The sequence below is a fragment of the Pseudoliparis swirei genome, chromosome 12 (assembly GCF_029220125.1).
Source record: "Pseudoliparis swirei isolate HS2019 ecotype Mariana Trench chromosome 12, NWPU_hadal_v1, whole genome shotgun sequence".
Classification (NCBI taxonomy): domain Eukaryota; kingdom Metazoa; phylum Chordata; class Actinopteri; order Perciformes; family Liparidae; genus Pseudoliparis; species Pseudoliparis swirei.
This window is the reverse complement of record NC_079399.1, coordinates 8,208,096-8,269,043: the sequence shown is the minus strand read 5'-3', so window position 1 is coordinate 8,269,043 and position 60,948 is coordinate 8,208,096. Positions and strand designations below refer to the sequence as shown.

Here is a 60,948-nt window from a genome sequence, read left to right as displayed (position 1 = left end):
TTTATCAATGTCAAAATCTAAAATTGCATATACTATATATTTCTCTCTCTCAGTGTCGCAATCCGAGAGCAAAAGATGGTGATGTGTTTCAGTCTGAGTCAATAAGCGTTGAGTGGACGAAGACGCCTCCATGTGTCTTAACATTAGCACAATCGATTTAACAAATGCTAGGAAACGGAACGGGGAAGTTTTTTTTTTAATCCTCTTTCCAACATCCTTCACGCCAGCCTTTATCTGCATTAAGAGACACGCTTTCAGAGTTTAAATCCAGAAATATCAAGCAACCAAAGGAACGACAACAAACAAGCAAAAGCCCTTGGTAAGAAAGCAGCTGGTGACCTCACTGCAGTAGCTTCTTCCAAGCAGAGCTCTGCCATATGCATACAAGGGCCCTTATTCAAACAGCCACCTCTGCATGTGGGTGGGCAGGCTTTCAGGAGTTTCCCCAGTGAGCCTGAGGTCACACCCTGCTCGTCCTCGTCCTTCTGTGACCTTCCTGTCTACAGTTCATATATTCCACATTAATAAAGTTCATTAAAAAAAAGAAACTCTGCAGTGAGGCATACTGTATAAATAGTGTTGACACAACAAACTAAATAAACTAATAATAATAAACTCAAAGGGGACTGATGTCAGTGGTGTGTATCCTCGATACAACCAAACAGAAAATCTCCTCTTTGCACTTTTCCTCATCCTAATTCTCTCCAGAACTAAAGTGTGAGAATAACAATAGTAGCATCTGAGTCGTGGCGTATGACTGGCAGCTGTTGTAAAACTCATTTGTGAGAATGAAGCAAGTTAAATAAGAGTGCAGAGAATGGTACTTTTTTAAGCCATCCGAGCAGCTGGATTTTGCAGTAATGATTGATCTACATGCAAATTACCTGTCGTATATGACAAGTCATGACAGAAAAGACCAAGTTATGCCAAGAATCATTCATTAGCTAACTAGAGAACAATGAGATCATGAGATAATCAGTCAAATGGGAGTACTGGCCTCGAGTCAGGATGATCTCATAACAAAGCTGCTCAGAGGCAACTTTATCTCTATTTATGCCAATGAGAAGTTTAATGTAGTCATTTATTAAAACCAGGACTTTGCTGTGTTCACTTTCAAAGATGATTAAATAGCAATAGAACACATCATAATATGGCACTGAGGACACACACTATTTCCATAACAGACTGGTGATTGTTTTCTCTCTCTCTCTCTCTATCTATCTCTCTCTCTCTCTCTCTCTCTCGCGCTCTCTCTTACTCACGCTACTCACCTGGAGCCTGTATTGCTTTATTGTCCCTGAGAGGAGGTTGTAAGTAGCAATGCTCCCACCATGTGGCCAAGAGAGATACCTACCTACAATTCAGTATTTATTTGATTATTACTGAAACAATTAGTAGGCTAATAAGTTAGAATCCTATGCATTCTCGCTTATGGTTGGTACATAGACCCTTAAATTGAATCAGAATAAAAAAGGAATAAAGCACAACTGTATAGCAACAAAGGAGTAATCCCTCTTCCAGGATGAACAGAAATGCAGAAATGGCTGTACACTGTACATCAGTGGTGGAAGAATTATTCAGATCCTTTATTCAAATAAAAGTACCAATATGTTCATGTAAAAATACTCTATGAAGAGTAAAAGTCCTGCATTCAAAAGCAATATACGTTTGCAGCCAACGTTTCAACTACTTCATCAGGAGGGGTCAGCTATAAAGAAAGGAACAGCAGACAGACACATTACCAATGCAGACAACAGAGACATGTATGAACAGTAAAGCTCCATGGCACTGCAGCCGCAAACACACATTTGAAAAAAGAAACGAGAGCTGTCACTAATTATTCACACGTAGTGTTATTGTAGGCTGATGGCCAGCACCATGAAAGTCCTCATCAATCTGCTCAAGGCTCAACTTCTCTGCTCATTTATTCTTAAAGCATAATATGAGCAGTCAGTCTCTCTGTTCCGTATAACCAGTCCACTCAGATATATACTTCATTCATCCCCAGGCGGAAACTTGTTAACATGCATACAATATATAATAAAACCAGTCCATTTGGCCTCTTTGTCCCACTATGCTCCGAAAAGTTTTCCAAAAAAATCAATGAAACTGCATTCAAATAACAACAAAAAGTCCTCACACACGCGCACGCACACACACACACACACACAACCACAACAACACTCTCACACGCACACACACACACACACACACGCACACGCTGCATTACTATTACGTGTACTGTAATCTAACCGAGAATTTTTTTTAAACAATATTTTATCAAGAGTATCCTCAAAGGGGAGACTTTTAAATCCGTGCAGTAGAAGATAATCCACTTTGTTAATTTAACGTTAAAATTACTTGACTTGCCGAACAGCCAATCAGAAGTTGTCCCATCCGATTTGGGTTTGAGCATGCGCAGTATGTGATCCCCCCCCCCCCCCCCCCACACACACACACACACACACATTCGTGGTAGCCTACTGCACATGGGCGTGGAGCTGCACAGCAACCTCTCGAGCCAAACTCCATTTACAGACGACAAACTGTATAATAATGATAAATTACAGCAGCAACAAGATTGTTATGTCATGCATTCATTTTAATTGTAAGTTTAAATAATTCATTAAAAACCCACATCACTAATCAATTACTCCAATTTATTATCATCTTTCTGATTTGTTTCTACAGAGCCAACATTAACATGTTACAGGTGTGTTGAGTTGTGGCGCACTGTTGCAGCAGCTACCGTTGCATTCGGAGGAAAGAATAAATGATGGATTTATCTTTAGCCGTTGTCGGCGTATTTATTTAGCAAGCTTCAGACACATCAGTCTCACGGTCAGAGCTACTTCAACTGAACCAAGTATCATATGGCACATTAGCCTTTATAGCCTGCGCCCTAGCGCCACCCTGTGGTGTAACCATATATACATACCACAGTACAGCATCACATTACATATACATCTGAGTACATATCTCAACACCCCCACTTGAACTCAGGTTGCTATACTTCAAGCAAAAGAAACACACCAAAAAAAACAGAATGAATGTGAACCTCTGTCATACACATATCACTCTCCAAAAAGAGCACTTGCAAACCTCTTCAGTTTCAACTTACTTACAGGTTTGGTCATCACATCAGCAATCATGTTATCGGTAGAACAATACATCAAAATCACCCTTCCCTCGATCACAGTTGACCTGATAAAGTGGTACTTTATGTCAAAGTGTTTACACCTCTGTCTGTTTACAGGGTTTTTGGCAAGAGCTATTGTCCCCTGATTGTCCTCATGTACAATAGTTTGTGTGTACTTGTAGTTATCTATACCCCCTAATAATTGCTCCAGGTATAGACATTCCTGTATGGTTGAAGCCAGTGCTATGTATTCTGCCTCGCAGGTGGACAGCGCAACTGTGGGTTGTTTTCTAGTCTTCCACGAGACTAGAGAGCTGTTCTGACTAAGACTGACACAGTATCCTGTGGTACTGCGTCTGTCACTGGTATCAGCCGCCCAGTCAGCATCACTGTAGGCTAGTATTCCTAGCTCCTCACTGTCATTTCTCCTAAAGTTTAACCCTTTCTCTGCAGTGCCTTTGAGATACCTTAGTACGTGCTTCACAGTGACCCACTGCTCCTCTGTAGGCTCTGCAAAGTACTGTGATAATCTGCTCACTACAAAACTCAAATCTGGTCTGGTACAAGTAGTGAGGTATATAAGACTACCCACAGCCTCCCTGTACATCCTGACATCTTCCATCTTTACTGCATCATCAGTATACTCTAGCTTCTGCTCACAGGGTGTTTCTCTGGTCCTACAATCTTGCATATTAAAACGCTGTAGTATCTTGTTAGTGTACCTTTCCTGTGACATGTTTACACATCCATCTGATTGACTGAAATCAATACCCAGAAATGTTTTGAGTTTGCCTAAATCTTTCATTTTAAACTTTTCTGCGAGCATTTCTTTCACCTCTTTCAGTCTCTCTTCATTGCTTGCTGCAATGATCAAGTCATCGACCCATATGATTATGATCACCTTTCCTTCTTTTGACTCTTTGGCATAAACACAGTGGTCGGCTGGGTTTTGTGTGAATCCATCCTCAGTAAGGCAATTGTGCAAAACCCTATTCCAATTTCGGCCGGACTGTTTAAGACCGTAAAGGATTTCTCTAGCTTATAAACTATACCCTCTTTTTCTTCATAACCCTCTGGTGGATTGATGTAGATCTCATAATCTATGGGAGCGTGCAAGTACGCAGTTTTCACGTCCATTTGGTGTAGGAGTAAATTCTCCTGTGCAGCTTTTGTAGCACCACCTTACACTCGTCATGTCTGCCGTGGGTGAAAACGTCTCCCCATAGTCTATTCCTTTCTCTGTCTGTAACCCTTGGCCACAAACCTTGCTTTGTATTTGTCTCTCCCATCTGCATCAGTCTTGATGGCGTAAACCCATCTACCCCCCACTGTCTCCTTGCCTATTGGCAGTGATGTCGGCGTAAAGGTCTTGTTTTCGTTTAAGGACTGGATTTCCTCATCCATGGCTTTTGTCCATTGTTTTGAGTTAGCTGACCCCATTGCCTCCCAAATGTCTGTGGAATGCCACACACCGCTCTACAGCAGTAGTCTACTGTGATATGAAGCGCATCACTGACACCGTTTTCAGTTATGAACTCATCTAAATGACTCGGCTTCCTTCTTTCTCTAGATGGATACCTTTTACTCTCTGGTTCGCCACTTGTCACACTCTGTTGCGTTTGATTATGGTCACTAGACCTCGTTTCTGTACCTGGACTATCACTATTTTCGGTTTTCCTACTCACCCCCTGCGTGGTTTCAGTAGTCCTGGGTCTCACAGTGTCATCATAGCTATCGCTTGGATCTGGCTCACCTGTCTGTGTTTGTTTTTCCACAGTTGACTGCCTCACAAACTTTACTAGTCTGTGTTTTTGTACTTTGTTTGTATCTGGATGATACACCAAATACGCTGGGCTGTTCTTGTCGTGACCTACAAAATGCCCCTTCTCACATCTGGAATCAAGCTTCCCTTTGCTCTGTTTGTATGTGTAACATACAGACCCAAATTTTTGCATTTTGGATACATTGGGCTTTTTGTCGGTTAGCAGCTCATAAGGAGTCTGCCCTGTACGTTTGTTAAAACATCTGTTCCGTACCATTGCTGCTGTTTGTACAGCGTAGGGCCATAGCTGCTTGTTTAATGCACTTTCAGCTATCATGCACCTACCCATCTCAAAAAGAGTACGCCAACCCCTCTCTGCTGTTCCGTTCTGGTGTGGGGAATAAGGAGCTGACGTTTCATGTCTGATATTATTTTTCCTCAACACTGTTTGGAAATCACTGCATGTAAACTCTGTTCCGTTGTCGGATCTGATGCACCTCACCTTCCCATAAGGGGATACATCTGCTAGGAACTTTTCCGTAGCCTGTGTTGTGTCACTTTTCTTCTTTAGAAAATAAACAAACACTGCGCTTGAGTAATCATCAGTAAATGATTGCACATATTTGTAACCTTCTCTCGACTCAGTGGATACAGGACCTGCAAGGTCTGTGTGTACCATCTGTAAGGGAGCCTTTGCTCTGGTATCAGGGTCCCTATTTCTGGTTTGGGCAAACTTTCCCTGAATACACACCTCACACTCTTGTTCGGGCCTACCCGTTTTACCTTTGATCTGCATACCTACAACAACATTTTGCAACTTCGCAACATCGTCATAGTTACAATGGCCTAATATTTCATGCCATGTCTGTATGTCGTGACAGGCATTACACTTATCATTAGATTCACATTCAGTATGCAAATAATACAGCTTTCCATACACATGAATGTTAAACCTGGTACCGCCTCTGGTTATCAGGACATCTTTATCTTCTTTGAAGACAACCGTAGCTCCACTCGTGGTAGCTGCCTTCACCGAGAAGATGCTCTGGGGATATGACGGTACAAACAAAGCATCTCTCAGCGTCGCTCGTCGCTGTCCGTTGCTGTCGATGAGGGAAACCTCAGCATACCCCCTCCGCTGGGCTATTCCGCTGCATCGGGTGCCGCCTGTCAGCTCGACAATGTGCGTTTCTTGCTTGAACGCGCTGTCGAAACTTTTGAAACAGGTTATGTCAGTGATGACATGAGAGGTAGCTCCTGTGTCCACCATCAGACCCTTCTCCTGGATACTGCACGCTGGCTGCCACTGGGTTCTGGTTCCTCCGTCTCTCACCGTGAGCGCGTGGTCCTCGTCGGCATCTTCTGAGACTTTACTCACACCATCTTGTTTGTCCTTACGCCTACACGTGGCATCTTTGTGTGTGTCGCTTTTGCAAAAACTACACCATGTCTTCTGTCGACACGCTCTCGCTCTGTGGCCTTTGATGCCACACTTGAAACATGACATTTCTGTGTCTTCTTTGTTCCAGTCACGGGCGACCGTTTTGGCGGGACGCCTTCCACTCTTCCCTTGAGTCTTCATCACACTGTCGCTCGACTCAGCTACGTTGAACTTCTCCGTTTCTTCAAAACTTCGTAGTTTAGTCTTGAATTCTGCAAACGTGATGTTATCGTCCGTATGCGCCACATGTATTGCAAATGGCTTAAAACTCTCAGGCAGTCCTTTTAAAACCATAGCCACTAGCAATCCGTCTCCTAACGTTTCACCTGCGTTCCTCAGCGCTGTGATGGCGGTTTCTGCTCTGATGATATAGTCCATTATACTCTCATGGCTTGCCTTCTGAAGCGATGTCAACGTGGTGTACAAGTTGATTATACGGGGCTTTCCCTTCCCTGCATAATACTCTCTCAATATTTTCAGAGCTTTTCTTCCATCATCGGGCGCATCCCTCATTACTAACGAGAGGCTTTGTCGTCCAACAGTAAAATTAGCTCTGCGTGTCGTCAGCATTTTTACCTGCATCTGCTGCTCGCTCTTGTTCTGACGTCGGTTCTCTCAGAATAGTGTCCTTTAGTCCATTCAAATGGAGATATCCCAGCGTTTTGGTTTCCCAAATCTCATACTTGGTTTCGTCTCCGTCGAATGTCGGTCGAGGCAACCTGCTCCTCCCTCGTTGTTCCATCATGCGAGCTTGCTCTTCTTCTTAGCTAGCTGCCCGTTAGCACGCGGTTCGTTGCGACTTTCTAACTGTTAAACTTTTCTTCCGAACGACTCCTGGGCCCATAACCTGTTTAGTTGTGGAGCACTGTTGCAGCAGCTACCGTTGCATTCGGAGGAAAGAATAAATGATGGATTTATCTTTAGCCGTTGTCGGCGTATTTATTTAGCAAGCTTCAGACACATCAGTCTCACGGTCAGAGCTACTTCAACTGAACCAAGTATCATATGGCACATTAGCCTTTATAGCCTGCGCCCTAGCGCCACCCTGTGGTGTAACCATATATACATACCACAGTACAGCATCACATTACATATACATCTGAGTACATATCTCAACAAGGTGGGACAGTTATTTCCAACATGGTCCGCTGTGTTATGTATAACCAAGAGAAACCGTGTTTTAAAGAGCTTCTCCTTTAGCCTCCGTGATCTCTTGTGCAACTTGATTTACATGTCGCTGATGGCCACGTGACCAACAAACGGGTGACCTTCCGTTTGTATGTAAAATGGATGCAACTGCAGCATCCCGGCTCAAAGGCTGCAACTTAAATGAGAGACCATACAAGTGTCAAGTAGGAAACACATTTATTTAATAAAGAATCCAAATAAATAAACTGAAAAGTAGCTGGAAAAAGCCTATCAACACTCAAATATTAAATCATGTTAAACATGTACGCGGTTCTAAAGGATACACTCTATGTATGCGACCCCCGTTGGCCACTAGATGTCCTCATTGGTATGAATTTGGTAAACCTTCTTGTCCTTGATGTGTCAAGTAATACCATTTATTCAAAGGCGATAAGGCAGGTTGGTCCTAAACTGCATTTTTGGCCTGAATCTTAATATTTAAACATCAACTTCCAGAAATAAGATGGTGCTTCCGATATCGTCTGTATATTTGCTACATTGTGATGATGTTGTTTCAGATATTCACAGATTATCCAGGCTGTTTGATAGTATTTTGACGTCCATATTTCCTGAATATGATTTTCTGAACAATATCGAAATTGGTCTATAGCGACCACAGTACCAAATGCAGTCAATAGTCTGGGGCCCAGGTATATCATATAGACATCATTTATAATTTTTTATAAAAATCCCAATGGGTAGCCATTGTCTCAGGGGCCCTTTTGGACCTCCCTCTTGGACCTTTCCTTGTCCAGTAAGTAATGAAAGAGGAAATACAGAGCATCTCTAGAGTCACGAGGAATTATATATTTAGTCTGCTCCTTTATTTCTTAATTTGGGTTTGAAACCAGTTGAACTTAAATATTCAACTTAGTGAGAAGGAGAAGTAAACAGGGACCAGAGGTCTCAATGTTATCAATGTTGAAAAATCAATCACTCACATCACACGTCTCAACTATCTTGTCTTGGTCAGCATTTAATCATTTATCTATAACATACATTTGACCTGTAGGACAGCATGGTCACATCAGACATAAACACGTCTTTAAAACTCTCTCTCTCTAAAACGCTCGAATAATTGTCTAAAACTCTCTCTATAACTCTCTAAAAATCTCAAATAAGTCTCTAAAATTCTCTCTAAATCTAACTCTAAGTCTCTAAAACTCTCTCTCTCTCTAACTCTAAGTCTCTCGAACTGTCTCTCAAACTCACTATCTTACTCTCCAAGTCTCCAAAACACTCGGTCTATAACTCCAAATCCATAAAACGCTCTCTCAAATTCTATTTCTCTAACTCTAAGTCTTTAAAACTCTCTAACTCATTCCTGCCGACGGCTATGAGGCTCGACAACAGATCACCTCTTGCCAGATCATAGTGCAATAACTGCAATAATAACTTCATATCCACACTATGTTGATCTGCACTTCACACATTTCATTTACTTACACTACACACATACACACACACTTCATTTTCATTTACACTACACACATACACACACTTTGCATTTTGCACACTGTCTATATTGAATATTTTTATATTTAATTTAATTTGTCATTAGTAGTGTATTGTGTATTGTCTATGCATATATGTTGTATAGATACATATATATTTTATTTTATATTTTACTTTGTATACTTCTTGTATACATCTTTATCTTTCATCCCTGTTTTTTATATTTTATTTTGTATTCTTGTGTGTTTTGTTTATTGGTGCTGCTACTGTTACGACAAATTTCCCCTTGGGGATTAATAAAGTACATATCTATCTATCTAACTCTCCAAACCTCTCTAAAGCTCTCTCTCTCTCTGCAACTCTATCTTTAAAACTCTTTTGAATGTTCACATTACTAATAAAAAGTGACAGTCTTGTAGTGTGTATGTAAACAAATACATTTCTTCACTTATGTAATGCATTTAAAGCGACGTATTCTCATCGGGGCCTTTCAACAGGGTTGATCTAAAGGCCTCTCCACCCGGTGGGCAACCATTGGCTTCAGGCTTTATTACTGCGGAAGGTCTTAACAGAGTCTTTGTGCCCTCGGAGGCTTTGGGGCCCCAGCTACCCAGTTTGTAATCCAGCCTTGAATAGTGAATTTCATTCTTTACAAACGAGGAGATTAACTTGTTTTAATGGTTTTATTGTACTGGCTACACTCAAAAAAGTGGGACTGAGCTCAATTAATATTTACTCAATAAATACTAGTAACCTTTACATAAAAAATATGTGTGTGTGGAGTTTGGCATATTATTATGTTGATTTAATACAATTTGAATTATTTATCAATTGCATTTTACTCATTTTTGTTTGAATAATATCAGCTCAAAATCATTGAGTAGAATTTAATCATATTTTATGAGTAAAGTCAACAATGTCGAAAAATTAATAGATTCTACTCAATGGAAACTCTTCAGTTTTAAACGCCGTACACTTCCGCCCAAGGAATTTGCGCCACACCTTACTTTCCGGTACATAAAGCTGGATTTATTCTTAGCAAACTAGGTTACGGTAACTTACTCTGAACGGCAAACCTGCTCCGGTTCAGGGTAGCTTTCAGGATTGATTAAATAAAATTATATTCAAAACTCGGTGAAATTACAGACATTATCTGTAAATTAACAACCCAACTGTTAATTTAAGTATTATGCTAAAAATAAAAATAAAAATGTTGCCTATTTTGTAAAGAAAATGACTATTATTAATAGTCATTTTTACAGTATTCTTAAATGACATACAAATTCACTTTTTTCATTACAATAAACATATTGCAGTTTTTTTAAGAGTACAAAGTAGAAGAAATAATGATAAGTTTTGATACTTGTTCTTTAGAGGAGCATTATAGGGCGACCGTGAGTATTTGCTGTTGTGTCCAGTGTCCAATATTTGTAATCAGAACTGATAATGAATGAATTAAAATAAATTCTGAAACACTAACATCTTTTTAAACACACACATGCATACACACATACACACACACAAACACACTACTCTGCCAACTGACCCTTAACCTCCTATTTGTCTTACATATTATATTTACCTAAATATAATACATTGAGGTCATGGGGTGAAATCGCCTCCAAAATCTTGACGAGGAAAATCCTTAAAACCAGTCTTTTAGTTAATTTTTCCACCAACTCAGATATGTGGATCATCTTCAGATTTAAAGAGGGACATCTGAATATGAATACCCTAAAGTTTGGGACTGATAGCTGCAAATTAAGGGCCGCCAAAAAGGTCCAAAGGGTCAAATTGGGCCTTATTTTCTTATAATCGCATATTTTTTGACAAGTGCAAAAATTGTCATAATCTCCTTAATATTAGTCCTGGATATCCAAGATTGAACACAAACACTCAAGACAGGGCCTACAATGAGGTGATGGGGTGAAATTTCCCCCAAAACACCCACAATAGTTAATTGGCTGTCTGAAATCCAGGACTTGAAGAGGATGTGTGGCTTTGTAAATCTGAGACCCTGTTAAGAGTTTGGGCTGATTTTAGCTTCTTTTTTTCTCAACATGTCAGAGCTTACCTTTCTTTTCCAGGTTGTAACTACTCCCAAATGGGGCCCAACCGGCTGGCAATATATAGCACTTAGTATCCCTGCTTGGTAGTGGTTTAAAAACCGAGAAGACAAAAAATGCACTCCTTTGAAGGTTCACAAGTCCTCAAATGTTTGTAATATATGACAAATCTCAGTTATGATGTTCTACCAGTCTGTTGGACCAGTGCTCTGGACTTCTCCGTACTCTGCTGGGGGAGCAGCATTGTAACTGGAGAAAACCAACCGACTCACTAAACTGGTGTGGAAGGCCGGCTCCATCATTGGCAAAGAGGACTATCCGGAACAGGTGCAGAGGAGGACATGAAGAAATGTTTGTCCATATTGGAGAACCGGACCACCCTCTCCACCACCTACTGCAGGGACAGCGGAGCACGTTCTCCAACAGACTGCTTTAGCTCTGCTTGACAAGGACAAACAGGAGAACATTCCTGATACAGGAGAACATTCTTGATCGAGGAGAAACTTCCAGATACAGGAGAACCTTCCTGGCAACTATTAGACTTTACAATAAATCACCTCTGGCCAGATCCTCCTCAAATTGAACAACATCAATGAACATTGCACCACTTTCACTTTATATACACTTAGATACAGTGTATTTACTTTCATTTTTTTATTATTTTTTATTTCCTTTATTATTTAACTTCTTAAATGTAATATATCCTGTCCTACTATTTTATTGTATTATTCTAAGAATCTAGTTACTAGAGAAGAAAACAGCACAGACAGAGACAGACAGCCCGTCAGAGAGAGAGAGAGAGAGAGAGAGAGAGAGAGAGAGAGAGAGAGAGAGAGAGAGAGAGAGAGAGAGAGAGAGAGAGAGAGAGAGAGAGAGAGAGAGAGAGAGAGAGAGAGAGAGAGAGAGAGAGAGAGAGAGAGAGAGAGAGAGAGAGAGAGAGGGGCCAGGTGTCAGTGATCAGTCTGATCACAGCAATCAACACAAAAAAGCAGATTGAACTGTTGAACCCGGTTTCGCGCCTCTTCTCCGCAGTTTGAGCGGCGCGCTGCTCTCCTGCTTCAGTGACTCAGGAAACACCACAGAGGGAACGACAGCCTCCTGACATGACTGCTCTTCTTGAGGTAAGAATGCCAACTTAATTTAATTTCAGAGAGTAACGTTGTATTGAACGGGCAACGTTAGTGACACTTTGAGGTTTCTACTCGGCTCTCTGGTGAGGAGTTGAGCTAGCCTCGTGTGAGCTAGCGGGTAGCTACTTTTGTATTCGAGGCATGGTGTTCTGCATTTCTGTGTCGCCTTGGGCGTCAAGAGTAAGTTAACTTAGCTATCTGATGGTTAAGTGTTTTCACGTTTCTTTAACATCGTCGATGTAACGTAGGTTGTCGGTTTCTGTGTTGAACGAGCTAACATTAGCTTACTTTACATATGTTAGCTGAGGTAATGTTTAGCTAACGCTCGTGTTATAGGTTCATTACTGTGGCAGGTGGGTTAAGACACCTGAGGGGTCACGTGCTACACACTTCATCTAATAACCACGATTTTATTGAAGTGCTTTGAAACTGGTTCCACGCAGACATGTATAGACAAGCTCACATATACCGGAGCGGTCAGTCCGGATAGTCACGTGACCAGACACGTTATTGTACAGGTCTGGTCACGTGACGTCGGGACTCTGTTAACGTGACGCTCTTAACGTGATGCTGTTGACGTGGTCGGGACTCTGTTCACGTGACTGTTGTTAACATGACGCTTATAACTGCGCTGTGGCGGACATGACAGCTCACAGCTCCTCAGAAGCTCCGTGAGCTGTCCAGTGAGGGGATGGTTTCATGATCAAATCTTCATTTACTGTCCACATTATCAGATGAGGACGTCACCAGAGAGTGTCCTTTGAGTCAATGTTTACATTTATGTACAGATAATTAAGAACAATTAGTTAATTGTAAAATGCTAATTATTTTTCTCCTGCCACCTTTCAGACATAATCCAACTTGGATGGAAAAACTTCGTGACCTTAATGACACCCAGCAACACGGTGAGATTATAATCCATTTAAATGCCAGAAGCAAGCAATTATTTGTTTTTAAGATGTTTTTTTCTTTATTTGTGTTAGAGCTAGAGAGACACACAAGCACCACAGGGGAGGATCTGCAGCAAAGGGACCACCGGAAATCAAACCTTGGCCGCCATGATGACGACATGTGGCACTTGAGTGTGAATCTAGCCTTTTCATTTTTATTTACAACATTAGCATTGAAAAGAGCAAAAGTTGATGCTTGAGATGATTTTGTTTTTACTGAAGAGGATGTATGTCCTCCCTTTGTCCTTTATCCCCTTACTCTTTCTTTTTAGGTGTGATTACGACTACCAGCATGAACCTCAACACCTTCTTTGCTGTTCCACTAGTGTGACCCATGATCGGATACAAGTTGTCAAGGATAAACGGGAGTAAGTTGTTTTAAGTTCAGTGTCTTAATTTAACAACAGAATAAATTTTTATTGTTCGAACCACCGTGTCATGTTGTAAATGCTATTTAAAGTTATATTATTGTTAATCTTTTCTGTTTTGTCTTTTTTCTGGCTGTAGAGAGAATCATGTCAGCCCACAGACAACCGGTTGACCTGTGAGTCTTCAAGCAGTAATGATGACTACTCCTGCCTTAAGTTCCAGTTTCCTGAACATCATGTCGGCATGAGATTCTGTCCCCACCTGTCTTCAGTCTGGACCCATGAGTTTTTTTTTTTTACAGTGCGTTTACAGTCACATGGTTTTTTTCGAGGCTTTGTCTGAGTTTCAGTGCTGCAGTTATTTACCATTCAGGGTTGTTCAGAAACATCCAATTTGTCATTCTCATTTGAAGGGCTTGCTGCTGTGATTCTTTTGTGTACACCAGGATTTCTTTGTATTTTGGCATTTTACACAAATGTTTTTGAAAGATGGTCAACAAAGTTGCACAAATAAATGTTTAACTGCTGTTGTCCTAAATGTGGTAATTTGTTAACTGTTCCTCAATACATTCTTGCAAAAAGAAGGCATGATATTAAGTAGATTCTACATTTAAAAAAAATATGAACAAAGTGACAATCAATAACATTACATAGATTTTAAGTCATGTGGTACCAATTATAAGTTGATTTGCAAAATGTATTTATGTAAAGATAAATAACAATTTCAGTTTAAATGTGTTGAATTAAGTAACATTCTTCCAAGTTGAGTTGTAACTGATTTTATTTATTGAATCCAAATCAGTATTATCCAGATATTTAGTAAATGGAAATCAATTTCATCCACATAATTAGTAAATCTAAATTACTTTTTCACAGCTATTTGGTATATCTAAATTACTTTTTTTTGAAAACCTAGTAAATATTAATCATTTTCACCAATAAAATTAGTAAATATAAATTGGTATTATCCGGATATTTAGTAAATGGAAATCAATTTCATCCACATAATTAGTAAATCTAAATTACTTTTTCACAGCTATTTGGTATATCTAAATTACTTTCTTTTGAATACCTAGTAAATATTAATCATTTCCCCTGTATAATTGATTTGGATTTACTCAACATTTGCCATATTAGTAAATCCAACATATTTGTAATTAATATTTTGTTAAAATTTGCTTAATTAAATCAATAGATTTTAATCAAAGATGAAGTATTAAATTCTATTCAATTATATTAATTGTCACTTTGTTGCCTTAATTTTATTGAGTAGACAATGGTCAAACTTTTCTGAGTGTAATAGGCCATAAATGTTGTGATAACCCCTTTGCTTCATCAAGTGGTTCTTCTTTGTCTTGACAACACGTCATGCTGTGATTACAGAGAGAAAAAGAGCGAGATTTCACAATGACCTACGGCTTTCAGTCAGGTAGTTTATAATAATATTCAATTTTATATAGCGCTTCTCTAAATACCCAAAGTCGCTTTACAGAGTGCAGAGTCCAGTAGTCATACACAGTCATCCCGGTGGTGGTAAGCTACATCAGTAGCCACAGCTGCCCTGGGGCAGACTGACGGAAGCGTGGCTGCCATTCAGCGCCTACGGCCCCTCCGACCACCACCAACATTCACATCCATCCCTTCTTGCTGTGAGGCGACAGTGCTAGCCACTGAGCCACCGTGCCCAGTTTAATCATAAGATATAAATTGTGATGTAAAACATGTGAAATAAAAAAAAAGACACTTTATAAAACTAGTTTTATTTCATGTTCAACACGTAAGCATGAATACAGATATTACACAACTATAATAGTAATCTCGTCCCTCACTGTGGACTGCCATGGATTAAACTCGTTAATATGCTGCAGTATAAAGTATTTTAAAGCAAAGATCTTCTTCCAAAATCCCCACAAAGAAATGTGGATACTGTGTGAATACAATATATTATATAAATATAAAGAAGACAATCAACTGTAAAGTTAAAATACTGACTGGTTGTTTTTTTATTCATACAATTTATAAAATGCCATACATGTTTCAGATATAGTAGGAGCATTCAATGTACACATATTCAAATATATATTTATGAACAGTGAATTTGCAGTCAGATTAAATTTGTATTTATAAATAGAAAACACAACATTGTAAATTGAACTCTTCTCAGAAGGGAGACTTCCTGATTGCGTCACTGCAACAGGATGGGAGAGCATGGCCCTTGTCAAGGCTTCGTTCGAGAGTGTGTGTGCGCGCACGCTTCCGCGTGTGTTTTTAAAACTTTGCTTCTTTGATGATGGATGCTGCAGCCGGGCTCTCATTGTGGCAGTCGGAAGTTCCCTACCAATCAAAACAGTCGGACACTTCTTCAAAAACAGTAACACCCACTCCTTCCCCTTCCATTGTGCTCAATCTTATAGCTTCATACACATCGCTACACTCATTCTGTACACGAAAAAAAATTACATATTTTTCACATTTCTACAACTGTTGCAAGGTGCAGACATTGTATTAGTCATCACAAAGAAATTATAGGACCAAAATGATCAATTCTTATTGCTGAAGCTGCTTCTGTAAGGCCGGCTGAGGCTCACAGCTGGTCCTGCACTTCTTAAGCGGGTTTCCTTTTCATAAGCTTTCAAATCCTTAAGGTTTGTTCTCTACCCGGCATCTCGCTCAGGAACACGTCGACACCAGGATCCTAAAACTGAGGCCTGACATTCATTTAAACCTGTGCTTCGTCAAAACATCTCCTCGCATTACAAAACCGCACATGAAAGAATAAGACAGTTTCATACATAAATATGTAGTTTTAAATCCAAGTCTCCGTGTACCGACATGCAAGTTTATTCAGGCCTATATATTTACCAAAAAAACATAATAAAAAAATCTGAAATCCCAAACTGAAACAGGTGAAGTGACATTTTTCTCTTCATATTTACATTAGTGTGAATTAATTTCAGCATGCTCGTGAGAAACAGCGTGAGAGACAGCAAAGGCAGGTTCAACAGGTGGAAGGCTGTGCAGTGAGTTATGGCGATTACCGACAGTGAGCTGATGATTTACCTTTGTGCATTTGCGTGTCGAGCTAAGATTTGATTTTTTTTTTTTTTGTGGAATCAGAAAAGTTTATCGATTAGGCTTTGGAGGAAGAGTGTCCGGTTGGGAGATTAGCGCCGTGGCTCCGTAGTCTTGTCCCGGCGTCTGCCCCGCCGCCTAAAACAACAGCTGCCCATCACTTCTCATGCAGTGCTTACAGAGGCGAGAGTCTCCGGTCCAGGATGAAGCTGCTGCGACACAATCCGATCTACCGGGCGGCTATTATAAATCCCTTACATTTGTATTTTATAACTAAGATTCTTGAAGTTAAAGTAAAAGACAGCTTTGATGCATTTCTTAAATGGAAAATTCATACCACGAAGGGTTGAGTTTCCTCGATCTGCACCTCTACACGCATTCAATTGGGAATTAGTGTTTTTTATACCTCGGTATTTGTACAGTTTAACCACAGGATATAATATAATTACTGAGCTTTTGGAACATTAGGGGGATTTGGTTCCATTCAAAGGAGGAAGCCAACCGTTTCCCCATCTAATATTTAAGCTAATCGTCTCCTGGCTCTGCAGCAGCTTAGATTTACCAGACAGATACGAGTGGCATCAATAATCTCATCTAACTTCTTTCTGAATATACCGTCTCTGTGCATTAGATGGGAGTGCCGGTCCCCTCATGAGCAACTTCATCACAGACCTTGGAGACTCACACGAGCATAAATAATGACAATTTTGTCCATGACTCTGTCGCCTCCCGAGGGCAGCATTGCAGGATCTTATTCCAACAATCTGCCACCAAAGGCTGTGCAGTTATTCAGTGGTGGTGAGAAAGAAAAGGCATGCATGGGTTAGGGACTAAGCCAGCGTGGGTTTAGAACAGTGGGTAAAGCATTACTTGTTGGTACTATCCAGCCAAATTCAATCATTTTCAAATTGTTAGTCAACACATGAAAGCAGATGCATGCTCCGTTTTATAAAGAGCCCACAACTGAGAAAGATGAAAACAGCCCATCGTGCGGCAGAGGTAGTGCAACATTATCGGGTCATAGTCCCCCATATTTTTATGTTAAATTGGGGTTGGCATGCTGGCCGACTCAAAACAACAGAAATAGACACAATTGGGAGCAGAGGTAGTTATTTCTGGAGTATAAGGCACACTTTGACTGCACGTAAACGGATGGCATGCAAACTCATAACACATGGGCCTTTCCCCCCCTCGGAGGGATTTGTACTCGTCCCAGTAGGAAAAGCACGGGTTGTAGCAATAGCATTAACAATGGCTCTGTCCATTCAAATGTCGGGTCCACTCTGGGAGAACCAGACAACCAAACTGAAGCGGCTAAATGGAATCCAGCCATCATCAATTATATTATCGACACCTGTGCTTTTCCCGCCTCGAGCGGTCAAAAAGGTCGACGTCGTGAAGTGATACCACCACCCTTTGTTCCACAAACAACAACGGCCCGCGTGTCGCTTTCACACTTACGGCTGCTTTGGCCATCCGGTTTGCTTTTTGCCTCCGCAGGTCAGACTTAATAAAGCCTGCAGAGAAAAGAAGAAATATAACGGGTGAAAAAAAAGTGTTGAAAAATGATCAATAAAAATGGATTTAATAAAAAGGTGACCGTCTCGTAAGTGGCTCTTGTGCACAGACACGTTGCACACAGCAGTGCACCTCGTCGAGAGGACTGTGGCACGGCCAACACAACACGTGCATCCTAACTCACTCTTTGCAAAATTATGAAAACGGCTTCATTGCAACTTAATCATTCACCTTAATTTCCACTAAAGGAGAATGAGCAAACTTTCGTGACCTTTCGTCGTTGAATATATTACAGACAGCCGCTTACTGTGCATGGGCCTCTGCGGTATTTCAATAAATCATAGAGGTGAGAGTTCAGGTCTGCTCATATCTAAATGCCGAGTAAGTCTGCTGACCTTCGTCAGCAGAAGGCAGAAAAACTCACTCAAATGTCTTGCAGTGTTTTTCTAGTGTGCATAATGCGTCACGCTTCAGTGGCTTCTGAACTTTGGTAAAAGTTCTACATTGCTCAAACAGCTGAAGGGGCCGGGCCATTCAAAAAGATCCTCGTGGCTTAATATTTACTGAGGTGGCCCCTGAGGCCTGAAGACATCTCATTCAAGTCTGCCGACTGTATGCCAATTCATTTTTTGAGTGATTCAAACGTTTATCAATACTCTGTCAATGGACAACACATTGATTACGCTTTCACCTCCGGACTCGGTCACCTTGAGTGAGGGGGACAGAGGGAACTACTGAATGCCCGTGGCAACACTCTTTGCCCAATCGTTATTTTGTTTAGGTGGGGGAGGAAATGTCAACGTTAAACTCACCTTCTGGTGAATAGATGACATACTGTGTAGGTCTTTAAGTTTTAAATCTGCATCAGAGCATTCAACCTTGAACATTTTTCGAAAAGTGATAGTCTTCTGCCGTCTTGGAATTAAACACGTTTTACCCCCACACAGGACTGCAGTGAACTCGTTCCAGAAACGCTGAGGAACAAAGAACCCGTCGGGTTTTTTAATTTCCCCCTTTAAAAAAAAAATTTTAAAAAAATTTTTTGGGTTTTTTTTTCCCGCCCCTTTTTTTGGGTTTTTTTTTTGGGGGGGAAAAAAAACCAAAAACCGAAAAGGGTTTTTTTTTTTTTTTTAAACCTTTTTTCCCGGGGGCCCCCCCCCCCTTTTGGGCCCCCGGGGGGGCCCCCCCCCCCTTTTTCCCGGGGGGGTTTTTTAATTTTTGAAGGGGGTTTTTTTTTTTTCCCCCCCCTTTTTAAAAAACTTTTTTGGGCCCCCCCCCCAAAAAAAAAAAAAACCCGGGGCCCGGGGGTTAAAAAGGGGGGCGGGGGGAAAAAAAATTTTCCCCTTTTTAAAAAAAAATTTTTTTTTTTTGGGGGGGGGGGAGGGGGGGGGGGGGGGGAAAAAAAAAATTTTTAAAAAAAAAAATTTTTGGAAAAAAGGGGGGAAAAAATTTTTAAAAAAAAAAAAAAAAAATTTTTAAATAAAAGGTTAAACAAAAAAAAAAATTTTTTTAAAACCCTTTTTTTAACCCCGGCCCTTTTTTTTTTTCCCAAAAAATTTTTTAAAAAACCCAAAAACCCGGGGAAAATTTTTTTTTAAAAACCAAAAAAAAAAGGGAAAAAAAAAAATTTTTTTTAAATTTTGGGGGCCCCCCAAACCTTTTTCCCAAAAAAAAGGAAAACCTTTTTTTAAAAAAAAAAAAATTAAAAAAAAGGCCCTTTTTTTTTTTTTAAAAAAAAAACCCCCAAAACCCCCTTTTTAAAAAATTTTTTTCCCCCCCAAAAAAAAAAATTTTTTAAAACCCCTTTTCCCGGGGTTTGGGGGGGGGGGGGGCCTTGTGGGGGGGGGAAAAAACCCCCGGGGGGGGGGGGGGGGCCCCCCCCCCCGGGGGGTTTTTAAATTTTCCCCCCCCTTTCCCCAAAAAAAAATTTTTTGGGGGGTTTTTTTCCCAAAACCCCCCCCTTTTTAATTTTAACCCTTTTTTTTTCCCCCCCCCTTTTTAAAAAAAAAATTTTTTTCCCCCTTTTGGGTTTTTACAAAAAAAAAAAAAAAAAGGGGTTTCCCCCCCCCAAATTTTAAAGGGGGTTTTTTTTTTTTTTGGGGGCCCCCAAAAAAATTTTTTTTTTTTTTTTGGGGGCCCATTCCAAAAAAGGGGGTTTTTTTTTAAAAAAATTTTTTTTAAAAAATTTTTTTCCCCCCCTTTTTTAAAAATTTTTTTTTTTTAAAAAAAAAAATTTTTTTTTTAAAAAAGGGGGGAAAAAAAAAAAAAAAAAAAGGGGGGGGCCCCCAAAAAGGGTAAAAAATTTGGTTTTTTTTTTAAAAAAAATTTTTTAAAAAACCCCTTTTTGGGGCCCCGGCCCCAAAAACCCCCCGGGTTTTTTTTTCCCTTCCAAAAACCCCCAAAACCCCCTTTTTTTTTTTTTAAAAAAAAAAAAATTTTTCCCCAAAAAAAAAAAAAAAATTTTTTTTAAAAAAAGGGGAAAAAAAATTTTTTGGGGCAAAAAAAAAGGGGGGGAAATTTTTTTTTTTTTTCCCCCCCCCGGGGGCCCGGGGGGAAAAAACCCAAAAAAAAAAAAAAAGGGGAAAAAAAAAAAAAAAAAAAACCCCCCGGGAAAAAAAGGGGGGCCCCCCTTGGGGGGGTTTTTAAAAAAAAATTTTTTTCCCAAAAAAATTCCCCTTTTTTAAAAAATTTTTTGGGAAAAAACCCCCCCAAAAAACCTTTTTAAAAAAAAAATTTTCCAAAAAAAAAGGGGGGAAAAAAAAATTTTTTTTCCCGGGGGAAAAAAAAAGGGGGGGGGGGGGGGGGGGCTTTTTTTTTTTTAAAATTTTTTTTTTTTTTTGGGGGGTTTTTTTTTTTTTTTTTTTTTGGGGGGGGAAAAAAAAAAAAAAGGGGGGGGGGGGGGGAAAAAAAAAAATTTGAAAAAATTTTCCCCCCGGGGAAAACCCCGGGGGGGGGGGCCCCCTGGGGGGGGGGGGGGTTTTAAAGGGGTTGGGAAAAATTTTTGGGGGTTTTAAAAAGGGGGGGGGGTTTTTTGGGGTTTTTTTTTTTAAAAAAATTTTTTTAAAAAAAAAAAAAAAAATAAAAAAAAGGGGGGGTTTTTTTCCCTTTGGGGTTTTTCCCTTTTTCCCCCCTTTTTTTTTAAACCCCCAAAAAAACCCCAAAAACCCCCCAAGGGGGGCCCCCCCAAAAAAAAGGGGAAAAATTTTTTTAAAAAAAAGGGGAAAAGGGGGGGGAAAAAAAACCCCCCCCCCCAAAAAAAAAAAAAAATTTTTTTTGGGGGGGGGGCCCCCCCCCCCCTTTTTTTTTTTCCCCCGGGGGAAATTGGGCAAAAAAAGGGGGCCCCCCAAAAACCCCCGGCCGGGTTTTTTTTCCCTTGGGGGGCCCCCCCCCCCCCCCCCGGGGGGTTAAAAAAAAAATTTTGGGGGGGTTTTTTGGGGGCCCCCCCAAAAAAAACTAAAAACCCCCCCCCCCCGGGGGGGGGGGTTTTTTTTTTTAAAAAATTTTTTTAAAAAGGGGGGGGGGGAAAAAAAGGGGGGGAAAAGGGGGAAAAGGGGGGGCCCCCGGTTTTTTAAAAGGGGCTTTTTTTTTTTTTTTCCCCCCTTGAACCAAAGAAAACCCCAAAACCCCCCCCCCCCCGGGGGGGGGGTTTTTTTAAAAAAAGGGGGGGGGTTTTTTTAAAAACCCATTTAAAAAAAAAAATTTTTTCCCCCCCTTTTTTTTCCCCCCCCCCCCTTTTTTTCCCTCCCCCCCCCCTTTTTTTTTCCGGGCCCCCCCCGGTTTTTTTTCCCCCCCCCCCCCCCAAAACCCCCAAATTTAAAAAAAGGGGGTGGGGGGGGGGGGGAAAAAAAAAAAAAGGGGGGGGTTTTTTAAAAATTTTTTTTTTTGGGGGAAAATTTTTTTTTTTCCCCAAGGGGGGGGGGAAAAAAAAATTTTTTCCCTTTTTTGTAAAAAAAAACTTGGGGCCCAAAAATTTTTAAAAAATTTTTTCCCGGCTTTTTTTTGGTTTTTTGTGGGGGGGGAAAAAAAAATTTTCCTTTTTTTTTTTTTTTTTTTTCCCCCAAAAAAAACCCCTTTTTTTTCCCCCCCCCCCCCCCGGGGGCCCTTTTTTTAAAAACCCCCCCTTAATTTTAAAAAATTTTTTTTTTTTCCCCCAAAAAACCCCCCCCCCAAAAAAAAAATTTTTTTCCCCCCCAAAAAATTTTTTTTTGGGGAAAAAAAAAAAGGGGGGGCCCCAAAAAAATTTTTTTCCTTCCTTTTTTTCCCCTTTTTTAAAAAAAAGGTTTTTTTTTTTTTTTTTTTTTCCCCCCCCCTTTTTTTTTTTCCCCAAAAATTTTTTGGGGAAAAAAAATAAAAAAAAAAGGAAAAATTTTTTTTAAAAAAAAAAAATTTTTTTTAAAAAAAAGGGGAAAAAATTTTTTTTTCCCCCCCCAAAAATTTTTTTCCAAAAAAAAAGGGGGGAAAAAAAAAAAGGGGGGGGAAAATTTTTTTTTTTTAAAATTTTTTTAAAAAAAAAAGGGAAAAAAAAATTTTTTTTTTTTTGGGGGGGGTTTTTGGGCCCCCCCCCCCCTTTTTAAAAAATTTTAAAGGGGGGGGGCCCCTTTTTAAAAAAAAAAAAAAAATTTTTGGGTTTAAAAAGGGGAAAAAAAAAAAATTTTTTTTTTTTTCCCCCTTTTTAAAAAAAAAAAGGGAAAAAAAAAAGGATTTTTTCCCCCCTTTAAAAAAAAGGGGGAAAAAAAAATTTAAAATTTTTTAAAAAAGGAAAAAAAATTTTATTTTTTTGGGGGGTTTTTTCCGGCCCCTTTTTTTTAAAAACCCAAAAAGGGGTTTTTTTTAAAAAAAAACCCAAAACCCCCTTTTGGGGGGAAAAGAAAAAAAAAAAAAATTTTTTTTTCCCCCGGGGGGGCCCCCCCCCTTTTTCCCCCTTTTTTTTTCCCCCCCCCTTTTTAAAAAAAAAAAAATTTTTTAAAAAAATAATTTTTAAGAAAGGGCCCTTTTTTTTTTTTTTAAAAAAAAAAGGGGGCCCCCTTTTTTTTAAAAATTGAAAATTTTTAAAAAAATTTTTTTTTTTTTTTGGGGAAAAAAAAAAATTTTTTTTTTTTTTTTTTGGGGTTTTAAAAAAAGGGTTTTTTTAAAAAACCCAAAACCGGTTTTTTTTTTTGGGTTTTTTTTTTTTAAAGGGGGTTTTTTTTTCCCCAAATTTTTTTTTAAAAAAAAAATTTTTTTTTTTTCCCCCCCTTTTTTAAAAAACCCAAAATTTTTTTTTTTTTAAAAAAAAAAATTTTTTTTTAAAAAAATTTTTTTTAAAAAAAAATTTTTTAAAAAAAAAAAAAAAATTTGAAAAAAAAAAAGGTTTAAAATTTTTTTTTAAAAAATTTTTAAAAAAAAAATTTTTTTTTTTTTCCCCCTTTAAAAAAAAGTTTTTTTTTTTTTAAAACCAAAAAAATTTTTTTAAAAAACCCCTTAACCAATAAATCCTGAAATAAATATATCATGGGCATAGAATTATATAAATTAGTCAATATAGTGCAATGTCTTTGCTTTAAAAAAAGAGCCTTTTCAAAAGGACTACATTTATTTCAGGAGACTTTTATCGTCTTATGCCACATTTATTTCACAGCTCATTTGTTTGACAACAAAAATGAAGAAATTAAGCTTTAAATGGCAAGATAAAAAAATAATGCTGAACAATTTTAAAACGGGATATTTTCCCCATATCTTCGAAAAATTCAACCCACAACACAAACAAATGACTCAGCCATGACGGTGGAAAAGGGTGAGGACTGACCATAAGTGATGATGAGGAGGATGAAGGGCTTGTTTCGGAGCAGCCTCAGAATGGAGGAGACGTAGGAGTATTGCTCTGGTGGGATGCTGCGCGCTGTGGCCTGGGCCTGAGTCGGAGGGATTTTAGGACGCTCCTGGAAGACTGACATGCGGAGGACAAATCAATGTTTAATGCAGAGAACTCACAGGACAGCAGCTGCAAACTCACACGTGCAAAATAAGAAAAAGGCAGGTTACAGGTAGACGGGGAGATTAGACATAAACAAACTGATGGTCAGAATAATATGTAATGTATACATGTGTATAAGTTAGAACTAAAAGCAGCTATTCTGTACATGTCCTGGTATATTATTGGCTAAAATGCTGCATATTTAAAATGTTGCCAGCATTTTGACATTTGGTTTAAACAAATATGCAAATAAAGTCTTACTGTCTTAAAAGAATAATTTGCATAAACAGCTATACAAATATTTCACCAGTTTTCTTTTTTACTTTGAAGCCACTAAAGGGTCCACTCTACAGGTAATGTTGGGTGCATTCCGGTTACTTTTGGACATTCTGTTTTTCCACTTGACATTAGGAATCAAGGCACACTGCATAAAGGTGAGGGACAAGGAGTCCAGGTGAGCCTTACAACATGTCACATTCAGACACATACACACACTATTGTTTCATGCGTGCCAATTTGTCATGACCAGCCACCAGGGATTCCCCTTATTCAGTCGACCAGATCCACTCATATGGTCTCTAAATGCAGACTCTGTGGTGAACTTTGGCTCACAATTTGTTGAGGGGAAGCTCCCTCTCTCCCCCTCTCCGCACAAACTTTATGCAAATCTCTGAATCTTGGGACTGTGTCTGCCCTGCTGACTCAGGCTTTCTGCGGGGCTACAGATGGCCCTGCCAGCAGGACAACCCTCACACATGGCATCTTGCATGAATGCACGAGAGGGTGTGCGAGTATATATGCGTCATATCATTAAACCACTGTGGCCGGGCTGGTGAGTATTCTCTCGCTGGAGTAACTCAAGAGAACCAGAAGTCACATGCATTGCCCAATGGAATCCCATCACGCGAACCCAACGTGGGGGATTTTAAAAGATCCATCCTTCTTCCTCCTGAAAACAAACACTGACAGTTTGTCTGCTGTACATGGTGCCATTATGGAATGCCTTCACAAGCATGCTTTTGTGTTTATGAATGCCCCCCCTGACCCCACACACCCATCCTGACAGGACAACAGCTTTTTCATGAAACCAGTTGCAGTAGTAAGACTAGCCAGCCGACTGTTCTCTATGTACAGCCTGCCTTGTAACTTCATTCTGCAGAGACATGTCATTATGTTACATGCATGCCAGATTGTAAATACAGGATAGTTGTTCTGACATTAAATAAAAAAATATTTGATGGAATTTGTCTGTTTTTAGTGTTGTTTAATTTTTGGGAGTTTTTTTTATTTTATGTGGTGAAACTTGTACGTTTCTATCTTGCCCGTTGATTACAAATCTCATGATAATCCTGGTTAAATAATGGTTGTATCAAAATAAATAAGTCTGACTAAGCACTTCTGTTATTAATCTCCCTCCTTGTGATTCTAGTTTTCACCTCAATAACACATACAAAAAGTGTGATTTTATACATATGAGGTGCTATATGCTCAGTTAAAAAATTTTTAGCTGAGGGAATCATTGGGAAAAAGACAAACGGGGTCAAAATTCATGAGCAACAGATATAAAGACAAGAACTCAGCATTTTTTTTCTCGCAACTCACTTCCTGTTAGTCACTTCTGTAAAGTCTAGCCAGTTCCTTCGACAACAAAAAACAAAAACTCCTTTTGTGATCAGAGATTCTCCACTTCTAATATATCGAGAACAAACATGTCCTTGACAAAATAATACTCTTGTACTTCTGGTCCCGTTTCCGAGACATTTCTCCAGACCTTACTGGTACCACAATAGCATCTTTTTGGGAAAGTGCCCTTAAGGGAGGCTTTAGTTGTGGCGGCCATGCCAGTCAACACTGTTCGGCTTCTTGTCAGAGTGGAAGTCTTCCGTAAATTGAAACCATGAGGACAATCCACTGAATAAGAAAATCCCCGTGGACCGAGCGAAAAAGGCCCAGACAATGGACAAGAAGAAGTCAGAGTACGTTTCTGAGGGACACGATAAAATGAGGGGAAGAGGACTGAGGTGATGTCATCTCGCCTCTCTAGCCAGTCACAAAAACAAATATTTTGTGACACGGTCCAGTAAAATCTGTCTCGAAACAGCATTTAAATCCAGTTCATCTAGATTGGATGTGAATTTTAAAAACTGAAATTATTCTGTATGCATGGCTAGAGAACAATAGAAGTCAGCTCGTGAAAGTATGAAAACACTAGTTTTGTAATGTGGACCCAACCTGTATGCGGCACATCTTACCACAGACAACAAGGAGGAAGAGCAAGGTGGCCGCTCCTGCTGTGATGTAGAACATGAGGCGGATGTGCTGAGCCAGCTCGTCCATGTCTTCCACGTTAGGCACCAGGATGGGAGGCACAAGGAACCCGATGGCCATACCCAGCTGGAATACATATTACAGGAATTAAAGACATACAGGATTGTTCAATAATAAATAAAGGCTGCTTTAATGTCTCATGTTTTCTTTAAATTCTATATATACTGACTGAGTGGTACCACAAAAAGCATTATGGGACAATTGTTGCTTGTTTTGATGACACTTAAAGTATATATTTTTGTAATTAAAAATAATTGATTGGTTTAAATATACATTTAATAACTGACCCAATTAGTCTTTTTTTTTTAAAAGTAGGTTTGAGTAGTATCATCTTCAGTATCTACTTTATTTTTAAAATAAATAAATGTAAACAATCGACCGATTTTTTTATTTTGAAATCCTCAGTCCTCTCCAGAAAGCTTCGCGCCAATGTCTCGCGTCTGAAACGTTCTTGTCCAGGTCAATGAAACTTTTTGCCAAAAAACAAACAATTTAGAATATGTGTTTTCTTATAACTACCAAATCTGTTTTTTAACAGCATGCGTGTCATCTGTATAGCCCAATGCAGAACTTCACAACGGGGAAAGTGTTTTTACAAACGGCTAAACAGACAAAGTACAACGAGGAGGTTTCAGCAAACAGTTGACACAATCTTCTAAACACTCGCACCAAGACACGAGGCGGCCTATGTGACTCTGGCATCTAGCAGAGTTGCATAATCTACACAGCTGCGTCAGTGTGGACCCGGCCTTTAGAGACATTCAGACAAACCTGGTTTCCCATAACTCCGATGGAACAAGCCGTGGACACCTCCGTCTCTCCGAACCACACAGAGGCAAGATAAGAAGGTAGACCGATGAAAAACACCGCCGCTACCGAGCACACACACTGGCCCAAAACGGTGAGTGGGAACATATTTGGACTGGCACTACCAATTTTAATCCATGTACCAATGCAGTTCAAGGCAGACCCAACAAGGACAACCTCCCGGAGTCCCCTGATCTCCAGCAGCCACAGGACGGGCACAATGAATACAAGGTAAGCGAGCAGATACGTCATGCCCAGCCAGTCGATGGCCCGCGAGTCAATGTCGTAGAAGCGCATGAATATGTTGCCAATGATGCCGTACTGAAGCCAGATGAAGGCATTGCAGGCCGAGACGGCGCTGAAGACCAACAGCATGATCCAGCGACGTTGGTAAAGTTTGGTCTCGGCCTTGGGGAGCAGCTCTGGCCGCTGCGTCTTTAAAGTATCGACGTCTAACTGTGGGCCAATGCAGACGGCTGTGCCCAAAGGTCCTGGAGTCGGCTGCGTCGACTCAAGGCCCGGAGCGGGATTCTTTGTAGCGTTGTACCACGGCCATTCTTTGACGCAAAGCCGAGCATTTTCACGGTTGTCCTTCAAAGTATTGTCTTGCTGCATTGTAAAGGTCCGGAAGTGTGGCCCCTGGAGCGTAAGAGGTGGAGTCCTAACAGCGTGCCTCCATACCAGCAAACTGGTTACATGCTGTGTGCTCGAAGCACATCAGGTCATGTGTATTTGTGTAATGAGGGAGGGCGTGGCCTAAGGGGATCAACACCCTATGTCAAGTTGTGCATAATTGATTGGAAGGTTCTTTTCCTCAGGCACCGATAAATGTTGTGTTGTAATCGTCAAGAAAAGACGGATCAAGTGCCAACGAATTGAGAAGAATCAACCGTGAAGCTACCAGGAACCCGTTATCCTCCAGTGGCGTCATATTCCACAACCTCAGCCTACCGGGAGCACCCAGCAGTCCGAGGTGTTCAGTGTTCAGAGACATGGACACGGTAAGGAAGGCTGAACCCAGACCACAAGATGCACATTTTAAAACGTCAAGAATGGGCCAAGAAAATATGTGAAGGCAGATTTATCTCTGGTCTTCTGGACTGAGATGAGAGCGACTCTTGGCGGCCAAGATGTATCAGGAACGGTCAGAGAGCTTGTGGGCGCTTCTTTAACGGGAGTTTTAAGGTGAAGGAAAACAATCCACTCATCTGAACACAGTCTGCGACGAGGCGTTCGCTGCTGCACAAAAAGTTGACTGTGAATCCGGTTTTGAAATGACCTCGATCACTGTCGTAGTTTCATAATTAAGTGAATCCTCAAAATTACAACTTGCCTAATAATTGTACATGCAGTGTAGTAGAACGATTGTTTACTCAGGAGCCAGACAGCGATCACAGCTGGCGTTGCTTTTGTCCTGGTCAATAACGTCATTGAGCCGCTGTACATCCTGTCCAGCTTCAGTCCAGTCATGTGATGTTGACTTAGCAAATATTCAAGTTCCACTCAGACTTTACATTACCTCTGATTACTGTCCAGATACAAGTGACTTCAGAAAACCAAAACACATTTAACTTGAAAGAAGTCTCTTATGAAGATCTCACAACAGGTTTAAGTTTCCAAGTCTTTGATCTCTCTACTTGAGGATAATACCTAGAGTATTCCTTCCCTCCATCATGTTGTACACATGTCATTGTAAAATGTAGTATAACAGTTTTACATTATTTATCATTACTTTTTAGTGTTATGTCTTAGAGTTATGGATTACTTTATTGTTTTATAAAGACAATCTGAGAGACTAATTTGATGAAATGTGAAGTTTGGATGCAATAAAATCAACCAAAATGAGGGCTTGTTGATCGGATCCATGATATCGAGTCCTTGTCATTTATTTCCAAGTCTTTGAGAATTGTTTGTCACGCACAAATGACAGGAGACGAGTTGGATCAATTATATTTATAAAAGTGCCAAATCAACACACGTTATCTCACAACACTTCATGGAAAGCAGGTCCAAAGTGTATTATTTAAAATGCTTCTGATAAGAAAATAAGCTCTGATATCTTCAAGTATTATGGCTGTCATGAAGTGTCCGCAGGAGGAAGACGGTTTTATCAAGGAACTTTTGAATGTGGTGTTAAACTTGCCTGAAGGCCAAAGTGTTGAAGAAACAAAGCTCATGAGTAGAACTCCAGTGTGTGTTCTCTGTGTTGCACTGAGTGAATTATCCAGCACCACGCCGTGACTTCAGTGACATTTTACTTGGAATTGACAAACTGTGAGTTGTGTAAGTGTCGTTTGTTTGGTGTTGCATTGGATGATTGTGAGCTTAGATAAACAGCGGCACGATGCTGCTCTGCACCAAAAAAAATGCAAAGAAAGGTTATTTAACAATATGTTCGGGAGTAGTTTATACAGAGCTTCAGTTACAACCGGCCTGAAGAGGCAGCCATGATACCCATGTGGCCCACGGTGAAAATGAGTTTGACACCCCTGGTCTACGGGAACTGGTCTCTTTAGGTGTTCTTAAAAATAGATTGAAAGAATTTAAGGTAGGCTCATCTGGTTGTAGATGTTTTCTTTGACTGAGGTATGTGCACCTGTGTGAACTGGGTTATGATGACTTGTCTTAGTTTCTGGTTATATTTATGCTGTGATATAAAAAAGTATATATTTTTAAATATTGTCTTTCACTGTTTTATGTTGCATCATCTGAAACTGTGTGTAATGTGCTACTGCTGCCGTCTTGGCCAGGACACTCTTGAAACTTAGTTTTTTTTTTTATCTCAATGGAGGCAAGGTTAAATTAAAAAAAATTTAAATTAAATCTTGTTTACAGCTACGTTTTCTTTGTTATTACCCCTTTCTTTCCTATATGGCTGAGGGTAAGTAGACAGTGGTTTGACCACCTGAAGATACGCTTAAAAGAGCGTGTGGTCATTGCTGGTAAATGATAAGTGGCTGTGAATTGTTTTATGTGTGTATAACATGAGCGAGACGGTTTTGTCTTCGTTTTTCACTCTTACAAAATCTTTATGAAAAGTTAACTGCAAATAGGTACACTCCGCCCACTCCTCCTCTCTACCGCCATCTGCCTGATGGATCGTGGAGGTCTCCATCGTGGAATATGCCTACTCTGAACTATTCATTGAATGTATTTTAACTCTAAATCTGTCCTTACTTCTACATTACATATATTGCACCCGTCCATTCTGGAGAGGGATCCTCCTCTGTTGCTCTCCTGAAGGTTTCTTCCCTTTTTTTCCCCCCTGAAGGGTTATTTGGGAGTTTTTCCTGATCCGATGCGAGATTTTGGGGCAGGGATGTCTACAGATTGTGTACAGATTGTAAAGCACTGAGACAAATTTGTAATATTGGGCTATACAAATAAACTGAATTTAATTGAATTCTTGCATGCTGCCATTCATTCTCACGTTAAGCGAAAGGTGTTGTGGCTTGCGCCTGAACGTGCGTAATTACGCAGATGTTCCAAATAGATTCGGATTCATTAATGTTGGCTAATCTATAAAGTGTAATAATTGATAAGGTGACCCATTCGCTGCCTCTGCCTACCTGATTCCCGAAGACTCCGATGGAGCAGGCGGTGGACACTTCCTCTGAACCGAACCACATGGACGCGATCGTCGACGGCATCCCGAGGATGAACACTTGCGCCAAGGAGCAGCAGAACTGTCCCAGAAAGGTGACTGCGAACAAGTTGGGCTGGACGCTGACCACTTTGATCCATGTGCCGGTACAGTTGAGCGCGGTGGCCACCAACGCGATGACCCGGAGCCCCTTTTTGTCCAGCAGCCAGGTCACCGGGAAAATGAAGGGAATGTACGTCAGCATGTAGATCATGGACATCCAGTCTATGGTGAAGGCGTCCACGCTGTAGAACTTCATAAAAATGTTGTTGATGATGCCGTACTGTATCCATTGGAAGGAGTTGCACAGTGAATACGCGCTGAACAGGAGGACGATCATCCAGCGCCGTCTGTACAGGCGGGTGGGTCGCAGCGCTTCTTCATGCCCGTTCAGCTGACTCGGGTCGTCGGCGCGCTGGTCCGCGTCTCCCTCCTCCAGGTGGACGTGGTTCTCCAAGTCCGCCGCGGACTGGTCCGCGTCCAGCGCGGTGTCTCCTAACGGCAACGCTACTTTCTCGCTCATATTATTAAAGCAATGTGCTAAATATACTCATGGAGTATAAACTTTTACGCTCAATAAATACTGCGTGAGTTGAACCACAACAAACTTCTGGGGGGGAAAATAAGAAAAAAGGGGGGGCTACAAATCGCCGTGTTTGTGTCAATCCTGAACTTTTAGCACGTTCCGATGTGTTGGCGACAGACAGGCTTAGCCTACGACTTCATTTAAAAACAAGTTAAAAGTTCAAATAAAACTGTTTAAAATCGTACGCATACTTATGTCATCAAGTAAATAAAAGGAAAGGCTGTACAGCTTCCAGCCTGCGCGGCATTTCCTCCCTCTAAAGCCTGGAGTTAGTTCCGTGGTCGGATTTGCGCCTGTGAACACTTCAGTGCATCTCAGTGACAGGACTAGTAAATGTGATCCGGTGAGGACGAAGGCTTCCGTGTGTTCACACGTGTCAGCGCGCGCCTGCTGTCTCCACCCCGGTCCTAAAAACCGCTCCGGGGATTAAAACAAATCTGTCGAATAAGGGCGGAGTTTCACAACGTGCTCTTTGTTGAGTCCCCGCCGCCTGCGACGCCCAGATAGCTCACAAGCTTATTTCCACCTTGTCCACACGTGGGCCACATCCTCCCAGATATATATAATATGCGAGTACACACACCCCTTTGTTGTTGTTCTTATGCTACTACTACTACTACCCAGTTGAAAACTATTGCGAATATATCAAGTTGTTTAGTTGTGCACACTTGCATCATAATGATGTAATGATTGCATCAAGGTGAATGCTTTGGCCTCAGTTGTGTTCAAAGACCTGAACGTACCCACTCGCGACAGGAATGTTTATGTGTGTACTTTAACGTCACCTGCTGGTGAACAGTGCAATCTTCCCTCGTCAGAGAAATAACACATGGAGATGTGTTATCACGTGTGTTTTATCACGTGTGTGTGTGTGCCACGCCCCCCCCCCCCCCCCCTCTCTGTTAACAACACCAGTGCAGACTTCACTCATCCAGCCAAAGACAAACACTGCAGGAAGGCATGAATAACATTACCACGTGGTGTAACAGTTCAGCTCCACGCCTTCCTTTTTGTAATAGTTGTTTTATCTGGTTAACCATCTCCACCATAATCTGCCGTGTCTCCTCGGCGAAGCTGACCATCTGCGTCCGCTCTTGCTGGAGGACCTCCTCGATCCTCTCAAACCGGCTTGCTGCAGGCGGGTGTGCTGGGTCCATGATTTGGCCAGATTGTAATGTCACGACGCTATTAGAGTGGACCCAATAGCACGACTCAGACAGGAGTAACAAAGATTACTGTCTTTGGTTGGAAACAGGCTGGGTCAAAACCGGGAGATCAGTCGAAGAAGCAAACAAGTCCAAAAAGGGGCGGGGCAGAGAGTCAGAGGTCAGGGCAGGCAGGCAGCGTCAGAACAGGCAGGTCAGGAATATACACTAATAACACTGGAGAATTTGGCACAAAAACACAAGACAATCTGGCAGAGGACTGGTGGAAATGAGGGAGCTAAATAGTGAGGGACTAATGAGGGGATGGGCTGCAGGTGAGAAGGGCGTGAGGACCAGGTGAAGGGAATGAGGGACTAACGAGGTGATCAGAGGCAGGTGAGGGGAGTTGGATTGACGAGATGGTGTGACAGGATGAAAACAACTATTACAAAAAGGAAGACGTGGAGGTCAGAAAGTATCACCAAAAAGGCTTCACATTTAATAAATATATGTCGTCCCACATCAGCGTTGTCACCAGTACACAAGTGGAGACCCCGTTGAATGCCCGTTCCTCACTGGACACACGTGGATCTTTTAAGGATTTCTTTAGGATCTCGACTTTACATTCTCTTTGTCCACAATCAAATCTGTCAAAAAAAATCTCCTGAGCATTATCGATCTACACTTACACATTGAAACGCATTCATAAAACACGAGAAAGTAGGAACATGACGAGATGACACTAAACATTTTTTTTTTAAACTGTACCGCCTGAGTCCCCTGAACACACCGTAGGTTGTTCTGTTTCTCCCAATGTAAACATGGACTGGTTCATAACTCGTTGAGCCATTTTAAGTTCACACACAGATCCCTGATATTAATCAGGTGAAAGCAAAGAGATGAACACAACAATAAATAGTTTTGAACACAGCTTGCGACAGCATGGGCTCGGTGCTGTCATTGAGTTCCAGACGTGCTGGCTGCTTATGTAATGTTCATGTTTTAGAACAATGATCAACGCACACAGACACATTCACAGTCCGTCTTTCTCTCCACTGAGGTCAGTCGTCGGTTCGCAGCGCGCCCTCGGTGGTCGGCGGGGTCAGTGCTGGTAGTGTGGCACGGTGATGTGCTGGTGGTGGTGGTAGCTGCTGTGGTGGGGAGGGTGGAGGAGGAGGTCGGGGGTCGGAGGAGCCTGCAGGCCGGTGCACTGAGGCTCGTGGCTGCTCAGCACGGAGGACAGATACTTGGCCTCCTCCGTCAGCTGCTTCACCTCCTTCCTCAGGGCGGCGTTCTCCTTCTCCAGGTTCTCACTCTCCTGCCAATGCACAGGGACACCATGTTTGTTTATTAGTGATGCAGAAGGGGGGTTTTACTGTGAGGTTAATGCTCAAATGACAGCAGTATTATATCCGGTACTCTTTATTATGCTTTAACAACACATTTAATTCGATTTAACTCCTGAACATTAATCTATTAACATGTATTTCCTGTCTGTCGGTTCACAGCTACACCATAATGAGGCTGACATTTGTGGTTTTGAGTTCAATTTCTCCGCAGTAACTTCTGGATGGCGCGCCAGCACATCGGCCCACTCGTGGCCCCTTTAGCATCACATGTCGTCACTTTGGAGCTCCTCGGACTTTTCGTCCGGTTTCCATCTTCTGGCCACAGTCTGAATCTGTGCCACACGTTGGTTTATCATCAGATACATTGCAATATATTTTCCGCCTGTGAACTTTATGAACGATGAGCTTTAGCATCTTAGCCGGCATTGCCATTTTAATAAGCATGTTAGCGTGCTGGCTTCAGGCCTTGACTCAAAGCGCCACCGTACTGTGGACGTGATGCTCAATATGAGTCTATCACGTGCACATTCTGCAAGTACATTTCAATATTTTGCAAGCACGCTTCTTGGAGAGTAAATACAAGTTTTGTAGTCTTTGGAAATTATTAGGTGAAAATGTACTTTTAAATTGGTTAAAAGGCTACCACATTGTATTTGTGACAGTTATCTTACAACCAGCAGGTAACACAGTTGAAATAGGCTTTTTACACTTTTACATAGCACTGTAAACACAGAAACTGATGAAATTAATTCATTATTGTCAGCAAGCCTAACTTGTTACACTCCCAGGACCCTGCCCACCTTAATGGACCATAATTCATGTTATTAATTACACCTGTGACTGTGCAACTAATCGACACGGTGGCCCACTATAGATTGTTGTTTTGCATTAGCTGAAAAAACCCACCAGAATGTAAGTAATAAAAGCATTTCCACGGTCGTAAAGGAACGTGTAACTTTATATTCAAATTATTTTCCTTTCGATACTGAAATGAATGAAGACCAAACATTTATTGCGAGTTAATAAAAACACACATTAAAAATCTACAGCAAGCCTAACGTTTCCTAAGCTACTTTATTACATTTGATCCTTTTTTAAAGTCGCAGCGTCCTTCAACGTCAAACCTGTGAATGCTGATTCCAAAAGAACCACAAATTAAAAATTAGATGATGAGAGCACATTTTTGCAAAGCAAGCTCTTGTGAAGATAAAAGTAGAGCAAACTGTGTGTGCAAGAAAAACACTTCTTCGGTGTGGGAATAGCACGGAGGGGGCGGGGGGAACCTTCCACTTGGTGAATTAAAAAGGTCATCACACCATGGCCGAAAGATTATAACGCCGAGCTGTGGGTATACTGTCACAGAACCTTTGGGCAAACCCCATGTACATGCGTCACTTCGTTAAATACAGCCCACTGCTATCAGCGCTTTACAAGAAGTGACAGCGTTTTTCCTCCACTTCTGCCCACGGTATACAATTTACACAGAAGAAGACACACACAAAATACGACTGAAGAAACAGGAAATAAGCCACGGTGTCACAGAGAGGGAAAAGTCACCTTCCTGTTTATCTACCGAGGCGATGACAGAGAAACCACAGAGTGTGTTCTGTGGTCCCCTGGTGCTCTGTGTGTGAGTGACACACTTCAGAGACATTGATGTTTTACACTTGATGGGAAGTTTCTCATGTGTTCAAAACTCCTTATCTGCCAGCGTGGGTTTCCTGAAGGTCAAACTCTCTCGAGTTTATCGGATGAAGTTCACAGAAACAGCTGCTCTGAAAACACCACGGCGACGCGAGAACAATGCAACGCTAATCAAATCGGCTTGAACTCGAACGAGGAAGTCCCACTGATATGTGAGAAAGTCCTCAGCGTGTTGAGATGTGTGCCGATGTGACCGCATGGAGAGTTACTGGAGGTCGACACGGCTCCGTGAGATAATGATTGCGTCGTCGGCTGAGAGGTCATCGTGTTCGTGGGCCTGTTCTAAGCGAAAAGAAGTTCTGAGAAAGGCCTGCGCTCTTTTTTTGGGGATGTTTGAGTTCACTAAAAGACTCCTCGTGTGTCCACGCAAACAAGTAAACACCGACTACCACGCAGAATTAGCAGCATGAGAAGAATAATGGAGGGCATCGGACAGAAGTGGCCGGCCCGAACGCCCTTCTGTCATCATATTCGCTGCTGCAATCTCTGGTGCTGGATTCTGCTGCTGAAGGGAGTGATTGCCCACACGTGCTAATTTATTCCGTAAGCTTCTGCAAACACACACAGAGAGAGCGGCGGTCCAAGTGGGCAGCCCGACAGGAGCCGTGACACATCGCCACATGGTCAGGTAGAAGCGTTTTCATAAATATAGTGCAAGGCTTGTTCCCAGAGGCTGTTCCTAAAAGCCTCGCCTATGGCTCATCCCTCAGTATGCACCCGTATAGTCTGATTTGTAAAGACACGACAAAATCATGGCTTTTGGGGCTCGAAATGAGGCTCGTGTATCCAGAGTACTCCTCCAGTTTATGTGCAGTACTTCATCAAGGAGCAGTCGTTTCACAATGCATCGCTTTGGAGTGAGATGCAGTGTAAGAGCGAGGTGTACGTCGCCAAGAGAAGCCTCCTCACCAAGTGCAGGTTGTCAGCTTTCTGAGTTTGCCTCATCCTGCTCTTCTGAGCCGCGATCCGGTTCTTCTCTCTCCGCATCACCTTCTTCGCATCGTCCGAGGAGCACTGATAACGCACAAAGGTCGACAGTTAACTCGTGCGTGCGTGTGTGTGTGTGTGTGTGTGTACGGTGACACAAACATCAAGTGGCAAACTGAGGGAGATGTTCCTGGACCTGAGAAAGCGAAGAGCAGACCGAGCGAGTCACTGGCTGCCGCCGGTGAGGTTCATGTGTGAAATGGAGGCGTCGTCTGGTTCAATGACAGTTGGACAGAAGGTCGCTCAACTTGACGCTGAATCTGAAGGGCAGGGTCGGGGGAGAGGCTGAGTCATGGGCTCAAGTATAAGGCACACCCTGTTTCGTGTCTTGAACACACGGTTTTCTTGGTATCGTAATAACTAATCCACTTCAAAATGCAGAGTCAGTTGTACATCAAAGAAATGACAAAATTCACTCTCTCAACGTCTTCTGAATTGTCCGTTAAAGCCCCAACAACAACGGGTGCAGCTGGAGATTCCTCCATCCACGTATGAGTGAGGCTCCCAGCATGTTATTGTTTCAAACATTTGATTTCCATAATGCTAGAGCAGAGAGAAGGAGCGGCGATGTGCAGCAAGTCCCACGTACATGAGTAATAACAATAATAATACAGCCCGTCACACGCTGGCTGTTCCTGACAGCTCTCTCATCATTCACAGTTTGAGTAACTTGCTGAAACAAAAGGAGTCGCACAACTTGGACCAGTGATACATTTTGCAGTTCAGGAAAAAAGCCGACACCGGAGGCGAGTCACGGCTGCGTGTGAAACACTTCTGAGAAGCTGTGAGGCAGAAGAACTTCGTGCTCTCGGTGACAGGCTGTGTGTGGCTGCCCACTAAATATGCATCATACACTCCCATCACACCGTCAGGGGACGTACGTGCGGCGTTTCAGTCACAGGATTTGTATTTAATGTATAGATCTAAGTGTAAAGTGGGATGTAAACAAGTTAACGGTCGTAGATTGCTGAGATAGAATATACGAGGAGGAGCACACTTACCGGCCTGCTTCCAGGTGATGGGGACTTGTAACTTGTGTCATTGCTGTCAGAGCCCTGAGCCATAGCCAACCGCGGCGACGGAAACCGTGTGTCTTTGTCCACTTCTGCTTTGTGTTCTTTAGTGTGTGTGTGTGTGTGTGAGAGAGAGAAAGAGAGAGAGAGAGAGACTCTGTGTAGCAGAACGAGTGCTAAGAAGAACTTGGCTTAATGAGTCTCTTTCTTCCCTCTTTTCTTTCCCTTTCTGTCACTCCTCCTTCTCTTTCACTCTCGCGCTCTCTCGCTTTATCTCTGTCACCCCCCTCTCGCTCTCTCTCTCTCTCGTTCTCTGACACACACACACACACACACTGTGAGACTCGCTGCCTGCCTAATTAGCTGTATTTGATGTGGCTTCTGGTAAGAATCTGGGTGAGTTGCATTAGACTGGAAGTCACATGTCTGATGGAAAGTTAAAGCACATACGGTCATCTTGTAAACTCCAGAAAAAATGTGTGGCTTTGGTCATAATTTAAATACCAATGTGGTGGATATTACCAGTTTCAGAAAAAGATTTCTAATACTTACCTACAAGTCTATATGTAAAAAAACTAAACATTGTTTGGTAGCGGCAAACTTTCTCTTAAAACACCAGATATTAACGTAGCTGAAACTTGTTTTTTTATGTGTGATTAGGGGTATTAGACATCATGGGGATTCCCTCTTCCTCTTTTTTTTTAGCAGCCAATTATGATATGTTTCGACCAAATCCTCAAGAGATAGCACATCCTAAAGCTCCACATGGATGACTGAGTTCTGAGTATCTATATTTCACACTAATTTCCAGAAGTGCATCACATTTTCTTGCCAGCTGCAAAAAGGGGGGGCAGAGTCGAGGGCTCGGGGCGCCCCCAAACACCACCTCGAATTCCCTCATCACCTTTCACTCTAAATATTTAGTGATCACAAAAGGTTGTAAAGAAGAGTGGGGAGTCTTCCAGAACATGTTAAATATTCACTGGCTGTGTACGCGGTGCTGTGGCATCGTCGTTATTAAAAGGTCATGTGTGATTTATTGTATTATTTTCTTGTTTACCCCCATCACGAGCACGAGGTAGCATTTGGTGATGCATAACAAGTCTTTCTTGTGAGCAGAAAAAATAATTAAAAAAATAATCAGGACCAAAACAGCTTTGTTTGGCAGAACAGCCCTCCCACACAAAAACATGTTATACCATCACAGGAATTTTGAAGAGCTTGGGCACGGCCAGACATTTTTAATACTTGGCATTTAACGCCGTCCAAAAGAGTTGAGGCTGTAAAAAGAAAAGGAGGAGAAAAGCTGATTAGTCAAATTCTGCTTTAACCACGAGCATAAACACAATACGGCACAAATGCAGAAGAACAAAACAAGTGTATATGGAGTTTATTTCTGAGCCTCGGGCTGCTCAGAAACTACAAGATCTCATAAATGTTGAAAGGATTTTGATCATTTCCACCCAAAAAAGTGTAAAACAATGATTTATGTATCTATTTGTTATCAGAATGAGGAAGGTTTCCAGTGACCTATATCCTTTTCCATTTGGACATTATTCAAACAAAGGGAGCTTTTTGTTCATTTTTTTTAAATCAGGACCTCAATTGAGCCCCAAGAGGCTTTGAAACAGGCCTGAGAGCAGCTCATGAAACAGAGTTCACGCTGGACTCGTTCGCTCACGTCCATCCTGAGTCAAATTCAGAAGAGGGGACGGCTCACGAGAACACTCGACTGCTCTCAACAGTAGTCTCTCTTCTTCTGGCCCCGCTTAGTTGGAAAAACCCCTAAAGGGCCATTTATTGAGATAGCAAACTGAGATGCCCTCCTTTGTGGCGTCGCTACTTTGAAAACGACTGTGGGAGGTTTCTAATAAGCACTCAATTATTGCAGGGAAGTGAAGAATCCTGTGCCTACACATGTTTAAAAGTACTGAACACAGTGTTCCCTTCAAAGCAAAAGTCATTCATGAGTCAGTAAAGTCAAGTGTGTAAGAAAGGTTGCCTCTTTTTTTCTCCAAATCTGCATATTTGCAAGATATGTTCAGGAGATATGTATGATGCTGACATAAAGTGACTTTAATCCAATTGCAGATATATAGTTTGGTTACTTTTTTGGTTTAATTATGTTTGGTTAATATTGGCCAATATTTTCCACTTGCATAGTTTGTGGTCACTAATTAACAAAATATGATGTCTCTGTTTAGCAGGATAATTCAACCTTTGGTTTAGGTTGCTCTTTGTTTTTAAAATGATTTACGACCATTTATGATGTGGAAGAGTGTTGTTTGTATTAGTTTGAGGCAACACTTCCTCGTCAACCAAAATGATCCATTTGATAATCTGTAATTCTGTCACAAATAAAAACAAATCCGAAAATCATGGAGTAAGAGCAACACTTTGAAAGCACCAGCTACTGAAAACTAACACCTGATATTTCAGTCTGATTGCGAATGACCACATTTGTGTTTAAAGGAGGGCATTAGAGTTCATGTATAAGAAAGAATACAAGCTACTGGTACATTTGTATCACAATCTGTTGATAATTTGAATATACCTTTTGAATATACCTATTAAAACAGTATTTATTTTAAACACACAACAGCCGATATGAACAGGATGCTGTTACAGTACATTAATAGCATGCACCATCGACATTGAAGCATTGTGTATAATATAAAATGCAAATTTAACTGACGGTTTGATTAAAATCCTCGAGTAGCATCACCTACTACTTCATGAAAAGTATTGATGTAGTTGCATGTGTTCTCCAGGTGGAGGCAGTGTATGACACTCAGGAGAGATGGTCAGTGAGGCTTTTACATGTGAATAAGAAGATAAAGAAACACCGATAAAGCTGCTCCGTGGTGTAAATATATGATGTTTGTGTGTATCTGAACACAACAGTAGTTAAACCGAGTAAAAGAGACTGGGTCCCGCTGTATTACTCAGGCTGCACTCCAGCGTCTATTCACAGGCGCGATCCCACTACTGAGCGGCACGGGGGCTTTGACCTGCTCCGTTTCCGACCTGGACCGGTGCACCCCTCCTTAGACGACCTGGTGGCCCCGGGCTCCCCTAGGAGCACCATATCGATACCGAACTTAGTGCGGACACCCGATCGGCATAGTGCACTGCAGCTCAGAACTCCCGAGCTCAGGCGCTCCGCCAGACTCAGCCTCCCAGTAACTTGGATTACAGGCGCGCGCCATCGCACCCGGCGAGGAAGAGCAACGTCCAGAGGGCTTTTCACTTGGAGTACTGTGACGTCATCACGTTGCTGCGGTCTCTAGTGGTGGGGAATAAAACTGCAGCTGCAGAGATGAAGGCTGATAAAGCCAAATGCCTGTTTGCATCTCATGATATTTACGAATTAAAGTGTCTGAATATTTACAGCTATTTTGATTTTAATTAAATGTACTTATATTTATAACAGTTAACATTAATAATTATCGGCCCAGTCTCTCTTGTACACAGAGAATATCTATGAATTAGCCAGAATCTACAGATGTGTCCATTTTAACACATTATTATTATTATTCTGAAGATAACAATGTATTTGACTTCTTCAACTCTAACAACTATGTGATGTACTGTGTGATTTACTGATCTGCCTAACAGTCTGCCTGATTTATCAGTGAATGTATTTCTGGTCATTGATATTATAGGTCTCTGTTCCTGCTGTACAGTCAAACATTGATCTGGTGTTGGTGTCATTTTGGCCTTATTTCGAAATCCTACTGCAGTTTTTTAATATTATTTTGGGCTTAACAAAAGTGACTTGAACTTACGATACATCAACATGTCAAATGTAAATTGGGGTCAGTCGGGTAACTTTGTGCAAGAGACATCTTTATATGTATTTACTGTAGTCATCCAGTAAAACCTAGTTTGTAGTAGTTTACTGGTACCGTGCGATGTGTTTTCTTCCTCTACAGACAATGCAGGACTGTATTTAAAATATTCTAGATCATCAAAGGAGTTGTGATAGTTTGTTTTAAGAAGTAGGATAATTCAATCCATAATAGAACACGTTATCCTTAAGTTCATCCAAAAAAAATGTAAATCACCAAATACATGGTTTTCACTGAATACTGGGTGTGTATAGAAAAATAGTTTCCTGAAAAGTATATATAGCTGTCAGACAATGTGGAGTAAAAAGTACAACATGTACCTCTGAGAGAGGTGTAGAAAGTAAAGTACCTTGAATTTATCAGTCGGCCTACTTGAGGAAATGTACTTTGCTCCATGCCATACAGAGACATGAATACCCAGGTATTTGGTTTTCCATGCGTAATATACCACCATATACCGAATATTACAACACAAACAGATATTGTTAAACGTTATTTGTCACAGCCAGAATGTCTGAGAGTTGTCATACAATATGTTGTGTGGTTGATGTGGTGCAGGTGTCCTCCAGGTGGAGGCAGTGTATGACACTCAGGAGAGATGGTCAGTGAGGCTTTTACATGTGAATAAGAAGATAAAGAAACACCGATAAAGCTGCTCCGTGGTGTAAATATATGATGTTTGTGTGTATCTGAACACAACAGTAGTTAAACCGAGTGAAAGAGACTGGGTCCCGCTGTATTACTCAGGCTGCACTCCAGCGTCTATTCACAGGCGCGATCCCACTACTGAGCGGCACGGGGGCTTTGACCTGCTCCGTTTCCGACCTGGACCGGTGCACCTCCTTAGACGACCCAGGCCCTGGCCCCTAGGAGCACCATATCGATACCGAACTTAGTGCGGACACCCGATCGGCATAGTGCACTGCAGCTCAGAACTCCCGAGCTCAGGCGCTCCGCCAGACTCAGCCTCCCAGTAACTTGGATTACAGGCGCGCGCCATCGCACCCGGCGAGGAAGAGCAACGTCCAGAGGGCTTTTCACTTGGAGTACCGTGACGTCATCACGCTGTGCGGCCTCTAGTGGTGGGGAATAAAACTGCAGCTGCAGAGATGAAGGCTGATAAAGCCAAATGCCTGTTTGCATCTCATGATATTTACGAATTAAAGTGTCTGAATATTTACAGCTATTTTGATTTTAATTAAATGTACTTATATTTATAACAGTTAACATTAATAATTATCGGCCCAGTCTCTCTTGTACACAGAGAATATCTATGAATTAGCCAGAATCTACAGATGTGTCCATTTTAACACATTATTATTATTATTCTGAAGATAACAATGTATTTGACTTCTTCAACTCTAACAACTATGTGATGTACTGTGTGATTTACTGATCTGCCTAACAGTCTGCCTGATTTATCAGTGAATGTATTTCTGGTCATTGATATTATAGGTCTCTGTTCCTGCTGTACAGTCAAACATTGATCTGGTGTTGGTGTCATTTTGGCCTTATTTCGAAATCCTACTGCAGTTTTTTAATATTATTTTGGGCTTAACAAAAGTGACTTGAACTTACGATACATCAACATGTCAAATGTAAATTGGGGTCAGTCGGGTAACTTTGTGCAAGAGACATCTTTATATGTATTTACTGTAGTCATCCAGTAAAACCTAGTTTGTAGTAGTTTACTGGTACCGTGCGATGTGTTTTCTTCCTCTACAGACAATGCAGGACTGTATTTAAAATATTCTAGATCATCAAAGGAGTTGTGATAGTTTGTTTTAAGAAGTAGGATAATTCAATCCATAATAGAACACGTTATCCTTAAGTTCATCCAAAAAAAATGTAAATCACCAAATACATGGTTTTCACTGAATACTGGGTGTGTATAGAAAAATAGTTTCCTGAAAAGTATATATAGCTGTCAGACAATGTGGAGTAAAAAGTACAACATGTACCTCTGAGAGAGGTGTAGAAAGTAAAGTACCTTGAACGTATCAGTCGGCCTACTTGAGGAAATGTACTTTGCTCCATGCCATACAGAGACATGAATACCCAGGTATTTGGTTTTCCATGTGCGTAATATACCACGTAGGAGCCATATACCGAATATTACAACACAAACAGATATTGTTAAACGTTATTTGTCACAGCCAGAATGTCTGAGAGTTGTCATACAATATGTTGTGTGGTTGATGTGGTGCAGGTGTCCTCCAGGTGGAGGCAGTGTATGACACTCAGGAGAGATGGTCAGTGAGGCTTTTACATGTGAATAAGAAGATAAAGAAACACCGATAAAGCTGCTCCGTGGTGTAAATATATGATGTTTGTGTGTATCTGAACACAACAGTAGTTAAACCGAGTAAAAGAGACTGGGTCCCGCTGTATTACTCAGGCTGCACTCCAGCGTCTATTCACAGGCGCGATCCCACTACTGAGCGGCACGGGGGCTTTGACCTGCTCCGTTTCCGACCTGGACCGGTGCACCCCTCCTTAGACGACCTGGTGGCCCCGGGCTCCCCTAGGAGCACCATATCGATACCGAACTTAGTGCGGACACCCGATCGGCATAGTGCACTGCAGCTCAGAACTCCCGAGCTCAGGCGCTCCGCCAGACTCAGCCTCCCAGTAACTTGGATTACAGGCGCGCGCCATCGCACCCGGCGAGGAAGAGCAACGTCCAGAGGGCTTTTCACTTGGAGTACCGTGACGTCATCACGCTGTGCGGCCTCTAGTGGTGGGGAATAAAACTGCAGCTGCAGAGATGAAGGCTGATAAAGCCAAATGCCTGTTTGCATCTCATGATATTTACGAATTAAAGTGTCTGAATATTTACAGCTATTTTGATTTTAATTAAATGTACTTATATTTATAACAGTTAACATTAATAATTATCGGCCCAGTCTCTCTTGTACACAGAGAATATCTATGAATTAGCCAGAATCTACAGATGTGTCCATTTTAACACATTATTATTATTATTCTGAAGATAACAATGTATTTGACTTCTTCAATTCTAACAACTATGTGATGTACTGTGTGATTTACTGATCTGCCTAACAGTCTGCCTGATTTATCAGTGAATGTATTTCTGGTCATTGATATTATAGGTCTCTGTTCCTGCTGTACAGTCAAACATTGATCTGGTGTTGGTGTCATTTTGGCCTTATTTCGAAATCCTACTGCAGTTTTTTAATATTATTTTGGGCTTAACAAAAGTGACTTGAACTTACGATACATCAACATGTCAAATGTAAATTGGGGTCAGTCGGGTAACTTTGTGCAAGAGACATCTTTATATGTATTTACTGTAGTCATCCAGTAAAACCTAGTTTGTAGTAGTTTACTGGTACCGTGCGATGTGTTTTCTTCCTCTACAGACAATGCAGTACTGTATTTAAAATATTCTAGATCATCAAAGGAGTTGTGATAGTTTGTTTTAAGAAGTAGGATAATTCAATCCATAATAGAACACGTTATCCTTAAGTTCATCCAAAAAAAATGTAAATCACCAAATACATGGTTTTCACTGAATACTGGGTGTGTATAGAAAAATAGTTTCCTGAAAAGTATATATAGCTGTCAGACAATGTGGAGTAAAAAGTACAACATGTACCTCTGAGAGAGGTGTAGAAAGTAAAGTACCTTGAACGTATCAGTCGGCCTACTTGAGGAAATGTACTTTGCTCCATGCCATACAGAGACATGAATACCCAGGTATTTGGTTTTCCATGTGCGTAATATACCACGTAGGAGCCATATACCGAATATTACAACACAAACAGATATTGTTAAACGTTATTTGTCACAGCCAGAATGTCTGAGAGTTGTCATACAATATGTTGTGTGGTTGATGTGGTGCAGGTGTCCTCCAGGTGGAGGCAGTGTATGACACTCAGGAGAGATGGTCAGTGAGGCTTTTACATGTGAATAAGAAGATAAAGAAACACCGATAAAGCTGCTCCGTGGTGTAAATATATGATGTTTGTGTGTATTTGAACACAACAGTAGTTAAACCGAGTAAAAGAGACTGGGTCCCGCTGTATTACTCAGGCTGCACTCCAGCGTCTATTCACAGGCGCGATCCCACTACTGAGCGGCACGGGGGCTTTGACCTGCTCCGTTTCCGACCTGGACCGGTGCACCCCTCCTTAGACGACCTGGTGGCCCCGGGCTCCCCTAGGAGCACCATATCGATACCGAACTTAGTGCGGACACCCGATCGGCATAGTGCACTGCAGCTCAGAACTCCCGAGCTCAGGCGCTCCGCCAGACTCAGCCTCCCAGTAAAGACGTGGATAGTGGGAATTCACTGACAGCCAATGAAATTGCAGTATTATCTACGCTGTCCAATGTCCTGAAAAGCCACATTTGGACGCGGGTTCGAGACTCAGTTGGGCTGTTTATCAAGAAAAGTGTTCCCTACTTTGCTATTTTTGGAGTGTCACTTTATCCCAGTGGCAGACAGATTATATCAGTACTTGACTTATTTATTTATAACCTATATGTAACATGTTAGTTTTCTTCTCATAAACATTTGAATTGCAATTACTTAAATTAAATATGTCTTGACTGTTCACTAAAATGATTCACATATTAATGACACATGTAGACATTAGTCCATGAAATATATTTATTCACAACAAGGACAGTAAATATTGAACACACAGGCCATAGTGCAAGGTCACACAAACAATAAAAATAGTAAAACAAATATAATTTATATCATAAAAGAATGTAATTATTAAAATAAGAAAAGATATATACATGACAAAACACTGCCCATCTCTCTTATTTGCTCTTGTCAACGGCCCATCTGTTTTTCCGTCTCATAGAAGGCAGATGCCTGGAACTCTCCACGCCATCTCCTTCTCCATGCCCTGGTCTCTGTACAGGAAAATACTTTGGCAGGACAATAAATGTATTTCCTGCTACCCCGAACCCGGTGTGAATGTGAGGCTGTTTGGGCCCTGCTTCAGTCCCATCCCACAAAAGCGACACCTTGGACCAGTGTTCTGGGGTTCTGTGCTGGGATTCAGTTCTCTTCCTCTTCTGCTGGCCTCTCCTCCACCCTTTTCTTTGTGGCAGACAGTTCCTGCTGAAAGAACTCTGTTCCTGCAAAGTCATTAAATGGCATTTTTGGGTTTGTCAGACCCTCAGCACCGTAAGCTTTAAAAACTTTAGTGGAGCAGTAAAAGTATCTGCTGGTAGAAGAAGTGGATGGAGTAACCATCATTCTCATACCTGGACTTTGGCTGACCACAGGAAAGGCACGTTTTGTCTGCTTCTTTGAAGCCACTGGTTGTTGTTGTTGCTGCTGATGCTGTTGTTGCTTTTCAACAATATTTTGCACAATTTGCTCAATAGAGGCTTTAGTGAGGGTCTGACTAGGTGGAGGTGGGTTCACGACTGCAACAGGCATTGTTACAACCGCACCCGGTCGCCTCGCTGCCCTTTGTCAGAGCGTGCCAGAGTTCCTGCCGCCTTGCAGTTTTTCGGGCTGGTGTTTAAAGACGAGCTGGTGTTCAGTAATTTGCAGAGGTGTTTAACATATAGTAAGATGTGGTGTTTAGTTGTTGGGTGGAGCATGTTGTTTGGGTCTGTGCAAGAGTTGTGAACTAGAGCAGCATAGTCCTGGTCCACTAGCTTGAGCATGTCCTTCATGCCACGGTGTTTATTGAGCAGGTTGTCAATAGTTGCCTTCATGGGGCCGCCACCGCTTGTGGTCCAACACAAACCCTCTCCCTGTCTTCACAGGTCCAGTGCGAGCGGCAGTCGGCGAGGACAGCAGCGGCAGAGACGGCCGACATGTTTCTACGAAGACAAAGACAAAGGATACAATAAGTTATTCAGATCTACAGAAGGGGAAACCTCCTGAAAATGAATATGATTAAAATTCAGTTCCTACTAACTAAAGTCTGGTCCATTACTATGCCTGTGTGTTTGATGTTACTTGGATCTGTCGGAGGCCCGGGAGTCACGTCTGGTTTGACAGCAGCAGAATCCACAGGAGGGCGTGGAGGAAACTGGAACAGCTTCTGTGGTGCCATGAAGAGTGAGGATGACTGGACAGTAGGCACGCTGCTTTGAGGAGGTGGATTCAGGGCCGGGGGGGCAGAGTCCGACTTGGTCCTGTGCTTGTCCCAGTCCACAGGAACTGGGCGGCAACCAGGCTCAACGTACTGCAGGCCAAACTTTTCTCCAGTGTCGGTGCTCGAGAGATGAAGTGCTGGATACTTCATCTGTCCCAACACCCGTTCGGAGGCTGCGTTGAGCTGGGCCATCAATGCAGGATCAAAGACGGCTGGGAGGTGAACGCCCGGCTGCTGCAACGGAAAAACCTTTGTTTGTTATTCATACTTTGACAGTACACAAAAACTGCTGTTAGTAAAGGCAGAAAGTATCTTTACTTCACCTGCTTTGTTCAGCCAAATCCAATCAATCAGACTGTTTGTAACATGATTACGTACAGAGTATATTTCATTCATACACATGTGTTCATGTTGCAATGGGTTAATATTCAGGAGCCAGTCATCACTATGTCACCAAGGCAGGGGAAGCACCTTGACTTCAAACACACAGCAAACACATGCCAACAGGTGTTAGGAGCACAGCAGTTTCTTGTCATGCACATCAGAAAACAAAGATGGATACGTACTCATCAGGACCGAGTCCATTCATCGTCACGAGGACAACAGGCGGAACACCAAAAGACAAACAGGACCAGAACACGGTCGACACCAGACGAGTCCTGCTGCATGTGGGAGAGGAACTCATGGTCCCAGTTGTGTCGGTCGGCGGCACGGTGCTCTGGGTTAAAGACCTCTTTCTCGTCGTCTGGCAGATGAGGAGGATGACGAAGATGCAGAAACAGCTATAAAACACACACAAAACAATATCAAATATGCTGAATAGAATACAGGATTAATAGCAAATCGTCTGAACTGTAAACGATTGTGAATCTTCAGGGAGGGGAAACAAAGAAATAAAAGAGAGCACATGTATACTCACAGCTCTGCACATGTTGCTTTGAAGGAGAGATGCTCAGCATCATCCTCTCCAGCTCTTCATCTTCATCCATCACTGTGATGCAAACAAACAAGTTAGAAAGAAAGAAAGAAATATATTCTTGCATTTGTGCTTGTATGACTTGCATGTAGATCCCTGACAAGACACCAGACTCACCAATGGCTTCAGCAGGAGCATGTGAGGCGTGTGACATCACAGGTGAGGCGTGTGACATCACAGGTGAGGCGTGTGACATCACAGGTGAGGCGTGTGACATCAGAGGGGAGACAGTGGGTGGCTGCAGCTTCTTCTTCAGGTAGAGTTGTAGCTTATGCATCTTTGTGCCTGCAGTGCAGTTCTTCTTCTTCATGATGAAGGATGCATAGCCGTCCTCCCTGCTCTCCCAGACCTCTCGCCAGGTGCTGTAGGCACGAGTCCCAAAACCCACCAGCTGGTCATCCTCCGATGCTGCTGCTGTCACAACTGGCTTGTGTTCCTCATAGTTGAGGAGAGACTGGATTCCTCCAAACATGAGGGAATAGTTGAGAAAGGACAGGAGGCTGTCCTTGTTGTGCCCCGCTGCCATGAACACTCCTGCAGCTTCCTCTCTTTGCTGGTTCCTGATGAGGTAGATGGTGTATCAAATGTCATTCTCCAGAAGCCAGCGGAAGGAATGAAACAGCCATTCTCCCAGGGTAAAACACATGTCTGCTCATCTCTCCTGTTATGAAAAAGAGTAGAGTATATTAGTAAGTATATTAATACGCTATAGACAGGCATTGTTTCCAAACAATATAGTTTCTGAACCTTAAGTCCTTTGTTGAGGCACACTATTTACATGTCAGTGGCAGGCAGGCAGGCAGGCTACCCCCCCCCCCCCCATCTCCTGTGCCCTGAACATCTTGTGGAAAAGTACATGGAGGTGAACTCCCCCCACCCATCTCCTGTGTACATGGAGGTGAATTAACACCCCCCCCCCCACCCCCCCACAGTCATGTGACTCAAGTAACAATTATGTGAAGTGTCTTATCAAGAAAGGATCTCCATTCCCTTGTGACCATCCCAAAAAACCTGCATCAGACTATGAGTATACTTTTATATATACACCGTATCACATTCTGCTGTTCTCTGTTTTAACAGTGGTGGAGAAAGTATACAGAACTTCTACTTCAGTAAAAATAGAAATATTAATACCACCACATGGTGGTCCTGCATTAAAAAATAAATAAAAGTAAAAGTTACAATTACTTACTACTATGTCTTAATATGCTGCTGGTCGTTTAATCTATAATTACACCTTTATTAGTTGAGTGTAATACATGTGGAGCAGTTAATATACGTGATATGTTAAAGTAAAGCTTCATCAGTCACGTTAACCGAGGAGAAGTGCGCGTTTAGTGAAGTGACGGAGTCAATAAAAGAGAAACCCGTGACTCCTGTTTAGAGTTTACCGTTCCTTCACAGCGTGTATGTAACGTAATATCCACAGTATTGATATGGTCATGTAACGTCATATCCACTGTATTGATATGGTCATTCCGACAGCATTATTTATTTAATGATGTCGCGTTAACTTCCCGTTTCAACAGCGCAAGAAAGTCACATACACGGAGAAACCAAACTGAAAAAACACAACCAACTTTACAGTGTGAACAAGAGACTGTCAAGACTAATTATCATTACATGTTAGTTCATTGTAATAAGTTAGAACGACTTACTGCTTGACGTAACGGTGGAGAGCTCCAGAGATCCGTACGTGCAGTCTGTCCTTCTCACAGCAGACTGAATGAGACGGAGGAGGGGGAGGAGCAGCGGGAGGAGCATCACTCTGAAAACAGCGCCACTGAGCTGCGAGTGGCCAGAGATATATTACATCGGCGATTTTAGACACCGCCATAGAGAATGAATGGGAAGCTGTTTAGGGCCGTTTAGCTAAAGAATCCCCGGTGCCCGCCCGCGCGGGAGTGCACTATGCCGATCGGGTGTCCGCACTAAGTTCGGTATCGATATGGTGCTCCTAGGGGAGCCCGGGGCCACCAGGTCGTCTAAGGAGGGGTGCACCGGTCCAGGTCGGAAACGGAGCAGGTCAAAGCCCCCGTGCCGCTCAGTAGTGGGATCGCGCCTGTGAATAGACGCTGGAGTGCAGCCTGAGTAATACAGCGGGACCCAGTCTCTTTTACTCGGTTTAACTACTGTTGTGTTCAGATACACACAAACATCATATATTTACACCACGGAGCAGCTTTATCGGTGTTTCTTTATCTTCTTATTCACATGTAAAAGCCTCACTGACCATCTCTCCTGAGTGTCATACACTGCCTCCACCTGGAGGACACCTGCACCACATCAACCACACAACATATTGTATGACAACTCTCAGACATTCTGGCTGTGACAAATAACGTTTAACAATATCTGTTTGTGTTGTAATATTCGGTATATGGCTCCTACGTGGTATATTACGCACATGGAAAACCAAATACCTGGGTATTCATGTCTCTGTATGGCATGGAGCAAAGTACATTTCCTCAAGTAGGCCGACTGATAAATTCGAGGTACTTTACTTTCTACACCTCTCTCAGAGGTACATGTTGTACTTTTTACTCCACATTGTCTGACAGCTATATATACTTTTCAGGAAACTATTTTTCTATACACACCCAGTATTCAGTGAAAACCATGTATTTGGTGATTTACATTTTTTTTGGATGAACTTAAGGATAACGTGTTCTATTATGGATTGAATTATCCTACTTCTTAAAACAAACTATCACAACTCCTTTGATGATCTAGAATATTTTAAATACAGTACTGCATTGTCTGTAGAGGAAGAAAACACATCGCACGGTTCCAGTAAACTACTACAAACTAGGTTTTACTGGATGACTACAGTAAATACATATAAAGATGTCTCTTGCACAAAGTTACCCGACTGACCCCAATTTACATTTGACATGTTGATGTATCGTAAATTCAAGTCACTTTTGTTAAGCCCAAAATAATATTAAAAAACTGCAGTAGGATTTCGAAATAAGGCCAAAATGACACCAACACCAGATCAATGTTTGACTGTACAGCAGGAACAGAGACCTATAATATCAATGACCAGAAATACATTCACTGATAAATCAGGCAGACTGTGAGGCAGATCAGTAAATCACACAGTACATCACATAGTTGTTAGAGTTGAAGAAGTCAAATACATTCTTATCTTCAGAATAATAATAATAATGTGTTAAAATGGACACATCTGTAGATTCTGGCTAATTCATAGATATTCTCTGTGTACAAGAGAGACTGGGCCGATAATTATTAATGTTAACTGTTATAAATATAAGTACATTTAATTAAAATCAAAATAGCTGTAAATATTCAGACACTTTAATTCGTAAATATCATGAGATGCAAACAGGCATTTGGCTTTATCAGCCTTCATCTCTGCAGCTGCAGTTTTATTCCCCACCACTAGAGGCCGCACAGCGTGATGACGTCACGGTACTCCAAGTCAAAAGCCCTCTGGACGTTGCTCTTCCTCGCCGGGTGCGATGGCGCGCGCCTGTAATCCAAGTGGGGAGAATGAATGGGAAGCTGTTTTTTTTCAGAGGGCTTTTGACTTGGAGTACCGTGACGTCATCACGCTGCTGCAGGCTCTAGTGGTGGGGAATAAAACTGCAGCTTGTAAGAGCAGCGAACAATAGTGCCTTTCTGCTCCCCCAACTCTTCTTTATAAACACCCAAAGAATATTACAAATATGTGTTTACTCTACTTTTAGCACTGCATCTTGATATTATATCGGAAAATTGGAGACGAAATAAAAAAGGTTGATGTCACTCATGCACTATAGTAATAACAAAAATTCAAATCATCTCATGGTTTACCACTTATATTTCACATGTTATCATGTTAATGTTTATCAAATCTTTAAGCTTACTAGATGACAATACATGCATGTGTTTTCAATTATGTATGTATTTATTATTCATTTGTTGAATTGTATTCCCCCCCCCCCCCCCACCACCCATCTCTATCTCTTTGTTTCATGGATTGTGGAGGTCTGGATTGTGGTCCATGCCTACTACTAATTATTCATACATTGTCATATCCATTGATGTGTTTATGTAACTCTGTAACGCCGTTCACCTGTACACATGAAATCTATTTATTCTGTCCATCCTGCAGAGGAATCCTTCTGTTGCTCTCCTGAAGGGTTCTTCCCGTTTTTTCCTGTGAAAGGGCTTTCTCTAATTCTAGAGTTTGTCCCGATCTGATGTGAGGTCAAAGGTCAGGGATGTCAAATATGTAGATTGTAAAGCCCATTGAGGGAAATTTTTAATTTGTATTTGTGATCTTTGGCTATATACAATGAACTGAATTGAATACATTCTATGGACATGGTTTCATTTTTAACTGATAATTGTATTTAGCATTTGGTTCCATGTTCTCCACTTTGCCATCTTCCACTGCATGGGACTTGTACCTCCTCACATCCTTTCAGTAGAGCAAGACAATGACAACCATCCTGACTTGGTAACTACTTTATCCTTAAATATAAAAAAATATCCTCAGTGATGAACATCTGCCCAAACCAATATCATACGGAACATGAGATAAATGACAAGATGACATCAGTTTAAAGTTCACTGTTGAGTATTTTAATATTCGGAGAGCAAAAACCTTTTGAGCTTACAAAATGATTCATTAAAAATGAACACAAACAAAATATTAAAATGAAATGAAACAACAGTTGAAGAATGAAAATCAATAGACACAGATGGCGAACATCCTCCAAAGCGTAACCATCATCAGACTGTCAGACTCCCTGGCCTTTATTAGCTGTGAGAGAGACAAACAGCAATTAGTGCATGAAAAGGCATTACTTATTTTATCAATTCATATTTAAAAAAATGTATTGGGCAATTAGTTCATTGGTTAGATTATGTAATGCAAGGGATCCTGTTAACAAGCGTAAGATTTCTACCATATGGAATTTAAAATGAGCCCATCTGCTCACCTGCTCTGCGTCTTGGTCCACTTCAGGGCGTGTCTCGGAGGCACCGCTGTGGTCGGGTGGTAGAAAGTACATCCGGTGCGCTTACACTGAGCCGCGAAGCGACAAGGCTGCGGACGAGAGACACTCCAACACTTAGAAAGTCTGAACGCAACTTTGAGTTTGTGCAAAAAGTCTCGACAGGAGGCGAGAGCGCCAAAGAAACTGCAGCTTCCAAATGTAAGCCATGAGCCAAATCCCACATTTATTCAAAGGACCAGGACAGATCAGAGCACCGCAGCCACATGTTTGTCATGTTTTACCTTGGGATGATAAAATGGACAGTCCATCTTCTTACACTCGGGGAAGAAGCGGCACACACTGGCCGTTTGCAGCACTGGCTGCACTGCTGTAAACAGAAAACTTCCAGTTAGAAGATCTTTACATCACCCTTCTTTACATCTGCTTTAGTCGTGGAATGCAAATACACTCTTACAAATCTTAGTTTGTGTCATCGTGCCGAGTCACAGATATAATGAGTACCTGGCCTGGGCGGAGGAGCAGCTGTGCTTCTCCGGCTGACATGAGTGAAGGGACAGTCCTGCTTGGTGCACCTGGCGTCGTATTTACAATTGGGATGCACGAAAAGGCATTTATCCCCAAACTTGCAAGATGGAAAGGTCCTTTAGAGAAACAAATCGCAATCAGAGAAAGTTATTTAGTGAGTGGCCAGCCATAAAAAGGATATTATAGTTACCAGTATATTAACAGAGGTACTCACTTGCACTGTGTTGTAGGGTGATGATACAAACACTCGTCTCCACTTTTACAGACCGGCCAAAACCGGCAGCGCTCCGTCACCTTCCGTTTCTTTAAAGAGACGGCACCCTCTTCCGCCATCTCGACTTCCATCATATCATCTGTTTAAAAAAGGACAGGCGTTAATGTTACGTCATTTGAAATGCAATAACACATTACATTTGTATTTTTGCAGTGAATGAATACTGTGGCAAGACCCCACACCTTCTGGTGATGTGACTCTCCCCTGTAGTCTGTGAAGGGTGCTGACTTTGGGATCCCTGTTCACGTGGGCGGTCGCCTCGGCGACCTTCGAGGGCGGTCTCACGTAATCCAGCTCCATCTCGCACTCGGCGAGATTCCCCAGTGGGCTCGGTACCCCATCCAGTGTCACTATGAACTTGGGGCTTGCAGATTCCTTACTGGTGTGAAAACAGAAGCGCTCATGTATGAACGAAGAGAGCGGCACATACTCATATCATGCGTGTGTATATGTGTGTGTGTGTGTGTGTGTGTGTGTGTGCGTACCTGGCCTGGACAGTGCGTGGTACAGCAGACTGGAGATCCCCCTTGACGTTCGGAGGAAGCTGGCTCTTGGTTGAAGACTCTCCCAGCTGCGGTCGGCTCACTATAAAGGAGCGGGTATCAAACGGCTTTGTATCACTTCCCTCAGCAACCTCAGCACCTAAATAAATCCCAAATGCAGACGTCTCAGTCTGATGCATAACTAACGACAATCCAGTCTTAATCTTCTGGGATATTTATATCTAGTTACTACTTTTACATGTTCGAGAGGAACTTTTTATCGTAACACGTATCCGAAGACGCCCCATAAAAGCAAAAAAGACTTACCGTCGTCACCCTGCCCTCTTTCATTGCTCTCGGCTAAATCCAACTGAAGGCGAGAAGCTAAAGACCTCACTGGAGCTGGGAGGAGACACATCAGTAGAGTCATCGGTTTACTGACTCATTTACATTTCTTTATTAGTTTAGCTCACTGTGATTCTGGCTTTCAGGTGGCAGAATGTTGAAAGCGGTTATCAGGAAAAGGCGCACCGTGGGCTGCACCTGCTCTACTCTTCACCTACCAGTGCTTCTGGAGGGAGACAGCTCTGCAGAGGTGTAGGTCTGAACCCTGGGGTTCAGGCTGTGGAGGTGCTCCTGGACCAGCTGGATGGCTGCAGTCATATCCTCACTGCTGGCCATACGAGTGCGAGGTGCAACAGGAACAGTCTTCCTCTGGGCTACTGGGGTTTAAAAAGGTCAATGTCAGGGATAACAGCAACTGCTTAAGATGCTTAAGATGCAGCAAATAAACAACATGTTCACGGAAACTCATTAAACATACTTGTGGGGTAGGATGTAGTTCTGGTAATCGAGTCTTGAGCCTCAGAGATGGCCTTCAGTATCAGATTCCTGTTGGCTTGCTTCGCTGGAGGGAGAGTGGGCCTGAAACCATAGACACCACAGAAACGTTAAAATTCAGCAAAGACCTTTAGCCGTCTGATTTTTTTTAAAGATCAGTCGGCGGCGGATTGTGAAAGTTCTTGTATAACTACTGCAGTGTAAAATATGGATTCTAACTGAATGCAAATACGTTGGACAAATCACATTCGCCACATAGTTGAGGTCGCAGTAATGTACAGTCCTTGCGGGCCCTCCAATTCAATAATGTTGTAAAATATCACATGAGGCATTAACACTGACTTCCTTCAAGAATATTTTAAGTCAACAAGAAAAATTAAGACGATCTGAGAATTTATTTTATTTGTTACGTTTGTTTTTCGTTTAAGAGAATTACATTAAAGTCCACACTCCAGATCAGCGCTAATGCACCGGAAAGCTGTTTGCCAACCGCCATTAAGAACAAAAAAAGAAGAACACTGACTTGCGTTCGGGTTTGGAGGGTAGGGACACTCGACTGGAAAGGCTTCTGCCCCCATAGCCTGTATCCTCCTCTTCCATGTCGTCGCTGTCTTCATCGGCCGCACGATTCACTCGCACCACAGAACTCGCTACCGGCGCCTTGCGCTTCCGTGACAACTCATCCTGCTGCTGAGCAAAGACAAAGATCATTGACATGATGGATCCTAACCTACACCTGTCAGGTGTTCACAGAAAGTTGCTGAACACATTCATCAAATCCCAGTACCCTGCTGGATCCGGTCCTGGAGGCTCTGCTGCTTCTGCTGTCCTGCTGCCTGGAGTGAGAGGATCCTTCTGACGATCGACACGTTTCCGCGGAGCTTAATGATGTAAACTTGCTCTGACCCGGTCTGTAGATTTCAGCTGTGGGTCTACTCGCCGAGCCACGTGATCGACCATGGTTGGGCCCCATCTCTACAGGATCCTCTGCGATGAGGTCATCATCATCCATCTCTGGCTTGATGTCAAGAACCGCATCTAAGGGGAGCGGCTCCATGAGGGGCCTAACCGCAGAGGTAAGTCGAGAGGAACTCTTCTCCAAGCTACCTCTCCTGATAACAAACAGAGGTGTGCTAGTTTATACATTTGCAAGGTCCGTCATGTGTGCCGTGAAAGAGAATTGCCGGCAAACATTGAATGTCAGAACATGAGGACAACGAGAGAATTCCAGCTTTGCATTAAACACCTGCTTTCATGAGCGGAACTGGACACGCGCGCTTCAGTCCTATCAGAGCGGGAGCTGGACACCGTCAGCACCTTCAACTCCTCTGCTCTGCCGTCCTCGCTGGCAGATGACTGGTCCATCCCAGCCAAAGCATCACTTTCAGACTGGATCGGATTTCCACTTAGGGATGCGGGCTCTGCATCCACCGTGTATGCAAGCGGGAGAAAGAAAGGATGAGCTTTGTGTAAAGATGCTAAACCTGCAAGCTATGTGCATTCTGAAAGTATAAAACAGCTCTCCCTGACTTACCGACTGCAACAGATCTTAACTTCTCAAGGACACCCTGTAGCCTACAAATCAATACACAACAAACATGTTAAGACTAGAACTGGTAGTATTAGTGTGGAGATCAATAACTGTAAAGTGTCAAGGGGTTGAGGGTTCAATCTTTTTTCACATGTTACCAAACAACACAGTGAAATGTACTCGTACAGGAAATAGACAAGTTTGACAGTTTTCATCCTACCACACTGTGAATTTATAAGTGTTGTTTCCAAGGAAGAGGGAGAGATCGTCAGACATCTGTTGAGAGGTTTTCTTGTTTGCAACCATCACCATAATATAGTCAGGAAGCTCTTCATCTGAAGTCAGGAAAGAGAAGAAACACGTACATTACTGCATGTAAATGTCTGATCGGAGCATCAAGCAGCAAACGTCCAGGACGACTAAGTGTGATTACGTTGTTCACTGACCAATATATGCACCGAGCTCTTGAAGCTTTCCCTTGATAGCCGCCTGAAACAGACCAAAAGTAGTGAGGTGACATCGCGCGAGCTGAACATAAACTAATATCTAACGCACGACAAAGTAGCGCTGCGGATAATTGGCACAGAAGTTTCCTTTAACTCAAACAAAAAGCTGCCAACATGGCGGTACTACCAGCCTGGCAGATACGTTACCAATTGATGGGGAAACCTCTCCCCACCTCCACCGGCCTTGAGAATAAAAACCTGTCCGTTAACGCACACACGCTTATATGCGTAGCTAGCTGATGCTAGCTACGCATATACGGTATCCCGTAAACAGGCTGCAGGTCCATTTAAAGGTCCAAATTCAACATACACTGGTACTCACTCTTATTTTCTTGCTTATTTCTGTCCCGATCTCCATAGTTATTGTTTAACTCGAGTAAATACGTTATAAAAAATGAAGCGACTCCTGCTCTAGCTTTACCGCTAACCAAAAACGAACCTACAGCGACAACTGTGACGTCAGGTGGCCGACGACGGGAGCCGACTAGGGACAAAACAACGACACAACTATGTATCTAAGTATCTTACACTATTGGTCTATGATCGATCTATGAGATTGTTTTTTTCTTTCGGCAGTTTTTTTTCTTCCATGTCTATCATCTCGACGTGTAAATAAAGAGCACATTACAGTAAGGTATTGCAAAATAAAGTATCAAACTTATGCACACTGCGTTTAAAAGAAACAACTACAACATAGTTCTACTACAACGCAGAAAGATACAAATCACAAATACCCCAAAAATGAAACAAAAAATAAATGTATTTCAAATTCCACGAAATGCAATTGTTGAAAGAAAACTTAAGAAGTAATGTCAAATAAATTTATATTTTATATATATATATTTGTTTTAACAACAGGTATATTTAAAGTGGAGGTGGGGCGTGCAGAACATCAGATGTGTACAATATTGTAAATGTGTGCTGGTGTTTTCCTCCCTTTATGGCAGGTGATAGCAAAGTGGTATGTGTGTATCCAGTGTCGTGTCTATGTGAATGCACAACAGCTTCTAACAACATCTTATTTACCAGTTTTTGCAGGATTTTTACAATCCCAATAGGATACAAATCTGTAATAATTTCGGTTGAACCAAGATATGTAGATCAGATGTTGCAATAATCTTTTTCGTTGTATTGGTAGTTTTACTGTGCAGTGATACTAAATTAAATGACATTTTAATTTAACGTAAATACCTTTTCATACCTGAGTCCTGCATCCACAAGATGGCGGAAGAGACCATAAATAAATAAAACTGGGATATTTAATATAAGTCATATTCCACAAATGGATGACTTACTCCAACGAACAATGATCTAAACTAATTCTGAAACATAGACCAGAAATCCCAGATTGACCATTCAAATGTAAATTTAGTCATCGATGGAAAAAAAGAAGATAAAAAGACAGATTTAAAAGATTATGGTTTTAGCATTAGTCTTACATCTGTAGATTGACATACTATTCATAGATGTTGTACCTCAACCTGAAAACATGTCGGGGGTGCAAGTTCAAGAATTGTATTTTGCAGCAAGTTATAATGAAGAAAAGACAAAGTTTGTGAAACTCATGTTAGTGTTAGAATTTAATTTCACTTAAATAATTATGTCAAAATGCTGGGTTTCCTGCCACGTGTCTTTGACTTTCTAATGTTCATAGCTGTATGTTTTCCTCAGATATTATTTCCTGTTTTGCAGCCCCCTCAATGCCAACCAACAATGACGGGAAGGATCTTGCTCGGCGTCTAGACGAGGGTCTAACTCTCTCAGACACGTCTCTCTGGCTGCTTTGTTCACACTGTCTGTTGCGCAAATAGATTAATTTATAGAAACATCAACTTGGCTCTGTTTTCACAATCACGTTATGTAAGAAACTGATATTGAACTCTCATAATATTCCTGTTCATACATATTGTATATGTATACTCTCGTTTTGTAAAGCATTATAACAATGTTTTTTTTAAACGTGGGTGGAGTTTGAGAACCTGAGAATGTACCATGATGAGTGTGGCACAGTGTGAGTGTTTGCTCTCACATTTTGTAAAACCGTTTTCAGTCTTGCTCCAGAAGTTCAAGTCGAACTGCGGTTATGCATTCAGCTTTGATTCCCTTGAGGACGACAGGCTCATTCGTGAAAACAAAAGTGTTTTTTGGACTAAAACTTTCAGGTCATTCTCATAAATCACCAGGAAGTCACCACCTACATCATTTGGCATTCACACTACAATTTTCTGCGGTTTCGAATAATGTCAAGGGGAAGCGGGAGCAGTTTCCTTTTCTATCTTTTTCTTCAATGGGAATGAAATAGAGCCTCGAATGGCAGAAACAAATTCCACTCAGGGCAGAAAGAGGCTTTATCTCATCGTTGCTCATTTCTCTCGTGCTTAATTGTATCAAGGCAGAGGCAGGACCTCTGCAGTGACCCATGTAACAATAGTAAAGCAACAACATCCATTAGCAGAATCAGCCCTCGTACTGTATCACCACGAGCAGCAGGTCTGAGCGGCTGCATGGTCTGAAGTATTTGTATCATCCTATGTGTTCGCTCTCTTGTGCGATATTACTGTGCACGCATGCTGTATTAATCACTAAAATAGTCAAGTATAAACCAAAATCCATTTAGGTGCACTGAGCGTTGGCAGATTCCTGGATCTAACCTTGTCGTCCCTGTGAGATTGCCATATTTGACTCGGCGTGCCTGCAGGAACCTCTACTTAAGACGGAGCTCACTGATGATATTTTGCAAGCCACGCTGAGTGCTGGGCTGCTGGGCTGCTGGGTAATCTGGATAACTCCCAGTAAATATGCTCTCTCCCCTCATGTTATGCTGTAATCTTGGCGGCTTTAGCTCAGTGGGGTAAGAGGGCCGTCCTACAACCGCAGGGTTGTGGGTTCGATCCCCGCTCTCCCCATTAGTTGCAAGTCGAAGTGTCCTTGAGCAAGGCACTGAACCCCCAGTTGCTTCCCGGGCGCTTCACCGCAGCCCACTGCTCCTTAATAACTAAGGATGGGTTAAATGCAGAGAACTAATTTCCCCTTGGGGATTAATAAAAGTGTATATTCTATTCTAAAACCATGCATTGTAGTTTTGACATTACTGTTTGAGTATACAATGTAAACGAACAAGACATGGCATGTTAACAAGTGAGCTCAAGAGGTGCTGTTGGTCGGTATATCTGTGGACTTTGTACGATGAATGATAGTCTGCACTGCCGGTGACAATAGGCTGACCTAACAGGTTCTTGGATATTGGTGCGACACCTCACAACCTACTGTTAACTCAATCTGGATAACCTGATG

The 60,948-nt window shown here is 41.9% G+C and overlaps 4 protein-coding genes and 1 long non-coding RNA gene across 8 annotated transcripts; 1 reads left to right on the top strand and 4 right to left on the bottom strand.

Annotated features, from left to right (window-relative positions):
• Positions 1-15,240: 15,240 nt before the first annotated feature.
• Positions 15,241-31,784, bottom strand: LOC130203006 (feline leukemia virus subgroup C receptor-related protein 2-like). Its single transcript, XM_056428905.1, has 5 exons — positions 30,747-31,784; positions 26,295-26,436; positions 23,875-24,015; positions 18,033-18,136; positions 15,241-16,709 (listed from the first exon to the last, which is right to left on the bottom strand). Exons 1-5 carry the CDS (start codon positions 31,341-31,343, stop codon positions 16,623-16,625), a joined length of 1,071 nt encoding a protein of 356 aa, XP_056284880.1. The 5' UTR covers positions 31,344-31,784; the 3' UTR covers positions 15,241-16,622.
• Positions 27,142-29,022, top strand: LOC130202143 (uncharacterized). The gene is made up of 3 exons (XR_008833295.1): positions 27,142-27,218; positions 27,329-27,408; positions 27,996-29,022. It is a non-coding gene; the product is annotated as an uncharacterized LOC130202143 (long non-coding RNA).
• Positions 31,785-33,027: 1,243 nt separating the features above from the next.
• Positions 33,028-37,674, bottom strand: batf (basic leucine zipper transcription factor, ATF-like). Its single transcript, XM_056427449.1, has 3 exons — positions 37,593-37,674; positions 36,514-36,618; positions 33,028-33,869 (listed from the first exon to the last, which is right to left on the bottom strand). Exons 1-3 carry the CDS (start codon positions 37,653-37,655, stop codon positions 33,654-33,656), a joined length of 384 nt encoding a protein of 127 aa, XP_056283424.1. The 5' UTR covers positions 37,656-37,674; the 3' UTR covers positions 33,028-33,653.
• Positions 37,675-47,147: 9,473 nt separating this feature from the next.
• LOC130203005 (uncharacterized) lies at positions 47,148-48,110 on the bottom strand. The gene is made up of 2 exons (XM_056428904.1): positions 47,412-48,110; positions 47,148-47,272 (listed from the first exon to the last, which is right to left on the bottom strand). The coding sequence occupies exons 1-2, from the start codon at positions 47,740-47,742 to the stop codon at positions 47,148-47,150; spliced, it is 456 nt and encodes a 151-aa protein (XP_056284879.1). The 5' UTR covers positions 47,743-48,110.
• Positions 48,111-53,096: 4,986 nt separating this feature from the next.
• zc3h14 (zinc finger CCCH-type containing 14) lies at positions 53,097-58,107 on the bottom strand. Of its 4 annotated transcripts, none has more exons than XM_056427417.1 (17): positions 57,977-58,107; positions 57,595-57,637; positions 57,369-57,483; positions 57,152-57,192; positions 56,864-57,038; positions 56,405-56,729; positions 56,141-56,307; positions 55,601-55,701; positions 55,341-55,499; positions 55,105-55,179; positions 54,781-54,937; positions 54,478-54,674; positions 54,236-54,374; positions 53,998-54,137; positions 53,778-53,863; positions 53,479-53,585; positions 53,097-53,300 (listed from the first exon to the last, which is right to left on the bottom strand). In XM_056427417.1, the coding sequence occupies exons 1-17, from the start codon at positions 58,010-58,012 to the stop codon at positions 53,297-53,299; spliced, it is 2,067 nt and encodes a 688-aa protein (XP_056283392.1). In that variant the 5' UTR covers positions 58,013-58,107; the 3' UTR covers positions 53,097-53,296. The 4 variants fall into 4 exon arrangements, with proteins under 4 accessions (XP_056283392.1, XP_056283395.1, XP_056283393.1 ...); XM_056427420.1 differs by having other exon boundaries at positions 54,781-54,880; XM_056427418.1 differs by having other exon boundaries at positions 56,141-56,304.
• Between the last annotated feature and the right edge of the window lie 2,841 nt (positions 58,108-60,948).

What these genes read in the sequence shown, in the direction of transcription:
- LOC130203006 (XM_056428905.1), bottom strand. Translation starts at nt 31,343, where the DNA reads ATGAGCGAGAAAGTAGCGTTGCCGTTAGGAGACACCGCGCTGGACGCG. An exon ending in CTTCCTCCTTGTTGTCTGTG is followed by an intron (nt 24,016 to 26,294) that starts GTAAGATGTGCC and finishes TCCGCATGTCAG; the next exon opens with TCTTCCAGGAGCGTCCTAAA. An exon ending in ACCGGATGGCCAAAGCAGCC is followed by an intron (nt 16,710 to 18,032) that starts GTAAGTGTGAAA and finishes CTGTTGTTTTAG; the next exon opens with GCGGCGGGGCAGACGCCGGG.
- batf (XM_056427449.1), bottom strand. Translation starts at nt 37,655, where the DNA reads ATGGCTCAGGGCTCTGACAGCAATGACACAAGTTACAAGTCCCCATCA. An exon ending in CATCACCTGGAAGCAGGCCG is followed by an intron (nt 36,619 to 37,592) that starts GTAAGTGTGCTC and finishes GTGCGTTATCAG; the next exon opens with TGCTCCTCGGACGATGCGAA. An exon ending in AAGCTGACAACCTGCACTTG is followed by an intron (nt 33,870 to 36,513) that starts GTGAGGAGGCTT and finishes GTGCATTGGCAG; the next exon opens with GAGAGTGAGAACCTGGAGAA.
- LOC130203005 (XM_056428904.1), bottom strand. Translation starts at nt 47,742, where the DNA reads ATGGCCCAGCTCAACGCAGCCTCCGAACGGGTGTTGGGACAGATGAAG. An exon ending in CGGGCCTCCGACAGATCCAA is followed by an intron (nt 47,273 to 47,411) that starts GTAACATCAAAC and finishes TTGTCTTCGTAG; the next exon opens with AAACATGTCGGCCGTCTCTG.
- zc3h14 (XM_056427417.1), bottom strand. Translation starts at nt 58,012, where the DNA reads ATGGAGATCGGGACAGAAATAAGCAAGAAAATAAGA. An exon ending in ACTTATAAATTCACAGTGTG is followed by an intron (nt 57,193 to 57,368) that starts GTAGGATGAAAA and finishes ATTGATTTGTAG; the next exon opens with GCTACAGGGTGTCCTTGAGA. An exon ending in CACCCTACAACACAGTGCAA is followed by an intron (nt 54,138 to 54,235) that starts GTGAGTACCTCT and finishes GTTTCTCTAAAG; the next exon opens with GACCTTTCCATCTTGCAAGT.